Source organism: Lactuca sativa, chromosome 2 (assembly GCF_002870075.4).
Source record: "Lactuca sativa cultivar Salinas chromosome 2, Lsat_Salinas_v11, whole genome shotgun sequence".
NCBI classification, from domain to species: domain Eukaryota; kingdom Viridiplantae; phylum Streptophyta; class Magnoliopsida; order Asterales; family Asteraceae; genus Lactuca; species Lactuca sativa.
Window position 1 is genome coordinate 150,162,185 of NC_056624.2, and position 71,642 is coordinate 150,233,826.

General features: G+C 34.1%; 8 protein-coding genes across 11 annotated transcripts in view; 3 read left to right on the forward strand and 5 right to left on the reverse strand.

Moving 5' to 3' along the window:
- Positions 1-178, reverse strand: part of LOC111909673 (increased DNA methylation 2) — a 2,413-nt gene extending 2,235 nt beyond the window's left edge. Inside the window, exon 1 of the mRNA XM_023905450.3 lies at positions 1-178. This exon is cut by the window's left edge and continues 8 nt beyond it. The gene's annotated coding sequence lies outside the window, so the exon portion shown is untranslated.
- Positions 179-4,945: 4,767 nt separating this feature from the next.
- Positions 4,946-9,017, reverse strand: LOC111909672 (gamma aminobutyrate transaminase 1, mitochondrial). The gene is made up of 19 exons (XM_023905449.3): positions 8,822-9,017; positions 8,123-8,226; positions 7,947-8,031; positions 7,777-7,849; positions 7,597-7,694; positions 7,417-7,509; positions 7,264-7,337; positions 7,131-7,169; positions 6,954-7,042; positions 6,791-6,867; positions 6,614-6,688; positions 6,467-6,514; positions 6,294-6,377; positions 6,126-6,213; positions 5,961-6,039; positions 5,777-5,867; positions 5,608-5,686; positions 5,399-5,514; positions 4,946-5,326 (listed from the first exon to the last, which is right to left on the reverse strand). The coding sequence occupies exons 1-19, from the start codon at positions 8,852-8,854 to the stop codon at positions 5,252-5,254; spliced, it is 1,500 nt and encodes a 499-aa protein (XP_023761217.1). The 5' UTR covers positions 8,855-9,017; the 3' UTR covers positions 4,946-5,251.
- Positions 9,018-30,433: 21,416 nt separating this feature from the next.
- LOC111909671 (uncharacterized) lies at positions 30,434-32,759 on the forward strand. 2 transcript variants are annotated; one of them, XM_023905447.3, is made up of 7 exons: positions 30,434-30,565; positions 31,321-31,415; positions 31,531-31,610; positions 31,705-31,760; positions 31,939-32,051; positions 32,152-32,210; positions 32,275-32,759. In XM_023905447.3, the coding sequence occupies exons 1-7, from the start codon at positions 30,472-30,474 to the stop codon at positions 32,588-32,590; spliced, it is 813 nt and encodes a 270-aa protein (XP_023761215.1). In that variant the 5' UTR covers positions 30,434-30,471; the 3' UTR covers positions 32,591-32,759. The 2 variants fall into 2 exon arrangements, with proteins under 2 accessions (XP_023761215.1, XP_023761216.1); XM_023905448.3 differs by having other exon boundaries at positions 32,278-32,759.
- A 1,165-nt stretch (positions 32,760-33,924) lies between these two features.
- LOC111909670 (amidase 1) lies at positions 33,925-36,477 on the forward strand. The gene is made up of 9 exons (XM_023905446.3): positions 33,925-34,101; positions 34,579-34,731; positions 34,834-34,958; positions 35,032-35,157; positions 35,270-35,452; positions 35,513-35,663; positions 35,739-35,907; positions 35,987-36,121; positions 36,187-36,477. Exons 1-9 carry the CDS (start codon positions 33,986-33,988, stop codon positions 36,337-36,339), a joined length of 1,311 nt encoding a protein of 436 aa, XP_023761214.1. The 5' UTR covers positions 33,925-33,985; the 3' UTR covers positions 36,340-36,477.
- Positions 36,478-38,423: 1,946 nt separating this feature from the next.
- On the reverse strand, positions 38,424-41,816 carry LOC111909669 (glutathione synthetase, chloroplastic). The gene is made up of 12 exons (XM_052768462.1): positions 41,434-41,816; positions 41,112-41,281; positions 40,945-41,020; positions 40,681-40,811; positions 40,462-40,584; positions 40,292-40,373; positions 39,958-40,037; positions 39,805-39,874; positions 39,595-39,716; positions 39,369-39,508; positions 38,812-39,007; positions 38,424-38,728 (listed from the first exon to the last, which is right to left on the reverse strand). The coding sequence occupies exons 1-12, from the start codon at positions 41,776-41,778 to the stop codon at positions 38,605-38,607; spliced, it is 1,659 nt and encodes a 552-aa protein (XP_052624422.1). The 5' UTR covers positions 41,779-41,816; the 3' UTR covers positions 38,424-38,604.
- A 2,487-nt stretch (positions 41,817-44,303) lies between these two features.
- Positions 44,304-46,397, reverse strand: LOC111909668 (mevalonate kinase). 3 transcript variants are annotated; one of them, XM_042899213.2, is made up of 6 exons: positions 46,123-46,397; positions 45,549-45,792; positions 45,222-45,475; positions 44,848-45,147; positions 44,716-44,757; positions 44,304-44,633 (listed from the first exon to the last, which is right to left on the reverse strand). In XM_042899213.2, the coding sequence occupies exons 1-6, from the start codon at positions 46,277-46,279 to the stop codon at positions 44,515-44,517; spliced, it is 1,116 nt and encodes a 371-aa protein (XP_042755147.1). In that variant the 5' UTR covers positions 46,280-46,397; the 3' UTR covers positions 44,304-44,514. The 3 variants fall into 3 exon arrangements, with proteins under 3 accessions (XP_042755147.1, XP_023761212.1, XP_042755146.1); XM_023905444.3 differs by having other exon boundaries at positions 44,716-45,129; XM_042899212.2 differs by having other exon boundaries at positions 44,716-45,147.
- Positions 46,398-60,973: 14,576 nt separating this feature from the next.
- Positions 60,974-67,433, reverse strand: LOC111909667 (uncharacterized). Its single transcript, XM_023905442.3, is given in 19 exon segments — positions 60,974-61,248; positions 61,250-61,357; positions 61,503-62,177; positions 62,258-62,377; positions 62,930-63,229; positions 63,365-63,420; positions 63,580-63,715; positions 63,796-63,904; positions 63,999-64,158; positions 64,246-64,549; positions 64,632-64,838; positions 64,927-65,145; positions 65,247-65,312; positions 65,392-65,575; positions 66,070-66,148; positions 66,305-66,451; positions 66,552-66,791; positions 66,983-67,134; positions 67,282-67,433. Coding segments are annotated over 18 exon segments (3,315 nt in total). The 5' UTR covers positions 67,131-67,134; positions 67,282-67,433; the 3' UTR covers positions 60,974-61,191.
- A 2,649-nt stretch (positions 67,434-70,082) lies between these two features.
- The window catches only part of LOC111909666 (uncharacterized), a 2,121-nt gene continuing 561 nt past the window's right edge, over positions 70,083-71,642 (forward strand). The window contains exons 1-3 of the mRNA XM_023905441.2: positions 70,083-70,396; positions 70,763-71,161; positions 71,236-71,642. The exon at positions 71,236-71,642 is cut by the window's right edge and continues 5 nt beyond it. Coding sequence (XP_023761209.1) covers positions 70,156-70,396; positions 70,763-71,161; positions 71,236-71,642 — 1,047 coding nt within the window. The 5' untranslated portion in view covers positions 70,083-70,155. The remainder of the gene's footprint in view (positions 70,397-70,762; positions 71,162-71,235) is intronic.

Consider the following 71,642-nt stretch of genomic DNA (forward strand, 5'->3'; position numbering starts at 1 on the left):
GATGAAAATCGTGGAACCTCCGACGAAGGAGCAGTTTTCAGGTGAAATTAAGCGTTTTGATTATTGATTTTTGAGGGTTGAAGGCTGAGGGGTTGTGAGCTCCGGTAGTTGAGCACACATGATGCCGCCGGCAGGAGGAAGAAACAGTTCTAAAACGTGGAATGCTTTGGCTTTTACCCATCCTTCCAAATTTATTTGTTTCTTTTTGTAAATTTTTACAACAGAATTTATTATTTCTAAAATAATTATTTATTATCAACATATTTTTTTTATAAAATAAATTAATGATGATAAATTTAAAAGCTAGATACTATTTTTTTACTATTGTTAAATCAATGTATTTTCAATATTTCTTTTTATCAAAGTATTATATTTTGAAAAATTATCAAATTATGACGATGTATTTTCTTCATATTATGATATTATGTTTTTAAAAATCTAACCTATTACCATTAAAGTAATATTTTGTTTTTGGATAACATTGAATAGTTAGATTGATTCTTCAATCAGTAATCTATTTTTTTTTAAATACAATGATTTAGGATGTTATAAGCAATACTTTAGGTGACTTTTGACTTGTTCAACGCATTTGATTGTTTTTTTATATTTAAAATTGTTTGATTTATTATCAGTAAAATACAAAATATATTCATTGTTTTCCTATACATGTTCAGATTGTTACCTTTATTAGGGATGTTATACTTTAGAGAAATTAAAAATCATTCTTATTTTTTTTTCTATATATCCTCCTACCCAATTAAATGGTGACGTGTGTAACATTTAATGCTCATTTAATTAGATTTAGTGATATTTTAGGATACTAATATGACACATATCATCATTTAAATAGATAGGAGGATTAGTAGGATCAAAAAATAGGAGGATATTTAATTTCTCGTTTAGTTTATTTTCAATAATCAACATTTTTACTACAAAATTTTAATTGTTGCTTTCAAATATGATAGTTTGAGGCTAAAACGTCACAATGATTAATTACAATCAGCTTTGTTAACTACGAGAAAAATATTATTTCAACACTTACAAACACTTTGTTAATGGTTGTTAACATCATAATTCAATATCATCTATCCAATGTTTGTATTTAAATAAAATTGATAATGACTAAAAAGGATAGTATATTTTTCGATTTGTACACATTTGGTCACTGAGTTTTTTTCGTCCACATTTACCCTTTCAACTTATTAAAATGTACACATTCAATCCTTATGACTGGCTACTCCAGATTAGCCGGTAAAAATGACTTAATAGGGTAATATATTTATCACTTTGTACACATTTAGTCCTTAATATTTTTTTGTTGCAAAATAAGTCATTTTTGTTTTTGTATTCATTCAGTACTTATAAATAATTTATTTAGTTTTTTCTCACGACGACTTACACGGGACATTCATTAATGAGATGTTAACCGGTCATAAGGACTGAATGTGTACAATTTAACAAGTTGAAGGGGTAAATATAGACGAATCGAAAAATATATTATCCTTTTAAGTCATTATCCCTAAATAAAACTAAACATGGTTTTTAATATTTAACGTTAGAATTGATTAATTTAGAAATTACTTATTTATTGTTTTTTTTTTTTAATTTCACTCATAATGGTTAATTGATATATGAAATATTGTTTGTAAGTTAAGGAAGTGCAATTTTTTCTATTATTTAATTTAAAACCACTTATAATAAAAAAAAAGCATTTGTTTTTATAATAAAAAAGCATTTGTTTTTATATTTTTAATTTAATTTTACTTGTAGTTCTATTTTTACATTATTTAAACCTTTTTAATTATTTTGAAAAATAATATTTAAATATATTTTTTAAGTTTATTTTATATTTTGGATTTAACATAAAAACTAACTTAACAAATAAGTATATTATAATAATCAGTTTAAAAGTCTACTAATAACAAAATTAGATTTTGTATTTAATAGTATATTTATTAATAATATTAAATTGGAAATTGAAAGGTCATATAGGTTTCAAATACATATGATGATAGCAAAATGTCTTTTTTTATAATATAGTACAATGATATTATCATGATTTAACTTTTGTTTAATTAATTAATTAATTAACTAATAAATAAATATAAAATCATAATAAAATTAGTTTGAAAGGAGAAATTCATAATTTAATATGGTTAAATAACCAATTTGGTAAAAAAAAATGTAAAATTAGAATTAATTTGGTAATACAGAAAAAACTTAGTATTTGACTAAGACTTAAAAATTAAACTCTTAACCAAAAGGTAGAAACATTGTTAGAAAGAGATTAGATATGTAAATATATGAGAGACTAGTTGTTAGTAACTTAGTATCCTTTAGTGATCAAAGTGAAAATAAAAAGTTGAGGGGTAATAGTTGACAAAGTCCATAAGTTAAAAGCTAGTCATATTTTCCCCACATCCATTTAGATTCAAACGAGATTGAGGGGGTGTTTGGATAAATAATTTTTAGCTTATTAGCTTATTACTTATTTGCTTATTGCGGTGAGAATAATCATTTTTTTTTAATGTGTTTGGATTAGCTTATTGCGGTAAGAAAGCAATAAGCAATAAACATGTTAAGTGTTTGACAAACAAAACAACTTATATGAGTAAAATGACCAATAAGCAATAAGCAATAAGCATCCCCTCTTGCTTATTAAAATCATCTTATTTTGCTTATTCCTACCGCAATAAGCTGATTTTTAAAGACTCCTATCCAAGCACTTAAATTTGCTTATTGCGGTGGGATTAGGCAATAAGCAATAAGCATCCTATTTTTTCCTATCCAAACACCCCCTGAGAGAGGATATGGAAACCCTTGTTGATTTTGAGCGTTTGAGAGGGTTGAAGTGGTGATTGAAGTGTTGGTGTCAAATTTAAGCTAGTAACACTAAGAGGGTGCGAATCTTTCTTATCCTTCTCTTAAACTCGACCCAAAGTACAAAGAAATTTGTATATACGAAAATATTAAATGTTAGGGATGTTTTACTAATGATTCAATGTTTTAGTCATTAAATCACCAACATACTTCCGTTATTCTTTTTCATAGCTTGATTTTGAGTATAAATGACATTTTAGGAGCTTTGAGCTTCAAAGCTCTAATAATGGTGGAATATGGTTTTGAACACTCTCTCATGAAATTGATGTTAACTCTAACCTTATTTTGATGTTTTAAAACTCTATTTGAAGTAAGGATTCCACCGTATGTTGATAATTATAGTTATGGATTTGATTTAAGACTCACTTTGGCTTTGGGCATAAATGGTGATTCAAGCTTGACTTATGACATAAACTAGCTTTTGATTTATTAAAATGTCATAAGTTTAATTCACCAAGTCAAATTAAAGCTCAACTGGTTATTATCTAGCTTTAAAAGGATTGGTATGAATTTGAAGTTTAAATGGTATATGTGGAATTTAATCAAACTTGTATTGTTCAAATCACTAAAACATTACACTTGAATCATAATTCTATGTGTAATTATGTTTTCAATAGGGTTAATAACATGTTTATGATACCATTTGAGTTATTAAGACAATTAGAATCAACCTAGATGAATCTATGAGATTAAATGTAGCTTAAAGCTTAATTTAGGAGTTTGATGACTTCTATCAAGCTCATTCAAACTTCTTAAGCATTAAGACTTTTAAAAAAGCAAATCATTAATGAAATAAGATTTAATGGAGTAATAAAACACATTTTCAAGACTTATTACACATATGGAAGTCGTTATGAAGGTTTGAGAGCAAATACACCAAAGTACACTACCCAAATGAATCAATAGCCACTAAATGGCAAGACATGGACACCATATAGGTTGTGTGCCATTTTGGATCACATGGAATTTTCAAACAAGTCCATATTGACTCAAATTGATCCCATACCTTCCTTAGTATTTCCTTAACGTTATGGAGTGAGTAGAATATGGTTATAAACTTTGTTTAGAACTTATATTATATAATTAGTTCATCATAAATGGTTTACTTATTTACCATAGGTAGTTAGAAAGTGTTCATACAACACTTTGGATGGAGTAAGGCGTTTATAAGAAGCTTGAAGCGCAAAGATGATTAAATACCAATAGTACATGTCTTTATCCCAATCATTTGTAATATGTTTGATTTATTTTTGTAGAATAATACTCTTGAATGCTACGTTGCTATTATATGCAACTTGTTGCATGCAAGAATCTATTTTCAAAAAGTATTTCACTTGAGAAACATTAAACTCGACTTGGAAATTGGTTCAAGTGTGCATATCACTTAGGATGTGTTGACTTGAGTGTTAACCGAACACTTTAGGGATTAATCCCGTTTTTAGTATGCATTACCGCTTTTTGGTATAAGTTACCGTGTGTCATCAAAATGCTTAAGGGATAAACTTTGCAAACTCATTTCATGGATTCATGCGAGACAACACATGTTTTCAAAATGTCTGCAATAGTTATCGAGCTTCTAAACGGGCTTTGGGTGTGATGCTACCTACATTCTTATGTCATTGTACCATCAGACTTTGTTTGAGTGTAGATAATTTGGATTAGAAACATAGAAACTTGTGTATTGCATATATTTTGGTTTGGTTTTGAATTGATTAATATTAATGCTTCTCACCCCCACATACATCTTGTAAAATATTAAATGGTTTAAAAGTTTTTTTTTTAGCCTGAACTGGAGTTGGTAATTATTACCATTGTGCAATTTCATTCAAAAGCCGAATTTTGAGTTCACCACTAGCCACTAGGCTTTCAAAATGTGATGTTACTATTTTGACATATACTTCAAGAACGAAAATTGGAGCATGAATTGAGTAACTAGCTAAGATATTTTAGAAGGTCAACAAGCAAATGATGAATCCTACATCTAACTACATTTTTATATCTTTACTATATGCAACAATCTTACTAAAATTTCACATATCCCTCAATATTGTCCAAACATACTCCAAGTGAGAATCAACTTTATCTATTAACATAACACACCCAAATCCATGAAAACAACACTATTAACTTTTCTAGACTGATTCATCAACCTAGTCTAACTTGACATACGATAATCAAACAAATAAAGAGCCATAAAAATGTTTTACTTATCAAATAATTTTTTTTTTCTAATAAATGTCGTTTCCTAGTTACATGCACATATACACCACCAACAGTATATATTATTATAACAACGTCTAGAAATATTTTGCTTAATTTTTTCCCTATACCAAAATATTACCCTTTTCATAATTGTCAAGTAATACTTAACTTATTGCTGAGATTTTTTCAGTTCTTCTACCTTCATTTCAGTTGCCTTTAATGCTTTCCCATATATGCTTATCAACTGCAACAAGTCAACCATCAACCGTCATTTTCTCAGATATTTTTTTAAACATCATTTAATCATTTTATATACCTCGTCAACTTCACCGGATGTAATTATAAATGGTGGTGACATCATGATGATGTCACCCGAAATACGTACTAACATCCCATGTTTCTGACATTCTGCTCCAAAGTACGCACCTACCCCTAGTAAATCCAAATATTAACAACATTACATAACATTGTAAGGGATTCAATAGTAATTTATTAACATTAGAAAACTAAACTAAACATTCTTACCCCATTCAGGAGGAAAGGGAGTGTCGCGTGATTTATTATCCGCAAATTCTGTAGCCAAAATTAATCCCGTTCCCCTTATCTACAAAATTAATAAAAACATTTGTATTTTTTCTACATTTTATAAATTATAATAACCAAAATCATATAATGATTATGGCATATAGCATACCTCTCCAATTATAGGACTTGAGGAAAAGGATTTTAAACCCTCTTGAAACTTTGGTGCCACCTTATTTACTGTATCAACAATGTTTCTCTCCCTGAAAATATATAAAATGTGAGAAACATTTATTGTATGATAATAATAATAATTATTATTATTATTGTTTTGAAGATGTGAAGTAAGAAAGTACTGGTAAATTTTGAGGGCTTCTAACGCAACAGCACAAGCTACAGGATGTCCGGAATAGGTGAATCCATGAGAAAGTACACCTAAGGAATATAAAAACGTTGGAAAATGTAATTCCAGACAATGATGGGAATCACCGATTCCGACGGAATAAGGTTTTGGATTTTACCGAGTTTATTGCTTTGAGAAGATATGACATCTGCAACTTCTGTGCTAACAAGAACAGCTCCAATAGGCATATATGCAGAGGAAAGAGCCTGAAATTTTTTGGCTTTTTTTATTGTATCTAAGTTTAATTGTTTTTATTTATATAATGTTTTAGTGATTATAATTATACCTTTGCTATGGAGACAAGATCAGGTTTAATCTTGTACTTATCACATCCAAACATAGTTCCAATTCTTCCAAATGCACAGATTACCTGTAAATTACAATTGCAAAATGTTATTACTTATTACAACTCAACAAAATAAAAATATAAAGTTCAAAATTTAAAAATTACCACTTTACCTCATCAGCTATGAATAAAATATCATATTTTTTAACAACAGCCTGGACCTGCATAATTGTTAAAAAGATATAACACATGTGAGAGTGAGTCATTGCTTACATTAACTATAACACAGGGGCAAATCTGTAAATTTATAAAAACCCAACCTTCTCAAAATAACCTTCAGGTGGAGGTATCACACCTCCTGCTCCCATAACTGGTTCTGCAATAAATGCAGCAATCTGAAATAATAAAAATATAAATAATAATTTTAAAAAAAATGTGATATCATTAAAAATAACCACCAATGATATTTGAATAACAGATATATCTTTTCAAATTACCGTTTCTGGTCCCTCTTTGAGAATTAGATTTTCCAAATTGGTTGCTAATCTTGTGGAAAACTGATCCTCTGTTTCACCTATATTTAATTTATCCAACTCATAAATGATTAAGTAGATAAAAAGAAAAGTAAATAAAATGATAAATTTATAGAAAAAGAAAAACCTGGAAGATGGTATCTCCAATAATGGGGACAATCAGTATGCAAAACAAATGGAGTAGGCAGATCAAATTTCTGATGCAATGCTGGAAGACTTTAAAATAATAATAGAAAAATTAAAAAATTGACAAGAATAAAAAATAAAGATTTTAAATATTTAGTAGAATATAGAAAAAGATTACCCAGAAAGACTAGCGGATATGAGAGTTGACCCATGGTATCTGTAAAATACATAAAATCAAATTTAAAAAAAAAAAATGAATCTTTTTGGAAGAAATAAAAGCATATGATACAAATTTTGAGAAATAATATTACGATTTAGATCTAGCAATGAATTTCTTCTTGTTTGGCCTTCCAAGTGCATTGTTATAATACCATACAAGTTTCACCTAAAAAAAATATAAAATGTTTGAGAGAAGTAAAAAATTTATAAAACTATGAATCAACTTATACACACCATAAGCAAACCTGAGTGTCATTAGCTTCAGAGCCACTGTTTGTGAAAAAGACTTTCTTCATTTTACTTGCTGTAAACATTTCAAGAAGCTCTTTTGCAAGATCCTAAATATAATACAAAAAAGAAAGCAGATTTAACTTTTAATATACTCAAATTATTCCACTTTATTAAATAATTAAATTTCTAAATACCAGAGAGGGTTTTGTGGTACGATTCCAAAAGGAGTGGTAGAAAGGTAACGTATTTAGCTGTTTAGTTGCAGCATCAACAAGCCTTGATTCACTCCCCCCTAAATGTTTCAAAAAGAAATATAAAAAATAAATATTTTTCGGAGAATGTTTAATCTATAAAAGGGTTTTGTGTATGTATACCTAAAGCTGTGCACCATAAACCAGCAAGAGAATCAAGATACTTTTTCCCATTAATGTCATACACATATGAACCCTATCATAACAAGAATCAAACCTTTTTCACAATAGGTATATATAGATTATAGAATATACAAAATTCAATAGTTTTAAATGTTAATAATATTCTTTACCTCAGACTTGTGTATTACCAAGGGATGCAAATCATCAGTCTGCCATCCAGCAGTAAAAGGAGCCAACATGTCATGTCCCTTATACCTGATATTCGAATAGAAAAAATAACTTTTTTTTAAAGAAAATGCAATATTTTGAAGCATAGTGTTAAAGATGCATTGCTATAACATAATACCCTTTATGATCAACTGCAGAATCAGCAGTTTGTACAGCTTCTGTACTAGTCCACCTCACCAGGACACTTCTAGAACCTCCAACATTTTTTGTGTATGAACAAATCTATACATGAAAAAAAAAATTGTGCATAAGATTTCTAATATATTTTATTCTGAAAACATGTTTTTAGCTAAAAAAAACCTTTTATTAAAGAAATTTGAGTAAGATAATCATAATTAAATTAAGTTGCATTCAAAGGAATATTGTGTATTATTCATTTGAAAAAGAACAACAAAATCAGCAGATCATAAAAGGGTAAGGTGCTCCAGACATGAATCTTATGCTCCATTCCTTATACTCGTTTCTAAAATTTCAATTATCCATATCGTAATTGTCTTCTTTACTTAGGTTACTGGACCACAATCAAATCACCTTATCTTCTACCACAGTAGAAACGGTATCCAACAAATTTTATAATTAACATAACTAATAAGATCTCAATCATCTGAAACATATCCTCTAGTCCTAGTAGGATGGAGAATATCAACCCTAGCCGATATCAGATTAGTAATAGCGATAGCAGAATACTAATGTTAACAAGGACCATGTACAGTTCAATAAGCTATATATTCGATTCTAACTCGTGTAATAAACTGATTCCGATTCCGATTCCGATTCAATGCATGAATGGGAGGAACAACTAATAAGAGGACCTGACCTGTGATGACGCCCTTCGAAACAGATTATTCATCTTCTCCTATATTTTAGTGAAAAAGCTCCAAGATTCGAGTGAATGTTTTCAACAGCAGTATATGATTTCCCTTTTATACGCCGTTGAAAGAGACAGTGAGGGAGTCGACTTAAAATAAAAAGGAGAGTATGTCGACCGTGCAGTGAGATGCGGTGTTCATAGCTGGCTTTTAATAATCGAAATTGGATAAAGATCGGATCGTAGATATCGTTTTTGATATATTCTTATTTGTTTGAGTTTTTTATAAGAAGATAATTACTTAAATAGTTAGAAGATAGACAGGTTGATTAAAAAAATACATTACAGATTTCAATGAAAACATTGGATAACTACAAATTTGGTCTATTTTCTTTAGGAATGTAATGAGTCGAGCTAGTCGTGAGTTAGTCAAGCTCGGATCCATAAATGCTTGAAACAAGCCGAGCTTTAACGAGTCCGAGCCCAAGTTCGAGTCTAGAATAAAGCTTAGTTAGTTAACGAGCCCGATCTTGAGCCTTCGAATAAGATCTCGTTTAAGCTCGTGAGCCTTAACGGACTTTTGTATAATATAAATTCTACAACTTTATTTTATATATTATTATTAATTAATAATTACCATACAAAAGTTACATGAGTACTCTTGGGCTTGGGCTTTGTCGTATAGTGTAGTTTTTACCATAACCCTATTTTACCCCGATAAATACTTCTCTTTCTCTCACTAACGATCATACTCCACTCTCCATTTTGTTCATATGGCTACACATCTTTGTTTAACACCATGTTAGATTTGTTTTTTTTTTTTGTGTTCATTTTATCCATTTTTATTGATGTTGTCTCTATATTGATGACATTAACCTCGATCGCCCTGCAAAAATGCACATGAAGGCATTAACCTCAATGGCGAGGTGGATCGTCATATTGGACAGAGCACCTCTGCAGTATGGAAGGAATTTGTTGAAGTGACTCTTCCTAATGGCAAGGTAAAACTTGAATGTGTTCATTGCAAGAAGCAATTGGCTAAAGTTAGATATGGCACTACAACAACATATAGACGGCACTTGGATATCTACCCAAAATGTAAAGCTTACCAAAGAAGAAATGGATACTGAAGTTGTACAACCTGCTATGAAATCAACCTAGGCGACGGTATAATACAGTACCCATTGTTTAACTTATAAATTTTTAATCATCTACTAACCATCAATATTTTAATGCATATACCTTTTCAATGGAGGATTTGGTGCTATATTGGTATTGTGATTTTAAAGTTGGACAAAGCTTACCAAGGAAGAAATGGCTACTAAAGTTGTACAACCTACTATGAAATCAACCTAGGCGATGGTATAATACAGTACACATTGTTTTGTTGGATCAGTGTCTAAGCTCGTAACTATATTTGGTAAGTACTTGACCCAGTTCTACATGGTCCTTTTGGGTCGCCTTCATCATAGCAACTTGACAGGGTAATTTATAGAGAGAGATAGGTTATTGTGGTTTATTAATATATTATAAGAATAATATATTAAAGGAGAAATCATATTGTTTGATTAATATTAGTCATAGATTAATTAGGAATTAATTTGGTGACTAAAAGAGATTAATTGAAGAAAGGGGACTTAAACTATCAATTGTGTGATAGTTGTATTTTGGATTGGGAAACCTAATGGATTAAGGGGTGAACGAAATTATGATGGGAGCCCATCATATTTTCGTCCATTGCCTTATTCCAGAAGGTTCCATGGGCTGCTTAATGTTTAAGTTGTCCATTAGGGTTTTGACTGAAATCCTAGCTTCTCACAGTATAAATAAGACACCTAGGCTACAGAAATCGGCCACTGCTTCTCTAAGAACCCTAGAGCCGATTTAGTGTGCCTCCTCCCTCTCTCAAATACTACCCTCTTGCTAGTTGGTGTTTATAATCCATTAGAGGAGTTACACTTGTGACTCTAAGCATCAAAGACAAGAAGATTCAAGCAAGCAACAAGAGGTAATCTTCTAGATATGTTTTGGTCATTACAATTTCGAATTGTTATCACTAGATCTAGGGTTAGAAAGTCTTGGATGAATGCATGTACAATAGAGAAACCTAGATCCAAGCATTAGGGTTTGCATGTGCACATAAGAATGTTCTTATAGCTCAGACCCATTAGTGGTATCAGTGCTTTGTTTGGTTTCTATTGTATTGATGCCTTGTTTATTTGTTCAAGCCTTAAAAATCGTTTTTATGCTAATTGCCTGATGAACTCTACGAGTTCCATGAGGAATTCAACGAATTGGTTGAACCCGACGAGTTCCAATGTGGACTCGACGAGTTTAGCTGTCAGACAGAAAGCTTTTCGGGATTTCTTGCTGTTTTGCTAAAGGACACTTACCTAAATCGTTTTGGTTTAATAAAATCCGAATTTTATTACCTTTTTGTCTATATCGTTAACAAAACAAAAGATAATTACCAATTATTTAAATGATAAAGTCCTTATTTGATAATATTTGATTATTTGAATTTATTTGATGAATTATCTTAATCTTGATTAAGTCAAATTTAGATAATCATAAAATTAATTGTTTAATTTAAAATTATTTGTTATTTGATCCTTGTGTTTTGAAAAGTTCAAAACTTTACATCAAGTTTTGAAATTTAAATTTTGTGATTAAAATGTTTAATTTGAACTATTTAAATTTCAAACCCTAGAATTTTACAAGTTTAAAAATTCGACCTTATACTTTATTATATTATGATATATATATATATATATATATATATATATATATATATATATATATATATATATATATATATATATATATATATATATATATATATATATATATATAACTTAAAATGCTAGTCTTACCGTTAGTAGGCCTCATTCACGAAGCTGGTCTATAAGGGGGGTATAAGGTTATGGCCTATAAAATGGCCGTTTAATGGGTGTCAACTCTCACCCACCGCTTCCTTGATTGGTGGAGGGTCGTTAGCCGAACATGTAGGATAGGGAAAACATTTCATCATTAAAAGTATAATGAATCCATATAAGTAACTAAATGTTTTTTTACAAAATCCCAAATCTTAGTTACTTTAGGCAAAAGTGAATTGATGCAATTCCATGAAATTACACTTTGCACCCTTGCTAAGACGTTAGTGGAGCGTGTATGGTTAACCGGAACACTAATTGGTTTCTAAGCAAAGGTGGCAAAGGGTGACTCATTGTTTGTCATAGTTTGATGGAGAGTGTGTGGTTAACTGACACATCGAATAGGTGACTGTAACAATGAGGGCACCATGTATATTTGCATGGTTATTCACACTCGCTTTATGATCCTCGACATCCCAGTCACAAACTAGAGGGGCATATCAAGATTTAAACATGTCATTGAAAATTTCAATGAATCTCAAAAGATCTAGGAGTTTTCAATACATTTAAAACTTAATCTTGTTTTTGTTTTTCATGATGAAGAATTAGTGAATCGTCATTCACTTACCTTCAAATTATTTATTTGTTAGATTACGACATCCCTTTTCTAGTATGTAAATAATGTTGTTGGATCCTAGCCCTAATTTCTCATTTGGGTGTTTAATTAGGGATTCATTTCTAATCAAATTTTGTTCTTTTCCTTTTTAGATGTCGAACATGAACAACAACAACGCTTTCGGCTCGAATTTCTCCGGCTCATCCTCACTCATGAACTTGTGTGGGAGGGTGATATTCGACGGAAACAATTTCAACGATTGGATTCGTAACATAAGAATGGTCACCCGTTATAAGGACAAAGAGTTTTTCCTTGATAAGGAGTTGAAGGAGATTGACATGAACACTGCTACCCCCGAAGATATCGCTGCCTTTGAGGCCCACGAGCGTGATGCCACGAAAGTCCATTGCATCATGCTAGCGACCATGACTTCCGAACTCCAAAAGTCCTATGAGTAAGTTGAATGTTAACTTTGATGAAGAGTTGTCGATTGACATCATCCTACACTCCCTGCCTCCCTGCTACAACCAGTTCCGCATGACCTACCATATGAATACGGAAGAGGTCATCTTGAGCAAGCTTCAAGGCTTGCTTAGGACTGCTGAGAGCAATCTCAAGGATAAGTTTGTTTCATCAACTCCCACTCCAATTGTTGCCCCTGTTTTGGCTATAGGGCAAGGGAAAGGTAAGAAGAGGAAGGCTCCCTCAAAGAGCCACCACAATGGAAAGTCCTAAGAAGGCACCTCTTCTAGTGGAACCAAAGTTGGTTCTGCTAAACCCAACTCAAACCCTAAGGAGGCAGAGTGCCACCACTGCCACAAAATAGCGCATTGGAAGAGAAGCTGCCCAGAATATCTGCAAGCAATCAAGGATGGGAAGATCAAGTCATCCTATGCAAGTATTTACACAATTAAATCTAATGATTCATCACATTCCATTTCTTGGGTACTTGATACAGTATGTGGTTTTCAAATTTGTTCTGATTTGCAGGGCCTAAGAAGAGATAGGGATGTGGAGCATGGGAAAATTAATTTGATCATGGGGAACAGAAGATCGTCGCATGTTACCAAGATCGAAGTTTACTCTTTAATGCTCAGTAGTGGATTAGGAGTAGATTTAAACAATTGTTGCTATTCGCCATATATGGCAAGAAACATCATTTCATTTCATGGTTTATAGAGACAAGGTTTTATATATTCATTTGATAATGAAAAAGGTTCTATTAATGCTTATCTTAATGGTGTATTTTATTTTGAAGCATTGCCTTGTAATGGAATATACGAAACTGTGATGGTTGTAGATAACTTAGGAAATGATGTGTTGTGTATTGATTCATCCAATGGTTTGGATAAAGCATGCTTGTGGCATTGTCGACTTGGACATGTCAACAAGAAACGCATAGCCCAACTCCAAAAGGATGGAGTTTTGGAGTCATTCGACCTTAGGGACGATGACGTGTGCGAGTCTTGTTTACTTGGAAAGATAACCAAGTCACCCTTCACTGGCACTTGTGAGAGGGGTGAGTGTATATTGGATCTCATACACACCGATGTGTGTGGGCCCTTTAGATCAACCACAAGGGATGCGAGCCGCTTCTACGTAACTTTTACTGATGATTTTAGTAGATATGGGTATATTTACTTAATCAAGCATAAGTCAGAAACCTTTGAAAAGTTCAAAGAGTTTAAACAAGAAGTGGAGAATCAGTTAGGCAGGAAAAACAAGATGCTTCGATACGATGGAGGAGGAGAGTACCTAAGTCTTGAATTCCACGACTATCTTAAGGAATGCGTAATTGTTTCGCAATTGACGCCACCTAGGACACCACAGTTGAACGGTGTGGCTGAGAGGCGTAATCGAACCTTGTTAGACATGGTTCATTCCATGATGAGTCATGCTTCACTACCTATCTTATTTTGGGGTATGCCTTATAGATTACCGCCCATATCCTTAACTTAGTCCCTACGAAGAAGGTTACCAAAACACTTCACGAGATGTGGACAGGGAAGGCTCCCTCATTAGCACATATCAAGGCTTGGGGTTGCGAGGCTTTCGTAAGAAGAGAGACTCAAGAAAAGTTTGAACCTCGTAGTGAGCGGTGTATTTTCATCGGCTACCCGCAGAAGTCTTTTGGATATCTCTTCTATAGACCAAGTGACAATGTTGTCTTCGTTGCGAGGAGAGGGGTTTTCCGAGAGCGAGAACTCATAAGCCAAGGGGACAGTGGGAGGCAAATCGATCTTGAAGAGATTCAAGATTCGAGCGATGAAGGAACCTCTAATACTGGTGCTCAACCTGAGGAGGACACTCCGGTTGAACCGATTGACGAGTCCTTACCTCTTAGACGTTCCGGTAGAGTTAGGGTTCAACCCCAGTTTTATGGTTTTCATATTACAACCGAAGGGGATACGTTCATTAGTGATAGTACACTAGTGAATCTGGACGAACCTAACAACTACAAGGAAGCCATGGCAGGCCCGAAGTCTGCAAAGTGGAAAGGGGCAATTGACAGCGAGATTCAGTCCATGTATGACAACCAAGTTTGGAATTTGGTTGACCATGTGCCCAGACGTAAGACGGTCGGGTGCAAGTGGATCTTCAAGAAGAAGACCGACATGGATGAGAATGTGCACACATACAAGGCGCGATTGGTCGCGAAGGGTTTTACTCAAACTCCCGGAGTTGATTATGATGAAACCTTCTCACTGGTTGCTGAGATAAAATCTATTAGGGTGATGCTGGCCATTGCTGCATTTCATGATTATGAAATGTGGCAGATGGATGTCAAAAACGCTTTCCTTAATGGGAAGTTAGCTGAGGATGTTTACATGGATCAACCAAAGGGTTTTGTCAATGCAAAGCATCAGAAGTCCATTTATGGACTTAACCAAGCGTCTCGCAGATGGAATCTTTGTTTTGACGAGAAAGTCAAAGAGTTTGATTTTCTACGAAGCGAAGATGAATCATGTGTATATGTCAAAGCCAGTGGGAGTATTGTTAGATTCCTCGTATTGTATGTCGATGGCATACTACTCATAGGTTACGACATCCCGACACTACAGGAGGTTAAGTCCTGGCTCGGGAAGTGCTTCGCTATGAAGGACCTCGGAGAGGCTTCCTATATTTTGGGAATAAGGATAGTGAGAGACGGAAGTAAGCGAGACTAATAGGACTTAGTCAGAATACTTACTTGGACAAGGTAATAAAACGTTTTAGTATGGAGAATTCAAAGAAGGGGGAGTTACCGATCCAAAGTAATGCCAAGTTGAGTAAGACTCAATGCCCGAATACCGAAGTCAAGATAGCATAAATAAGGCGAGTACCATACGCTTCCGCAGTTGGCTCGATTATGTATGCTATGACTTTTACTCGCCCTGATATGGCCTTTGTTTTGAGCATGGTCAACAGATATCAAGGGAACCCTGGCAAAGCGCATTGGACCACAGTAAAAAACTTTCTTAAGTACCTTCGGAGGACCAAGGAATGGTTTCTAGTCCTCGGTGGGAGTGATGAATTAAAGGTGTGAGGGTACAGTGACGCCAATTTTCAGATCGACAGGGACAACTACCGTTCACAGTTGGGCTGGGTCTTTACCCTTAATGGAGGAGCAGTGACTTGGAAAAGTTCCAAGCAAGAGACCGTAGCTGATTCAACGTGCGAATCAGAGTACATTGCAGCGAGCGAAGCGTCAAACGAGGCAATAAGGTTGAAGAACTTCATTGGAGACCTTGGAGTTGTGCCAGCCATAAAAGAGCCCATGGAAATTTTTTGTGATAATGAAAGAGCGATTGCCTTGACCAAGGAACCGAGGGATCACAATAGATCTCGACATATCGACAGAAAATATCACTTTATTCAACATCGGGTGGAAGAGGGACTCCTCGTAGTAAAGAGGGTATTGTCAGAGGATAACCTAGCATATTCTCTTACAAAGGGACTGAGCAAGGTTAAGCACTTGCAGCACGCTAGGAGCATCGGGCTGAAGGACGATATTAGTTTATATTATATAGTTTAGAAACGTGTAATAGATAAGTTGTAATTAACATTTGATGATTAAATAAAGGAGTATTATTTATTATTAATGTTACTATCTTATGTTAATTGTTTAACTATTGTTCCATTTTACATGTTTTGACTTCCTGAATAATAAGAATTATTCGAACCGTCCACGGTTGTTCATATGTTGGAAGTAAGTATGAATGAAGACTATCATGAATTGGTGTGTAGATTGTCTAAAATGTATTAGGCATAGCAAAGGTTTGCTACAATGTTCATGAGTGTTTTTGAGTTTGATTTGAGCATTGGAATAAACCTGCGCTTGCTGGAATCACTTCATGGAATTTATCTCGAGTGATCACAAGACAATAATATCATATGGTCTTAAAACCTAGATATATAGTTTATTGTTTGCTAATTAGTTGTTCATTGATAATGCGTAAACGCATCAGTAACTTGATGTTATAAAACACATTGTTGTGTATAATTTGATTAGTGGATAGTAATTACATATAAGTCGAAGTTTATCTGTTCCTTTTATCCGGAGAGGATAAAAGCGATATTAGGGCCCCTTGATGATTTGGTTTGACTTATTTGTTGGGCCCGGTCAGGACTGAATTGATGTTTTCAATTAAGTTCTATGTCAAACGAACCAGAGATCAAGAAATAAACTGCTGGACAATAAGTATGACCATGTTCCATGTAATTGTCTGCACGATATCTAGAACGGGGGACTATACGATCCCTTATCTAAAGGACAAGTTACTGATAAGATCAGAGTTCAACAACGTCTTTGAGAGCTACGATTGCTAATGGATTGTGTTTACATTTGTAGTTACTAGACTTATCCAAGTGGGAGACTGTTGGATTAGTGTCTAAGCCCATAACTATATTTGGTAAGTATTTGACCCGGTTGTGCATGGTCCTTTTAGGTTACCTTCACCATAGCAACTTGACAGGGTAATTTATAGAGGGAGAGGTTATTGTGGTTTATTAGTATATTATAAGAATAATATATTAAAGGATAAATCATATTGTTTGATTAATATTAGTCATAGATTAATTAGGAATTAATTTGGTGACTAAAAGAGATTAATTTGGTGTTGACTGAATTCCTAGCTGCTCACAGTATAAATAAGACCCCTAGGCTACATAAATCGACCACTGCTTCTCTAAGAACCCTAGAGCCGATTTAGTGTGCATCCTCCATCTCTCAAATACTACCCTCTTGCTAGTTGGTGTTTGTAAGCCATTAGAGGAGTTACACTTGTGACTCTAAGCATCAAAGACAAGAAGATTCAAGCAAGAAACAAGAGGTAATCTTCTAGATCTGTTTTGGTCATTACAATTTCAAATTGTTATCACTAGATCTAGGGTTAGATATTCTTGGATGAATGCATATATAATAGAGAACCCTAGATCCAAGCATTAGGGTTTGCATATGCACATAGGAATGTTCTTATGGCTCAAACTCATCATGTTTAACTTATAAATTTTTAATCATCTACTAACCATCACTATTTTAATGCATATACCTTTTCAAAAGGAGGATTTGGTGCTATATTGGTATTGTGATTTCAAAGTTGGACAAAGCTTATCAAGGAAGAAATGGCTACTGAAGTTGTACAACCTACTATGAAATCAACCTAGGCGACGGTATAATACGTTACATATTGTTTAACTTATAATTTTATAATCATCTACTAACCATCACTATTTTAACGCATATACCTTTTCAAATGGAGGATTTGGTGTTATATTGGTATTGGTATTGTGATTTTGAAGTTGGACTTGTTAGTTACTTCTTAATATTTTAGTTTCACAAGTGAATTATCATTATCATGTTAGTAGTATAGTTTGGTGATGTTGGTTTCTAGTTGATGTTTGCAAGTTTCGTCCAAGAGTTTTCATGTTACTAGTATATTTATGTGATTTTGGTTTCTAATTTATATTTTGGGGTATATGTATGAATTGAATACAACCGGATATTAATATAATCATATATGACTTTTACAAATCTTTGTGGGAACAATAATCAAGATCAATAGATTCTATAATAAAGAACATGAATTAAATGATAAGAACAATGAAGATCAAAAGAGTGTCAAATGCTTTGATTATAAAAGCTCTAGAAGAGTTCTCAAAAACTTCTCTGTAAGAGCGTACAAACGGCAATTAGGGTTCCAAGACGTTAACCCTAATGTTACATGCATGCACTATATATATATATATATATATATATATATATATATATATATATATATATATATATATATATATATATATACTCTAAACTACAAACCAGATCCGAGAATGGATAGGCTCAAACCAGAATGAAACAAACTATATTATGCATACATTTGACACAATACAATTAAACCCAACAATCTCCCCCCTTTGTGTCAAATTCCGAATGAGAGTCTTCACTGTTGTCTTCTCTGCGCGTTGAAAAGTTTGGGCATTAAATTCAGAAGCACGTTTCGGACACTAAGATACCATTTGATCATATTCGAGAAGCATTTAAGATCTGAAGTTGAGTTCGCTTTGCATGTTTCAACCATTGAAAGTGTTGGATAAGGTGTCTAAGTTTGTAACTATATTAGGTATGAACATGACCCGACCCGACATGGTCCATTTGGGTTGCACTTCACCTAACAATTTGTATGGATATATTTTTGAGAATAAGATATTTATGATCTATTAATATATTATATGTTATAACATATTAATATGAAATCATATTATTTAATTAGTATTGATCAAGAATTAATTTGGAATTAATTTAGTGATCAAAAGGGGCTAATTAAATATGGAATCTTACATATATATGGATTGGGCTAAGATTTATTTAGGATGGGCTAAGAGTGTATGGAAGTCCATGGATAGTCCATGAAGCTTTTAACTCATGTATCCTATGTAAATGAAAAGTCATGGGTATTAGGGTTTACATGCATGTAACCCTAATCCTCCATACTATATAAAGATGTCCTTGACACTTGAAATGACACTAGTGTGTGTGAGAACAAGGGTGGGCCAATTTCTAGAGTTCATCATATTCTCTCAAAGATTCCAACTTGTTTTTGGTGATTTGTGATTCCACTCGAGGCATCCACATTATTGGTGTTAGGCTCTAAAGACTCCAAGCAATCAACCACAAGTAAAGGTATGTTACTCTACTAAATTTTTATATAACAAGTACCCTATAACATGTTGGTTAGGTTGAGAACCTTGGAAAATCAAATTTGCGTGTATATTAGAGAAAACATAGATCCAAGGTTTCTAGGGTTGCATGTACACCATACGGGTGTTAGAATGCTCAAGCCCATCAGTGGTATCAGAGCCTAGGCTAGTTTTCTTTATACTTGATGCAAAATGCTTGAAAAATCGGAAAACTGTTCACTGTTCGTGTGAACTCGCCGAGTCCATGGGGGGACTTGCCAATTCCATGTGTAAATTCATCCTACTCGTCGAGTAGGATCATGCACTCAACGAGTAGAAGGCTATGCGTGTAGTTTTTCGTGTTTTGCTGTTGGAAATGGACTAGAATCATTACCTTAAACTATTTTGGACTTATAAAACCTGTTTTTGATGTGGTAATGATTATGTTAATCCATTTTCAATGGTTATTATCAAATTTTCAAGTTTTATATGTGTTTATATGATTCTTGAAATTGTTGATATGAGTGTTCATACTTAGGAGTTTTAGTAGATCATAGAAATTATTTGTAACTTGTTTGTTAGTGTAATTCTTGATCTAAATGCCTATTGATGGAGTTCATAACTTGTCCTCAAGTTATGGATTACCAAAAGTCACTTCTTTAAAAGAGTTATTAAAGAACCATAGGTTACATAAAATGAAGAGTCTTTATTTTAATAGACAATTAAACTCATAAGTTATGAAATTGAAAAGTCTTGAATAGTTTCAAAACTTGCCCTCAAGTCTTGGAATTTGTAAACTCTCACACCTTAATGCTTTAATTCCAAATTGAACATTAGAATTTTAAAAGTTGAAAATTCAACCCTTATACTATTATTATATTAATAGTTAAATTATATATATATATATATATATATATATATATATAAGAATAAGTCAGTCTTACCGTTAGTAGGCCTCATTCACGAAGCCAGTCTATAAGAGGGGGGGGGGGGGTATAAGGTTACTGCCTATAAAATGACAGTTTCATGGGTGTCCACTCTCACCCACCGCTTCCTTAACTGGTGGAGGGTCGTTAGCCGAACGAGTAGGATATGACCTTAATCCTCATAAAAATTATAATGAAATTATAAAGTAAATAAGACTTTAATAATTCCCAATCTTAGTTACTTTAGGAAAAATATGAAATAGCTGCTAACCCATTAAATTACACTTTGTACCTTACCAAGTCGTTGGTGGAGCGTGTGTGGTTAACCGGCACACTAACAAGGACTAGTAAGAGTGACAAAGGGTAACTTAATGTTTATCATAGATCGGTGGAGCGTGTGTGGTTAACCAGCACATCGATTAGGTGATAAAGTTAAGGGTACCAAGTCAATTTTCATGGTTATTCACACCTTGTTTGTGATCATCGACATCCCAGTCAAAAACTTGAGAGGGCACAATCGAGATTTAAACATGCCATTGAAAGTTCAATGAATCTCAAAAGATCTAGGAGTTTCAAATCCAATTAAAACTTAATAATTTATTTTGTTTTTCGTGGTGGAAATTGGTAAATCGTCATTTACCTACCTTCAAACATTTTATAGCTTGGATTACGGCATCCCTCTTCCAAGTTATGAAATAGTTTGTTGGGTTCTAGCCTTAATAATTCATTTGGGTGGCTTATTAAGGATTCTTTATATAATCTAAACTTGTCTTTCTTTCTTTTTAGATGTCTTCTAACACCGCTACTGTCTCAAACCCTACATGCTCCTTTTCCCTCATGAACTTGTGTGGGAAAGTCACTTTTGATGGGTCTAATTTCAATGAATGGATTAGGAGCATCAGAATGATTACTCGCTACGAGGGGAAGGAGTATGTCCTTGATAAGGAACTAAGGGTTATTGATGAGTCAACTTGTAGCACCTGGTTCCTGGTATGTATTTTATTCTAGTATCTTGCATTTTGGCCTTGGACTCGGCGAGTTGAGGTCCAACTCGTCGAGTCGGAGCGTATTAGACACAGAAGTTTAATGACCTACTCAACAAGTCTGCGTCCAGACTCGGCGAGTAGGCGTTGTCCGGACAAAACCCTAGATGAGGGTTTGCATCCTATTTAAACCACTTGTTCAGCCTCCCTTTCGTCCCCAATGCTTCCAGAACTCCCCTTAAGCAAATCCTAGTCGTTTTTTAGAAGAACTAAGGCATTTTTGGTGGATCTTTCTAGTTGTGGCCATAAGGAGGAAGGGAAAGGCTTGCGAAAACAATTGAAGACCAAGGGAACCCGAGTTTGTGCATCTTCCACGGTTCATTGGAGGTATAAAGCTGTAACCTTGCTCTTTCATTTGTTAGATCCCTTTTTGGGGAGAGTTAGGGCTTTTATAAGCCATTTTTGGTGACCAACCATGATTGCAAGCATGGTTGAGGGTTGAGACTTTAGAATCAAGCCATTAAGGGAGTCACAAGGCAGTTAGGGGTTGCTTTTGCACCCATCTAAGGTCCCATGCACCATAAGAGCTTATTTTATGACCTTTTGAGCTTAAAGTCCCATGCATGCACGTAAAGTTTGTAACTTTAGGTGCTAGAACGATTGAAGGAGCTTAGATCTACCTTTTGGTCAATCATGGTTGGACATGCCCGACTCGACGAGTCGTTCTTGGGACTCGGCGAGTCCGAGGCAAAACTCCCCTTTTCTATTAAGGTTTGAAGGAACCCAGTTGAGCTCTAGAAGGGTTTTTAGAGGGTCCAAGGAAGTGACCCAACTTATTGGACTTAGCCTTAGATCTGGAGTCCATGGGACTCGACGAGTGCAAGAGCGGACTCGACGAGTCCAAGGCAATCTCCTTACAGTTGAAGATGAGCTCGACGAGTCGAGGACAAGACTTTTTTATCAGATGAATGTGAACTCGACGAGTTGTTCATACGACTCGGCGAGTCGGATGAAGATTCATTCGACGTTCATAAAGAAGGGAGAACTCGTCGAGTCCTTGCTGAACTCGACGAGTAAAGACGTGGATAAGGACGGGTAAAGAGTTAGGGACTCGACGAGTTCGCGGCCCAACTCGATGAGTCGGGTCAACTGGAAGTTGACTTTGATTTGGACTTGGTTAAGGGTAAAATAGTCATTTTACCATAAGAGTAGATATCATATTCTAACTGAGTGTTTTGTGGGATTATGGCCGGAGAGTTACCGGAGCAGTAGTCAGTCAATTGCCGAGCAGTTTTTTCAGTAGTCAGCCTTACGAGGTGAGTTACCTTCCAGTAGTGGTGGGTCTACGGCCACAATGCCGACCCACTAGTAGGAGTTGTATGTTAGATGATTGTCTTTGTGATATTCATCTAGGTCTGCTGCTACCTGTTATGTTTATGTGCTTTCGATATGTGTTTATGTGGTAGTAGTAGTAGGGAGTGAAATAGTCCCCGGTAGTCGGGTGAAATAGATCGACGGGTATGTCAAGCACCCCAGAATGGCTTGACCTGGGTACGTCAAACACCCCAGAATGGTTTGACCTGGGTAAGTCAGGCGCCCCAGAATTGCCTGACAGTATATTGTATGGTATGTGGTACTATGAGGGAACTCACTAAGCTTCGTGCTTACAGTTTTCAGTTTTGTTTCAGGTACCTCTCCAGCGAAGGGGAAGGAGCCGGCGCGGTAGCTGTATATCATACACACACCTCAGATTCTGCATTATGAGTTTTCCTTGGGGTTGTACTCTGATATTATCACTATTTTATGATTTGGATTTTCAGACATTATACACAGTTTTATGAAATGTTATGATTTGACAATGTTTTCCTACAAATGTTTTAATTAAAGTAATTTATAAAAAAAATGAAATTTTTGGATGTGAAAAATGGGTTGTTACACGACTGGTACTCCTGAGGAGATTGATGAGTACACTACCTAGGAGAAAGATGCCACTAATGTGTCTTGCATCATGTTGGCCATAATGACAACAAAACTCCAAAATTCCTATGAAGATTTCTACCCTTTTGAGATGCACCAGGACCTGATGGAAAGGTACCATCAGAGTGCTCGTCAAGAGAGGTATGGAATCATTTCCTCCATGATAACAACTAGGATGAAGGATGGTGAACCCATCATCGGCCACTTGCAGAAAACGCAAAGGTTCGTGGACCGGTTGCTAAAGCTTAATGTGGACTTTCCTGAGGACATGGCGATTGATATCATTCTCCATTCATTACCTCCAAGTTATGATCAGTTTCGCATGACTTATCATATAAACAAAGAGGAAGTTACACTTAGAAAAATTCAGGGACTTTTAAGGACTGCTTAAAGTGGCTTTAAAGGTAAATCGGTTGTTACTCCTACTCCTACTACAACCCCTGTTCTGGCAATTGGGCAGGAAAAGGGGAAGAAGAGGAAGACCCCTTCGAAGGGTACCAAGGGAAAGTCTCTTGATGGCTCCTCTTCAAGTGGAACCAAAAGTGGTTCCATTCCTCCTTATTCAAACCCAAAGGAAGCACAATGCTTCTACTACCATGAAAAGGGGCACTGGAAGCGAAGCTGCCCCAAGTACTTGCAAGATGTTAGGGATGGGAAAGTAAAACCCACCCATGCAGGTAGTTACACTATATTGTCTAATAACTCATCGCATACTAATTCTTGGGTTCTTGATACAGGTTGTGGTATTCACATTTGTACTGATTTGTAGGGCCTAAGAAGAAGTGAAGAAGTGGAGCACGGGAAGATAAACTTAATAATGGGCAATAGGAAAGCATCACCTGTGACCAAGATTGGAGTTTATTCTTTATTGCTTAGTAATGGGTTAAATTTAGATTTGAATAAATGTTGTTACTCGTCTGAAATAGCGAGAAATATTATTTCCTTTCATAGTTTGTACAAGCAAGGATTCACATTTTCATTTGATAATAAAATTGGTGCTATTAATGCTCTTTATAATGATGTGTTTTATTTTAAAGCATTACCTTGTGATGGTGTATATGAAACTGTGTTGATTGTAGACAACCTAGGAAATAATGTATTACATATTGATTCTTCGATTAGCTTGGATAACGCATCCTTGTGGCATTGTCGTCTTAGACATGTTAACAAGAAGCGCATAGGCCAACTCCAAAAGGCTGGAGTTTTGGAATCATTTGACCTAAAGTCGGATGATAGTTGCGAGTCTTGTTTACTTGGAAAAATGACAAAGTCACCTGTAACACCCAAAGTTTTGAAGGTCAAGAAAGGAAAGAAAACCCTAATTTTTAGGGGCGACTCGGCGAGTCCAAGGAGGAACTCGGCGAGTTCGAGCGGGATCTGGGTCGAGGTGTAAGTGACCAACTCGGCAAGTCGGCCAAGTGGACTCGGCGAGTCTGGTCTGTGTGAGGAAAACCCTAAATCCGGGACTTTGGGCGCTATTTAAGCTCCTTATTCTCTCCATCAGGGTTCCTTAGAGCCTCCCTCATTCAGAAAGCGAATCCTAAGCCTCCATTGTTGTGCATTCAAGCTTCCAATCCATTTTTGGGTGGATTGAAGGAAGAAGAAAGAGGGGAATCAGTGAAACTTCAAGGATTGGCTTCAGATCTGGAGTTTGTGGAGCCTTTCTGAGATATTGAAGGTAATAAGTCGTTTCTCTCCTTTAGATCTTCCATGGTTGTGAGATTTGGGGCTTTTAAGCCATGGTTTGTCACCCATTTGAGTTAGAAGCTGGATCTGGAGTTGCTACTTCAGATCCAAGTGTGTTATGGTCTAGAGAAGCATAAAGTATCAGCCCTTGAGTCAATTTTTGAAGCCCCTTGGCCTTAAACCCTAGTTTATGGTGTATTTTGCCTAGATCTCCATCTCTACACGTAAAGTTTGCAACTTTACGTGATGAATAGGCACGGGAAGGGTGGATCTACAGTTTGGAGTCCATGCATGACTAAAAAGTCCTCTGCATGTTTGAAGATCTGAATGGACTCGGCGAGTCCTTTGAGTGGACTCGGCGAGTAGCATGAAGACGAGGAGGAACTCGACGAGTGGGATGAACAACTCGTCGAGTCAGATGATGTTGGGCAGGAACTCGGAGAGTTGGATGAACAACTCGACGAGTCTGTTGAAGGTTGTCCTGGACTCGGCGAGTCTGTTCTTGGACCTGGTGAGTCAGGTCGCGAAACCCCAAACCCTTCGAGTTGAGACTCGAAACAGTGAGTCGAATGGAGACTCGGTGAGTTGGACAGGTCAGGACTCGGTAATCGGTAGACTCGACGAGTCATGGACTGACTCGGCGAGTCGAGTCGCTAAGAGGAGGACTCTGAACATATGAACTCGGCGAGTCAATAGGGTGACTCGACGAGTAGGGTTGACCTGGAAGGTTGACTTTGACCAGGACTTTAACCTTGACCAGAGTTGACTTAGTTGACTTTCGGGGGATAGTTAGACTAAGTGTTGCATTGATATTGGTAGCTCGAGGAGCTAGTGGAGCAGGAGTTCAGAGAGCTGTCGGTCAGCAGCCAGAGGATTATCAGCAGTGCGAGGTGAGTCTCCTCACTGTTTGTATGGGTCTAAGGCACCAATGCCGGCCCATTTAGAATATGCATGAAAGACCAGGGGCGGCTCCTGGCACACAGTATGTTATTATGTATGGTAGGAAGACCCGGGGGTTAGCCCTAGGCAATATGCATGAAAGACCAGGGGGCGGCTCCTGGCACACAATATGTTATTAAGGATGATAGGAAGACCCGGGGGTTAGGCCTAGGCAATATGTATGAAAGACCAGGAGGTGGCTCCTGGTGCATTGTATGATATTATATATGAAAGACTAGGAGGTGGCTTCTGGCACACTGTATGTTGTTTAGCTAAGTAGAGTAGTATGTACGGTTGTCTTTGTGATACTTGCATAAAAGACCAGGGGGTGGCCCTTGGCACATGTCTGTAAGACTAGGGGGGCCCTTGGCACTTGTCTGTAAGACCTAGGGAGTGGCCCAGGCTTGACCAGGAAGACCACGCGCGGCCCGTGGCATAACGGCAAGACTATGTTTGGCACATAGCACCTTACTTGATTATGGATAAGTCGATTATTTATGGTTCTTGGCTATGAATGGTTTGTATGGTATGTGGTATCTGGGGAACTCACTAAGCTTCGTGCTTACGGTTTTCAGTTTTGGTTTCAGGTACTTCCGGTAGCGGAGGGGAGAGCTCGGGGTGATCGCATGGCACACACCATAGACTAGACAGCCTGGGAATGTTTTACTCTGAAAATGAACATGTGTTTTGGGAATTAATACTCTGATTATGTTTTGGATTGACGTTTTTGCTCTAAGTAATGTTTTATTAAAAGAATTTTTTAGACTTGAATTTTGGGTCGTTACATCACCATTCACTGGTACTTGTGCTAGGGTGAAGGTTTGTTGCACCTCATACACACAGATGTGTGTGGACTCTTCACTACTATGTGACTTTTATTGATGATTACAGAAGATATGGCTATATCTACTTAATCAAGCATAAGTCAGGAACCTTTGAAAAGTTCAAAGAGTTTAAGCAAGAAGTGGAGAATCAACTGGGCAGGAACATCAAGATGCTCCGATCCGATTAGGGAGGAGAGTATCTTAGTATCTAGTTCCTTGACTATCTTAAGGAATGTGGAATTGTTTCACAACTGACACCTCCTAGGACACCAAAGCTGAATGGTGTAGCTGAGAGGCGCAATCGAACCTTGTTGGACATGGTTCATTCCATGATGAGTCAAACTTCGTTCCCAATCTCATTCTGGGGGTATGCCTTAGAGACTGCCACCCATATCCTTAATCTAGTCCATACTAAAAAGGTTGCCAAAACACCTCATGAGTTGTGGACTGAGAAAGTTCCCATTTTAGAATACATTAAGATTTGGGGTTACGAGGCTTTCGTGAGGCACGAGACTCACGACAAGCTCGAACCTTGAAGTGAGAGGTGTATTTTCATCGGCTACCCACAAAAATCCTTTGGTTACCTCTTCTACATACCTAGTGAAAATGTGGTCTTTGTGGCAAGGAGAGGAGTCTTTCGAGAGAGAGAATTTATAAGCCAAGGAAATAGTGGGAGACAAATTAACCTTGAAGAGCTTCAGGAGTCAAGTGGTGAAGGAACCTCAAACACTAGCGATCAACCTGAGGAGGAAACTCTTGTTGAGCCGATAGATGAGTCTGTACCTTCGAGGCGTTCCACTAGGGTTAGGAACACACCTGATTTTTATTATGGTTATCATATCATCGCAGAAGGTGATACATTTATCAGTGATAGTACACTGGTAGATTTGGATGAACCTAATAACTACAGGGAAGCCATGGCAGACCCCGAGTCTGCTGAGTGGAAGGAGGGTATTGACAGCGAGATCCAATCCATGTATGACAATCAGGTTTGGAACTTGGTTGACAATGTACCGGGTCGTAAGACTGTTGGATGCAAATGGATCTTCAAGAAGAAGACCGACATGGATGAGAAGGTACACACTTATAAAGTGCGACTGGTGGCGAAGGGCTTTACTCAAACTCCAGGAGTTGACTATGATGAGACCTTCTCACTAGTAGCAAAGATTAAATCTATTAGGGTTGTGCTAGCCATTGTTGCATTTCATGATTATGAAATATGGCAAATGGATGTCAAAATCGCTTTTCTTAATGGAAAGTTGGCTGAGGATGTTTACATGGCTCAGCCAGAGAGTTTTGTTGATGAAAAGTACCCTAATAGAGTGTATAAGCTTGATAAATCCATTTATGGGTTGAAACAAGCATCTCACATATGTAATCTTTGTTTCAATGAGAAAGTCAAAGAGTTTGGCTTTTCGAGGAGTGAGGATGAGTCCTGTGTATATGTTAGGGTTAGTGGGAGTATAATTAGCTTTTTGATACTATATGTTGATGACATACTACTCATAGGAAATGACATCCCGACTTTGCAGGAGGTTAAGTCCTGGCTTGGGAAGTGTTTCGCAATGAAGGACCTTGGAGAAGCTACCTATATCCTAGGGATATGGATACTGAGAGACAGGAGTAAAAGACTAATTGGACTTAGTCAGAGTACCTACTTGGATAAGGTATTGAAAAGGTTCAACATGCAGAATTCCAAGAAAGGGGACTTACCGATCCAGCACAATGCCAAACTGAGTAAGACTCAGAGTCTGAGTACAGAGGCTGAGATATCTGAGATGAGTCGATTACCATATGCTTTCGCTGTTGGCTCGATTATGTATGCTATGCTTCCGTTGAGTAAGATCTAACCAATCCATATTGTTAAACATCTCTTTAACCTTTTGTTCTTCAATCTTTCTCAAAATTCATGGACTTTTTTGCCCTTGAATCTACCTTTGGTTTGAGTAAGCAGTCAAATAACCAATTATCAAATGTATAACATCTAATTGATTTGTCTTTAGTTTGTTTAGTTTGAATTCGTTTGATTCTGGTTGAAAGAGTAATGAGATTTTAACATTTTAATAAGCAACAGGTGGCAAAAAAAAGTTTAGGCATAATTTTTTTTCAAAAGAATCATATGGTATGAATTTGAAATTGTGGTAAAAACGTGACAATGATATAATTTTCCACTTTTATGATTCATTTCTTTTAGATTCAACTCCAGAACACAAATATAAAATAATTATAAAATAATTATGCTTCTATTTCTTTCGAACTCGGAAATAAAAAAATTCACTTTACTTACCTTTCCTTTATTTTTTCTCAATATTTTATTTCATTTTTTTTTCTTTAATGAACCTCGGATGTAAAGTGTCCAAAAATTACATCAATACCTTTCAAAGAAAAAAGGGAAAATGACTCTTGAGGGTAATTAACTTTTGCGTTTGTACTCATTTGGTCCATTTTCTTTTTTTTGTATTCAATATACCATCGAACTTGTTGTTGGTGTTTACCATAGCCCTTTTGACCGGCTTTTGACCTGTGATAGCCGGTCAAAGGGTTATGGTGAACACAAACAACAAGTTCGATGGTATATTGAGTACAAAAAAAAGGAAAGGGACCAAATGAGAACAAACGCAACAGTTGGTTACCCTCCTGATTCATTTTCCCTTTACTCATTTACAACAAATCCCACATCATCTCCTACTGATATTAATGACTTTATGAGATTCATTCTTGCTTCTCTTCAAAACATAACTCACGAAAGGACATTATTCATGCATGTAAAACTTTGTAATGCACTTGAATATTTATTAGGGGAATCTTGACTAAGTAGGCGCATTTCATGACTACATTTACATTTGCAATCAAATGATTTATCGTATCATGGATTCTAGACAAGTCTACAAACGAGTGGAATCACAAGTGCTGTGATTTTTTAGTTTACTTAGCTTTAAGATCGAACTCATGGGATAAGATACAACATCAATATGTACAATATTGTACATCACCATAATATTGTACATATTGATGTTGTATCTTATCCCATGAGTTCGATCTTAAAGCTAAGTAAACTAAAAAATCATAACACTTGTGATTCCACTCGTTTGTAGACTTGTCTATAATCCATGATACGATAAATCATTTGATTGGAAATGTAAATGTAGTAATGAAATGCGTCTGCTTAGTCAAGATTCCCCTAATAAATATTCAAGTGCATTACAAAGTTGTACATGCATGAATAATGTCGTTTCGTAGGTTATGTTTTGAAGAGAAGCAAGAATGAATCTCATAAAGTCATTAATATAAGTAGGAGATGATGTGGGATTTGTTGTAAATGAGTAAAGGGAAAATAAATCAGGAGGGTAACCAACTGTTGCGTTTGTTCTCATTTGGTCCCTTTCCTTTTTTTTTGTACTCAATATATCATCGAACTTGTTGTTTGTGTTCACCATAACCTTTTGACCGACTATCACAAGTCAAAAGCCGGTCAAAAGGGCTATGGTAAACACCAACAATAAGTTCGATGGTATATTGACTACAAAAAAAAAGAAAAATGACCAAATGAATACAAACGTAAAAGTTAATTACTCGAGAGTCATTTTCCAAAAAAAAAATAGTGATGATAACCTAAATTATATTCCATTTTTTGCATAAAGATTTTTTCATAACTCGGGGTTTCAGACCCAAAACCAAAAATGGACCAAAAAGAGGAGAGCAGCTCCATATTCGACCCTTGCCCCATTTGCCTCTCACCGATTAATCAAGAATCCTACTTGGATCAATGTTTTCGTACGTATCATCTTCTCCTCTCTTGCTTTCTGATTTCTCTTCTCACCTTGTTCGAATCTTTAATATACAGAGAATTCGTTCGTATTATATCATCCGGTGGCTTATAGCTCTCTTGATTTTCTTCTTTCTAGATTGTACGAATTGTGAATCACCAACTAAACTGTTTGTATTCTTGTATGATTTTTGTAATCACCACCCCAATTGTTCGTATTCTCTCAGTTTCAACCAAAAAGACGTAATTTCATAATTTTAGGTAAAACGGACCATTATTTATCTTCAAAGTTGATTTACCTTTAATGAATTCGCTGGAAAGTAATTGTCGAAGTTCATGACAGCTATCCCCTCTCTTCCATCAAATCACTATAGGGAGATCCCATGAAAATTGCAACCTTCAAAATTAGTCCTTTGCCAAAATTGCAACTTATTTCATAATTTTCAGGATATTTACACCTAACGATCAACCATTTTTGTTAATCGATTGCAATTTTCGGAAGTAGTATGAAGAAGAAACTAAACTTGTGGGAGAAAATTCAATATCGAGTTTGAATTTCAACGTTAAGGCTCCATTATCTTTTCTCTTTTCTGTTCCTGTGTTGCAACTCTAGCTCCATATATTTCACTATCAAGATGATCAATGTACTGTGTTTGTTACACATTGCTATAATGCTATTATAGTAAAAAATGTAAGTATGTTCTTATATGTGCATGAAGACTAAACCTGTGTATTTTACATGTGTTGTGATGACTATTTGCAGATAAATTTTGCTACAGTTGCATCCTGCAATGGATAAAAGTAGTTGCTAGTAAGCATTCTCCTCGTGAACCCTTCATAAAGTGTCCTCTTTGTAAGGTTTGTCATACATAATAACTTTCAGATGTATAAAAACTAATTCCATGAAAATGGGAAAAGATTTATAAAAATGCATTCTTGGTGAACTAGTTTTACAATTATGGTTATCTTGCAGACAAAAAGTTCATCAATAATATATGGGTATGATGGAAGTTCTTTCCAACAGCATCTTATTTATGAGAATTCAGAAAATAGGTAATTTTTCTTTCTATATTATATTATATTATTTTTCTATCTTCTTGTTTTTGATATTTAGTAAGCTTACTTATTCTATCTGTTGTAAATGTAGCATTTTCTTCACAAAAGCCCATAAGTACAGATTACAGTGCTACTACATTGAGCTAGGTATTCTCCTTTATGTATACGGATAAGGTCATTAAATACTTTGCAAATGGTTTTGTATTATTGTATTAAACCACAATATTGATGAGATAATTTAAGAAAATCAAACTGTTTTATACCCAATGACCAATGTGACACTTTTTGCATATTTTCTTCTATACTTACAAATTGTGTGTATCAGGTAACTCAATTGGTAATATTAACATATCACGTTATTGGAAATCCAATAAATATCTTCAACCGAATCAATGGCTATATAATTGGGTTAGAAGGGAAATTCAAGCTTTGATTCAGGTCCACTTCATTATTTTTCTTATATTCTTGATATATTTTATAGTTTATACCATAAGAAGCTATTATAATTTACTTATAATTGATTCTTCTTTTTGTGTAGGAGAAAGATGTTGATATAATAGTGCATCATATTATTGGAGTCATTGATTCATGGAGAAGGTAAGTTTTACCATTTTGTTGACTATTAGTCAAATATCTCAGTAATGGCAAATTGGTAATTTAGCAGAAACGAGCCAAAGGGGTCTAAAATTTCGGCTGAATTAAAACAAGAAGGGTTTAAGAGAATGGTGGTGGATGCTGCGAAGCCTTTTTTGAGAGGGAGAGTGGATCGATTTGTGAATGAGGTGGAAATGTTTTTAGCTTCTGGATTGAATATTGAAGCATATGATAAAGTTTATGTCAAACATTTGGGATGGAAAATTCCGGAGATAGTGGGTGATGATATTGATGATGATGATGATGAAGAACATGTTGATTGTAACCCGGTGATTCCGTTGTTGTCTTTTTCTGATGATGATGAGCTTGATGAAACTAGTTGAATGGTTTTCGGGTTTTAGAATTAGAAAAATAATTGTTTTGATGAAAATGTTAACTATGTGTCTATGTCGATGTTGTTAATTGTTTATTAATTTTTTTGGAACAACCAATTGTATATATTAAAACAACTAGCATGGAGTTGGTGAATAAAATAAAAAATACTTTATCACATCATGTTACAAGCGGATTTTTAATTCAATCTCATCAAGAAATCTAAAATTTTCTTCATCTAGATGATAACTAAGAAAATGCAATATCGACTACCGAATTAGAAACCGAGTTCTTGTGCATTTTATCTCATTTGTTCTAGATCTTGCAAAACCATAGTGGGAGCTTTAAACATGAAAAAACAATTAATTAGTTTTTTTTACATCATTTGATGAAATTAGATGTAAATATTATCATGGTGAGTGTGGACATAAAGAAGTAGTGGAGCAAATTGTTTTCTATAACTTTATATATATATATATATATATATATATATATATATATATATATATATATATATATATATATATATATATATATATATATATATATATATATATATATATATATATATATAGAGAGAGAGAGAGAGAGAGAGAGAGAGAGAGAGAGAGAGAGAGAGAGAGAGAAGAGTTATATGGAAAATGAATGATTAGGGCAACACATATTTGAACCAATGAAAACATGACAACACATCACTTCCACAATAACTTCCACAATACATTACTTGTGAAGAAAGAAATGGACACATGTCATTTGATTAGGGATGAGCAAAAGGACCGAACCGGCCGGAACCGGACCGGACCAGGGAACCAGCTTCGGCCAAAATCAAGAACCGAACCGGCCCGGCGGTTCTACCGGTTCTCGGTTCCTATCGGTTCTTGTCGTGTCTTCAAATGTTGGAACCGCTCCTTGAAAAATAGCATCATACGGTTCCGGTTTTTGCCGGTTCTACCGGTTCCCGGTTCCAAAAATCCACAAAAATAACGTCCCGGTCCTGGCCCGACCCGACCGGTTCCGGTTCCGACCGGTTCTCCGGTCCATATGCTCATCCCTACATTTGATTATTGGTTCCGGTAGATGTTGCCATAGTTATTTGTTTTCCATAGAACTCATTTCTCTCTCTCTCTCTCTCTCTCTCTCTCTCTCTATATATATATATATATATATATATATATATATATATATATATATATATATATATATTATTTCACATCTATTAGAGATCGGTAAATAAGTTCTCTAAAATGGAGCAAATTAGTTAAAAAAAAAATACTAATTGTTATGCATGTTTTGGACATAAAGAAGATGTGGACCCCTATCCTTCATCCAAAACTTGATGTACTCCACTCCTAATCCTCTATTTTATCTTCTCCAACTGAAAAATTTACGCATACACAGACGATAACATGGCAGTGAGCTCCGATTACGGAGCGTTCATGGAGAAATTTATTCTCCCGCCGTTGCCAACAACTTCTCCGGCGCAGCTCCCCTTGAATCGCCTCACTTTTGCTGTCAAAGACATGTGAGTTTTCTCTTAATCCTCCACTCATGTCTCATGGTCGCTGACTTTCAACCTCTCATCATCTCATGCTATCTATTAACGTACTTATTATATACAACTGTTTACTGATAGTCTGATACGGTGGTTCCCCTGGTTTCATTATCAATTTACAACAGTGATTAATTAATTAACTGGTACTACTTTTTTTATTTTATGTTTGTCAAGCAAACGAATGCAGTGTTTCTACATTTTGTTTGCAACACGTGAACAAATGTAGATTAAAAGCAGGAAATCGCAAATTATCCGATTAATCCTTTCGGTTTAATTCTCTTACACGATTTCAATGGCCAACTGACTAATCAAATGATTGGTTTCAATTGCGCCTGATTGAACTGATTTCTGTCAAAACCACTTTAATTGAAAACCTACGTATTCATTACTCAATGCATTTGTACTTTGTACTTGATTCAATTTAGTTATTTTTGAACTGGAAATCAGATTTGACATGGATGGATACGTGAGTGGATTTGGGAATCCAGATTGGTTGAAGACTCATTCTGCTGCAACCTCCACAGCTCCTGCTGTTTTGGCCATGTTGAATGCAGGTGCCACATGTATTGGAAGAACTGCCATGGATGAAATGGCTTACAGGTCAGATACATGATACCATAATACATCATTACATCCATAATAATATCTGTCCAATTTACATGAAATATAAAAATATCTTAAAATTAATGTTTTGGAGCACAGCATAAATGGAGAAAATATACATTACGGTACACCCCTTAATCCATGTGCACCAGATCGTGTTCCTGGTGGATCTTCAAGTGGCTCTGCTGTAGCAGTTAGTGCCAAACTTGCTGATTTCTCTTTAGGTGAGTGAGTTCTTTTTTGGAGTAAATGAAACGAGAGTAAATGACCATTTTGCCCTTTTGTCTATACGTGTAGGCACTGACACAGGTGGAAGTGTAAGAGTTCCTGGATCATACTGTGGAATCTTTGGGTTTCGTCCATCTCATGGAATTGTTTCCACTGAAGGAGTTATTCCCATGGCACAGAGTTTTGATACTGTTGGTAAGTTTTAACAACTGTTATTTTCATTAACAGGAAATCAAATAATGTATGATATGATTAAATCATGTGGAAAATATGTTATAAAAACTTGTAATTTGGAATTTCAATACAGGATGGTTTTCTAGGGATCCTGGGACTTTAAACCATGTTGGGAAGATATTATTAGGGTTACCAAATGAAAAACTTGTGCACCCTAATAAAGTCTTAATTGCTGAAGATTGTTTCAAGCTTCTTAGTATTCCAACCACACGTGTGACCAAAGTCGTTGCTACATCAATCGAGAAGTTATTCGGAGGTAATCCTTATGTAAAATGACCGTTTTGCCCCTGATTTATATCTAACTTCAGTATTGCAGGTGATATTTTACAGTCTATTAACCTTGGAGACATTATCGAAAGCAAAGTTCCAAGTCTGAAGCACTTCATGCAGAATGATATTACAGAAAACAAAGAATTCAGCATTAAATCTTTGGTTGCTCTTTCTACTTCCATGCGATTGCTTCAAAGGTGTGATTTTAATATTTCATCTTCTAGAAGATTAACATCGTGATATAACATTTTAACTCCCCCATTGTTGTGTAGATTTGAATTCAAGAAGAACCATGGTGAGTGGGTAACCACAGTTAAACCTAACTTGGGTCCAGGTATATCAGAGAGGGTATTTGATGCTCTTAACACATCAGAACAAGACATAGGCCCCTTTGACTCCATTAAGACCCAACTACAAGAAGCTCTCTCTTCTCTCTTAGGGGTATCACTCCTCTCCCTCTTGAAATACATTTATTTTATTTCTGGGTAAAAAAAGTAAAAAGTATTTTTTTTTTAATTAGGAAAATGGGATAATTGTTTTCCCTACTGTTCCTGGACCTCCACCTAAATTGCAAACAGAGACAACTTCATTGGAGACTTTTCGTGCCAGGGCATTCAGCTTGCTGTCTATAGCTGGAGTATCTGGATTCTGCCAGGTCAGCATTTAAAAACCATTATTTATTTATTTATTAAGAGATTTAAAACATGGTTTGGTTTATAGGTGACAATTCCACTAGGGAAATATGAGGATCTTCCTGTGTCTGTTTCTATGTTGGCTAACCATGGTTCAGATGGGTTCCTACTAAATCTTGTTGAAACCATTTATGACACTTTGAAAGAACAAGTTTCCATTGCTGAGAAAGTGAATTACTAGATTCAGAAGGCTAAATGTAATTGATAAGTTGAAATTGCTTGATATGTATGAATATATGTGTAGATACACAGTTATATGTATATGAAAGCAGCAAGTAAGAGTAAAATACAAGTATGGATCTACTCTATTACAGAATTATTATGATGCTTCTAGTTCCAAAAAATGATATCCAGTTTTTTATGTCAAAATATATGATGCTGATAAAATACTAAGTTTGAGTCCCAAACAAATTTTTTAGGGAGAATTTCATATATGCCCTTCTTAAATATCAAAATATCATATTTACCCAGCTTAATTTCTAAATATCATATTTACCCTTCATAAAATTTCTAAATATCATATATGTCCTTTTTAAACAATAAAATATCATATATGCCCTTCTTAAATATCAAAATATCATATATGCACTTTTTAAACATCAAAATATCAATGGTAATATATTAATATCTAAAATATCATTCATCTACAACATAATCAACAAAAAAAACTAAACAATCAAAATATACATTCCATAGAGAGGGTTGAAGATGAATATTTTTGTTTGTCAAGAGAACGACATTCCAACAATTTAGAAGTTCACATTCCATTATCATAGACGTAAGGATAATATCGTTAAATTTTTTAATTATTATAGTAATTTTAAGTTATGAAAAATGATTATAAATATTAAAAATATTATAAAAAAGGATTTTGGCAAATATGATATTTTGAAGGTTTATGAAGGGTAAATATGATATTAAGAAATTAAGCTGGACAAATACGATATTTTAAGGTTTAAGATGGGCAAATATGAAATTCTCCTAATTTTTTATTGATGTTAAATACACACGAAACTAAGTGATGTGAGTGGTGTACGTGTATAAATAGTATAAGTGGTTTTTGTTCATTACATTGCGCATCACACACACACACAAGTTAATCCCGAGTCTAACGATGTGCAAATCTTTGCTTCTGTCCAACTCATCAAACTCTCATCTGCAACAAAACAATCCATCACCATTTATTTATTTATTCTCTCAAATTCATCATTTTCATCCTAATAGTTTTATATCTTATATTTATTACTTTGTATTCATCATAATTCTATATAATGAATAAAGGGCTCGATATCAATATTGTTTCTATAATAATGAATCCACTTTTACAATCCAAAACCATCATTACTTTCCATAATTATTATTAAAAACAAAACTTAAATAATCGACCTGTAACAAAAAGAATATATCTTAAAGACATAAAATACGAATAAAGCAAAATGTCTGTAGCAAAGAGAGTAAGGAACAACATGAACACAAATAAACTTTTTTTCATTTTGATATCTTATCACATGAATTAATACATGTGTAAAGAAACCACACCTCGCTCCCCTTATAGAAGTCTTGTTAATAATTTATTCACCTTTTCAAATTAGGTGTTTCAAAAACTCAATTGATGCGCATGTAATCCACAAATTAAAAATCTCATTCCAATCTAACATCACATAACCTATATTCAATAACCTATATTCAAAGTTGAAACAATTATATAATTTCAAATTTTTAACAAAATCATATAAAAATTGACTTCATAATTTTTTGTAAGAGACAAAATTGACTTCATAATTAATTATTTACGAACACATATTACATTATTACAAATCAAATTTAAGAAGATAATTTTAAAAACAATCATATGTATTTATATAAAGATATAAAGCATTACAAAACGATATTATTAAGTACGAAAAATTAGGGCTTTTAAAATTACCAAACAAAAGTTAGGTTAAAAGTTAAAATCTAAACAAATAACTAATTAATTACAATTACTTTGAAAATCCAAAACCATCATTAATCATAATTAATTACAATTACTTCGTATCTGTTTCTTTGTTGAAATCCTTAATGACAAGTTGCCATTGCTAAGAAAGTGAGTTACAAGATTCAAATGCCTAATTGTAATTGAAATCGCTTGATACTTATGAATAGATTCATACATATAGATACACAGTTATATGTATATGTATATGCAACCAGCAAGTAAGATTATTATTATTATTATTGAATTTCATTCTATTTCCCTCCAACCAAATGCATGAGCATGACAAATTATGATTCCAATTCCTGTGACAGATTCTATTCCTTTAAAAAACAGTCTACAAAATGTTGCAATAAGAATAAAGTACAAGTATGTTACATAAGAGAAAATGGAAAACAGAAAGTGATTAGGTCTTGATGAAGCCACCAATTATTATTATTATTATTATTATTAGGGGAAAGAAAGGTGAAATCAAGTCAAATACAAACTGTCCAAAACCGCAAATCCAGCAGCAACACCACCCTCGTTTGATGAAGAAACTTTAGTACGCATCAGGTAACCACATTGCTCACTAACAATCACCTTCTCCTTGTTTCTGTCACATTTACAATCGCATAATATGTCTAAAATAAAAATATAAAAGCAATAAAAATTGGATTTATTTATTTATATAAATACCTTAGATATGAACTAAATATCCCGAGTTCAGAAATGGCCTGTTCTTTATAGCAGATACCTTCTCGAACAAGAAGTGTCGGGAAATCTTTTGGGAAAATCCTTTGCATGAGAATGTATGCTGCTGCTTCTTCTTCGGATCCTTCTTTTTGCAATCTTACAAGCGTTTCCTTCACTTCATCCCCATAAATGTTGTTACCTGATTTCAATGAAAAGATATTTCGTTACTAGACTAGAGACGATCAGAAGGGCATTCACGTCTTTTTACAAACTATAAAGAATCTAGGCTTTCATGAGCAAGATCCAATCACTTGGTTTGCTTTTGTTACACTGGACGTGACTACACAAGCTTTCTACGTCTATTTTGATGATAAGGGTATTTACGTCTTTTTCATGCACACAAAATCAAGAGGAAGCATCTGTCTTGTCCCACTTTTGTAAGTGGGACTAAAAGATTACAACTTTTGTCCATTTGACATTTGTCCCCGTCCCACAAAACAATGACAGAAAACAGATAACAGATAACAAATAACAGATAACAGGTGAGGTGTGAGTGTGACCTCCGCCTTCTCTTTGTGGCTTCATGACAAATGCTCCTGGCTGCTCGATAGCATTCTTGACAGCATTTGAATCATCCAAACTCCATAATCCAGCAAAGCATGCCTGAAGCTTTGCTATGTCATCTTTATTATCAAGAAACCTACTCCCACATGAAATAAATACAAACACAAATTACCAAAATACCCCTATATATATGACTGCAACAATGAAATCAAGAATATTTACCTCTCGAGTACATTAGGTTTTGCAAGCTCCTGCTGAACTTTCTTGGTGCCAGTTAAATGATAAGAGATTGAAGGACACTTGATAGCTACAGATTCCTCCATAAGCAACCTAGCTTTCCACTCCTACAAGATTCATAAAACCATTAAAACATTGAATTGAAAATAATAGAATAAATGATTAAAGAATAAAATTCAAGAAATGTCTACTCACTGATTCAGAAGGATAATCGTTAGGTGCATATCCGGCTCTAAAATATATGACTGCAACCGTTTCACCATCCCTGCAAGTTAGTTTTCAACATTTAGCTTGTGTTTGAAGATAGTTTGACCAAATTACAGAAATACCCCTATACTCTAGACATACACTACAAGAGTTCCATCTGAAAGTGTCTTCCCTTGTGCATCAATTTCCGCCAATGTCTTCCGAATAGTTCTAACATTATGTGTGTTGATGAGCTCAGGATCACATTTCAATTAACAAAAATTAAAAGAATTTTTTTATTTTTCTTCATTTCAATATATATAATGAGGGTATTATGGTCTTTAATAACAAAAGAAACAACAAAATTCAACTTCTTCCCATTTGAAGGAATCAAATGGAATTGAATTCCGTCCATTTGGCATGGCAACAAAACAAGCCATGGAATGGAATCTTGAATTCCAATTCCGCTGGAATCTGTAGTAATGCAAAAAGGATATCTTTCAGTGAGGGTTGCACTGAGCCAATGTTGGTCATACATATTCCGTTCTTCAGGTTGAACAACCACCATAACTACAGCACTGTATCACATGATTAACTTCTCATTCAACATTATATAATAATAAAACAAATAAAATTAACATGAAAAAATCAATAAGAAGATCCAACCTTGGATTGTTATATTCCATCCATGCCTTTGCCAACACCTCAGCAAACTTAATTGCTGAATTATTTTTCGGAATCCTTCCGAAATCAATCCCTAAGTGTTCTTTATATTGAGAGAGTAAGCTCCTGCAAGATGATATATGTATTTATAATCTTATTCATAACAACTAAGAATTAGAATCAGAAACAGAAAAACAGTTGATTAAAAATAGAAATACTTACCTATGAAGCTCACTAACAAGACAACTTAACCCTGAGAATGAACATGATATTGTGTTGAGCTCTATTTGGAGAAGTAAATTTGTATTTTCATCAAGCATATAATCAGAGCGATGTAATCCCAAGCGAATATCCTAAGGGCAAGATTTAGAAAATTTAGTTAACTTCCACAAAACCTAATTTGGTAAACTATGTATTCACTTAATAGAAAATGTCCTAACGTTTTACAACATAAAGATTAAAGGGTTGATTACCCTACAATGATACCTCCTTCTTGCCGATTTGCAGCATCCTGGAGTGTATATCTAAAAGTCTGGAGGTGAAGGCATCCACTTTCTTTGTTCTGAAATTACAAAGAGAATGTGATCAATTTCATCCAAATTGAATTTAGATTAAGTGCTTAACAGTTAACATAAATCATTTCAGAGAGAAACCTTGAGAGAGTGTCCTGCAAAAACTTGCCATCCAAACTAACTCGGTCTACTAACTCGTTGAAAATGGGGGCTAACTCACAAGCTTGCTTCCAGTGGCTTTCTGGAAACGAATATGGTAGTAATGCAATTGGGGCGTGAACCAAACCGACTCCAGGAATCGATCCTGATCTCTGCAAATTCAGTTATAATCAAAACGATACATATCAGTATATCAGAATCCTCAAATACATAAATAACTTAAAACTTAGAGCCCTACAAGTGAATCGACTGAAATCGATAAGTGTTTGGTTAAAGCTAAAATTACATAACAGGATGAACAAACCTGGACGTTTCTGTCCCCAACAACGAGCCCATGAAGAGAGCTCCAAACGAGAGCATCATAAACCAGCTTTTGAAGTAATCCCGAGTCGATTGTGTGAGGATCAGACATGGGGTTTTTCACGAAGCTTTTTTGTTGGGTGGTTTTGATTTCTGGAATGCTGCCGCTGCCGCAATTGGGTGGCGAATTTATTGAGAACTTTGATGAAGATTTGTGGAATTGGGAATAAGTGTGAGTGGAGAGAATGAATGTCGATGTTGATTTGGGGTGATGGAGAGTGGATGAAAAGCAATGGTGATTGGGTAAAGAAAGGGAGAATGAAGAAGAGGAAGAGCAGCCAGCACCCATTTTGACCTTGTGTCCCACTTACACATCCCATCTTTATAAGTGTGCTTACAAATAATATTTGTCTGAGTTAAGTTCAAGATTTTGTCTCTTTTGGTTTAACTTTTAGAATGGGTGTCTATTCATATATTTTTTTTATTCATTTTATTTGATAAAAAAAATAAGAGGTGTAAATAAGTAATTAAAGATGTTTAGTAAAATAAATATTAAAAACTAGTTTATAATACGTAAGAACTACGGTTACAAAATTAATTAAATTTTTATAATAAAAACTAAAAATTATTAATCAATTATTTTAAATAAAAGATTAATTAAGAGATTTTTTTAGTTATATAAAATTATAATCGTTGATTTAAATAAATACATTAAATTATATCATCTTATAATTTGTATTAGTTTTATTATAATGTTATTAATTTAATATAAATAGAATGAGAAATTTAAAATTTGAAATTTAACATAGAGAATTAACATGTTGACAAATGTTATAATATTAATTAGGAGACCTAATATTATGACACGTGACAAAAGAAGAATAAAATTATTCTTTTATTAAAATAGATTTAAAAAAAAAAGATATATATATATATATATATATATATATATATATATATATATATATATATATATATATTTAGCAATGGGGTCATCATTTATAATTTATATGGCTAGTCTTTATGATTTTATGTAGATATTTGTGATCTCTTATTTAAGATGCTTATTAGTTATTGTAGTTTGACACCACTAATAAATATTTTTTAGTTTTTGGATAAAGCAAAAATATAATTATTATTTACTTAAACAAAGAGTTTTTTAAGTTATTCAAAACATCTTTTATAACTTACTTAAACAAAATTACTAACCTTATTATAACTCTACACTTTTATATACATATATCTAAGATGTTTTTTTTGGTCATTTTATGCCAATAAACAAAATTTGTCAAACACTAAAAAACAACTTATCAACTTATTATATTTTGGTATCGGATAAGTTAATCCAAATGTTTTTTTTAACTTTGTTTTTACACTGAATAAACCAACAAACACTTCTACAAATAAGCATGCACCGTTGTAAATGCAAATGACTATTTATCCTATTTTATTATTATTCTTTTATTTTTGTTGTATGTTCTATTATTTAAGATTTTAAATTAATCTTTTTTTTCTCTCTCTCTCTCTCACGAAAAAAAATCCAACAAGATCAATGCATTAACATGTTCCCAAACTCTTTTCAGTTTTTCTTTATTATCAATTTTATTATAAATTGTTTCCTAATCGATCATTTTGTAAGCAATTCTACACTAAAACATGTTATATATCAGAGCATCTCTAATTATGGGTGTAATCAAGAGGTGTGAAAGCGGCATTAAGGCTGGACACAAGGGTTCGTGGTTGAGGGCGACAACAATGTTGATGACGTCGTTGTAGAGGTTGGGCGGAGGAGTTGCCAGCAGGATGGAGGCGATGTGTGTATGCGACAATTTTGCAAAGACATAAGTGAAAGCTCTTAGAGCATCTCCAACTAGGGGTGTAATCAAAGTCGAACTAATTCATGACAACTCTAGTGTATCGGAGACTAATTTTTTTATGTGAGTTGCCATTGTCTAATAAGTAGTTATCTATTTCTAGATTTTTGAAAAAATTGTTGTTAGGAAATTCTTTGTAAGAAATAATTATCTTATTCGCTTCAATTTGTGATAGTTACATATTAATTACATTAATAATAATTCAATATGTTTTAATGAGTTCTCATTTCAATAATCAACTTATGAGTAAATATTATTAAAAAAAGAAAGCCTATACAACCATCATATAATCGTATTTTACATTAAAATTTAATTTATAAAAACATCTAATGGTCAAACTATATTATAACTTAAAATTATCGTCACTTTTTAACCTCTAAATAAAAGTTATCTCTAATGGCTAATGTCTTATTGTGGGGAGCCTAAAAGCACCATGTCATAAACATGAATACTGATTTGTTGACTTCATTTCTCCTGTTTTAATAAGCGCTTGATCACATATAACTTGTTTTCCTATTGCCAAAAAGAGATGAATAAAGATACAAAAGTATTTCGAAAATTAATGTCTATATTTTTGAACCGGTTCTAATTTTTTGAAGATATAAACTTCATGATTTTCGCACTAGTTCAATAATTTTGAAAGAATAAAATATCAGTTACAAAGAGTATTTCTAAAATTCATGTCAGATTTTCGAAAATTTCCAAACTAGTTCTAGGTTATCAAAGATAGAACCTACTTCTGTTTATGCAAAATGATTTCGAAAATGGAGTTTCTTCACATATTTTAGAAGATATATATTCTGATTTTCGAACATATTCTTCAGGAAAACAAAAGTCAATGATTTTGGAACTTGGAAGGTAAAATTTCGAAGTCATGAGAAAATCGTGAAAAAGACATCATCTTGAATAGAACGGGACCACTTAGAAGAAAAAAAGATATTTGAAAATCTATACTTCAAACATATTAATACTTTGTAGCACGTTCCAAATACATACTACATTTTCAAAAACCATGGAAAAAATGATCATTACGACATATCTTTTCTATGTGGTTAATGAGGTCAATACCTCTTAAATCAAATATTATGTTTCTTTACACAAATAAAACATCCAAAATGATGTCAAACTTCATTGACCCTTTTGTACTCTCATACATCCTTTTCTATATCTCCACATGAACAACTGTTATTTTGCAACTGTTAAGAAAAATATCACAAACGACCTCCAAACCGAATCTCAAGTCCTTTTCCACCAATTCCAGCAATGAAACATCTGAATCCACATTGCTGTAGCTCAGCAGTCACTGCATCAACAACAGAAGCAGACAACACTTTTCCAATATATAGTTAAGGAAATTATAAATAAACATATAATCTCAATCATGTCATGTCATGTAATAAAGAAAAGGATACATGCTGGTAATAAAGTGAGAACACATCCACCTCCACCAGCTCCTGTCAATTTGGAAGACAATTTGTATTTATGGGTTGTGCTAATTACTGTTTCAATAGAAGCATGGCTGACACCCATACATTGAAGCAGACCTTGATTCATTTCCATCAACTCTTCAACTTTCTCTTCTTTTTCAACAACTGCAAGATCATTGGAAGAAGATAATTGGATTGTGGATGCCAGCTCATTGCTGATGTAATCAACAGCAGTGAAAACAGATGTCATTGTGTCTGGATGTCTGTCTCTTCTTTCTGCAACACTTGTGATTAATGCCTTTGTGTTTCTACTAACTCTTGTGTCTGTGATTAGCATTTTCAGTGGCATATTGGATTTGATGGAGGTTAAAGCACCAGATTCTAACTTTATCAAGTTTCCTATACCACAATTTATATCTTATAGATATACAATCAGAAAAAAGAAAGGATAATAAACACATATATAATAAACTCAAACATAAGTAACATACCCATTGTGCTAACTGTATTGTCTATCCCAGATGGCTTTCCATGAATAATCTTTTCACCTTCAAAAGCCCATTCGTTGGCCAATTTCTGTTCTTTTTCACCAAGTGATAGCCAATCCTCACTGCTGAAGTCAAGATTCACAGAATCTGATGAAGCAAGTAAGGCGCCAGATAGTGAAACACAGTATGCTGCAGATGATCCTAATCCTGAAGCAAGAGGAAGCTCAGAACTCACAACTATCCTTGCTGGTTTATCCCTGAATTAACCACATGCATAGACAATTAATCAACAGGTTTGAAGGTTTATAAGAATAAGATCCATCGACTTACCCTTGGATAGAGGTGTATAACCAGAGAAAAGCAACAACTCCAGCAGCTATTTCGATTTTTGACTCTGGAATTGAATGCTCTTCCACTAGTGTGGTGATGAGTTTCATGGTCTCTGAAGAACATGATGTTGTTGCGGATGCAGGGCTATCGATTGTTTGAGATAATGTTTCTCTGATTCTTTTAGTCGGCCATGAAAATTCCAGGCCGACATCTCTGAGCTGGAGTGATAGTATTTCAGAGCTATCTATCCAAACAAGAAAAAAATATACAAGGAAGAAATGAGATTCTCTGTAAATAGATCACCTAATTCATAAACAGAATAACAATTGCTATAGATTCAATTTCATGATATGAACCCTAGACAGAGAATGCAACATTGTCATTCGATCGATCAGCTGGAACGCATCTTAATCAGTTTATTTATTTATGAGATTCGTAAAAGAAAACGAAGATGAATTTGACATTATGATACAGTAATCGAGAGAAAAAGAAAATAAAGCGAGATTCGAAAAGAAAATAGTGGTACGTGAAAACGTAATGTACAAGTAGAGAAGGGAAACGGCGAGTGCATTACGGGAAGGTGGAGGGAAAGTAATAGAGACGTAAGTGTAGAGGTCGATGGCAGCAGCGACGGCGGCGGATCCATAGACGACGGCGTGCTCGCCGGAGAGTATGATCTTGCCTGGAGCCCTGGCTTTCACTTCCATACCCCTGGTTAACATGCTGCTCATTATGATTATGATTATGGCTGTTTCTGTTACGGTTGGAGCCGGAGCTTAAATTTTCTCTTCATATGATGTATTCCCATTTTTTAATTATCATAATTCATAAATACATATGTATTCCCATATTTATTTATACAAAAAAAAAAAAAAGTACTTTTTTTTTTTATCTATATATAATGCATTTTTTATATCAATTTTGTAACATTATTATGTGTTTACCGATTTATGCAACCGATCATGAGATGAATTGTATGATCACGTTTGATTAAACAGGTTACAATTAAATGATCAAATTTCACAAATAGTCATTTTGGTTAAATTTGTTCACAAAATAATATGGATTTTTCTTTTATGAATGATCTTTAGTTTCAGAAACTTTAGGAATCTTATTAGGACTTAATGTCTCTCTAATCGGATGTTAGTCATAAAGATAATTTACGTGTGAAGTTTCCTACAAAAAAACTATTAATATAGAAAAAATTTATAAAGACTATTTTTGGGACAAATTTAAAACCAAAACTACCATTTGTAAAATTTTATCTAATTAAAAGTTGTATATTTTGATCTCAAAATGAAATGTTATTTGCATATTTGATTTGGTAGTATAAATTTGAAAAAAACTATAAAATAATTATTATATACATAAGCATATAACCCTTTTTAGTTTTAATACTATATATTTTATTTATATTTTTTTGGTTATATAAAAAAATATAACATTTATTTTGTGTTATTCAAATGGATATGAATTAAAATAAAATTTTATTAAAATTAATAACTATTACCATATCTAATGACCAAGGGTTTGATCTTTTTTTTACTTGTTTCAAGGCATTAAGATATTTGATTATTAGTTAATATTATTACATTATGTATAGTTTGTTACATATTTTTAATAGAGTGTCAATTGATGAAACAAAAAAATACATGAAATGAAATGAAATTGGAACGAAATCAAAATTTAAATTCTTGTTCTTCGTATCAAGTATCAAAACACGATGTCGTGTCGTGTTCATGTTCAAAATTTCACATGAAATTAACACGATTAGCATGTGTTTTTCGTGTTTGCCGTTTTATATATGATTTGAATTAAAAATAAAACTAATAATTGTATTATGTTATATTTGTTGCGTCGTATCATGTATTTCATTTTTAATAGATTCGTTCGTTTTAATGAAAATAAACACGATAGCATGTTGTGTTCATGTTACATAAAACATTGTTGTGTCGTGTCAGACAAAAACACGACACGATTTTCCGATTTGACACCCATAATTTTTAATGATATAAATGCATTATAACATATGTCCATACCCAATATCAAATCTTTAACCTTGGGACGAGAAATCTGATCCAAAACCTTAACTAGACCATGTCCTTAAAATGTAACGACCTATTTTTTCACGTCCAAAAATTTCATTTTTCAATTAATATTTAGTAAAATCATTTGCAAATAAACATTGTCCGATCGAACCATTTCATAAACATATATTATGTCTGAAAACCAAAACATGTGAACTATCAAAATATCAGAGTATGAATCTCAGAACAATCTCATGAATGTGGAAAAACAGTGTGTGTGTGTGTATGATGTGCCGCTACCGTGCCAGCTCCTTCCCCTTCGACGAAGAGGTACCTGAAGCCAAAACTGTAAACTGTAAGCACGAAGCTTAGTGAGTTCCCCCATCGTACCACATACCATACGATCACATAACATACATACTGTCAGGCTATTCTGGGGTGCCTGACTACCCGGTGCGGCCATTCTGGGTGCCGACTACCCGTGCGGCCATTCTGGGGTGCCGTCCTACCCGTGTCAAGCCATTCTGGGGTGCTGACTACCCATCGGTCCTATCAACCGAAATCGGGGACTATTCCCCTCTTACTACCACTATCACATATAACACATCAGGCTAGCATATAAAAATTGATGGGTTTTAGCTATAAGAACATCCTATGTGCTCATACAAACCCTAATGCTTGGATCTAGGTTTCTCTATTGTACATGCAATTCATCCAAGACTATAAACCCTAGATCTAGTGTATGATAATCAATATAACATATAATTAGGGTTTAGATCATACCTTGATTGTTATGTAGCAATAACAATCTCAAATCCTTCTTGTATTGACTTTAGAAAGCTTAGAGTTACAAATGTCACTCCTCTAATGGTTCACAAACACCAAGAGCTAGAGGATGAAGAGGAGGAGAGAAGGAGGCTGCCCAAAACGTGTGGAAACCCTAGAAGGAAGCTTGTTTACGTTTTTGGGGCATAAGAGCTCTATATATAGTGAGGCTATTAGGGTTATCTAACAAGGAAACCCTAATTTGGATGCTTAAGCCCTAAGCAACCCATGGACTCCTTTCCTTAAAGGCCTTGGACGATTTCTAATGGTTTCCCCATAAAATTCGTCCAACCTTATAATATAAGGCAATCCATGGCCCAATTGCAATTATCTTATAATTACAATTCTAGTCCCTTAAGTTTAATTAATCTCTTTTAGCCACAAACTTAATTCTTGACTGATATTAATTAAACAATATGATTTCTCCTTTAATATATTATTCTCATAATATATTAATAAATCATATTTAATCCTTTCTCTCCATAATTCATCCTATCAAGTTGTTTTGGTGAAGGCAACCCAAAAGGACCATGCACCATCGGGTCAAGTACATACCAAAATAGTTATGGACTTACACACTAATCCAACAGTCTCCCACTTGGATAAGTCTAATAACTATTATGCGTATGACTTCAGATCCTGATCTGCAATCGTAGCTTTCCAAAGCCGCTGTCAACTCTGATCTTATCAGATACGCGTGTCCTTTAGATAAGGGATCATATATTCCTCCATTCTACATATCGTATGAGACATGATTTCTAATAATTTTCTCTGTACTATTTCTCGATTTCTGATTTATGACGACTGACTAATTGAACAAATCAAATTAGCCCTAGCCCGGCCGAGCATTTATGTTTGTCATCACTAAATCATCGAGGGGCCCAAAGATATCGCTTTTATCCTACTTTGGATAAAAGGAACGGATAAACTTTGATTCAATGCTCGCTTGTACTTACTCACCGAATCACACACAACAATATGTTTTATGACACCAAGTTACTGGTGCGTTTACATATTATCAATGTGCAACCGATTTGTAAGATACAACTCACACATCTCGGTTTCAAGAATATAAGATGTTATCGTCTCACCAATCACTCGTGATACAATTCATGGAGTGATCCAAGTGAGCGTGGGTTTAATCCAATGCTCAAATCATATTCATAAGCACTCATGAACGTTGTAGCAAACATTTTCTTATGTCTAATACTCTTTAGACAATCCACACACCAATTCACGACAGTCTTTATTCATACCTACTTCCAACATATGAACGACTGTGGCCCGTTCGAATAATTTGACTGTTCTTAACCAATTAAATTATTCAGGAAGTCAAAACATGCAAAGTGAAACACAAGAATAATACTAATCCCATATGGCCTCAAATGAACACATTTCCAATCATACTCATTTCACAACTCCCAATCCTTTTCACAAGTGAAAGAATATCAAATTCTTGCCACTTATGGAATATGCTAGATTCTAACATTTTATGCAATGATCCTTTCGTAATGTCATAGCACAAAAGTCACAGTGACTATTGCCAATGATATTTCAAAGCCCTCCATCAGAGATTGTTACAATACAATTCCTTAGATATGATGTCTCTCACTCAAAGTACATTCCTTTGAACATCCTTTTGCATAAAAGTTTCTAATCTAGACATAGATTTTCAATATTCAATTCCCAATATGGAAAACTTTCCATACTTACCATATGACAACTCATTCTCAATAGAATCTTATCTATTCATAATAATGTCGATATGGTCCATCCAATACTATACTTCCAACTACTCACAAGCGACCAATCCTAGGCGAACTTTGGATTGTCCTTTGATAGTTGTTTAATTATCTTAGTCAAAACCGATTCTTGTCCTTTTTCCCTCTAAATGCGCTAGACATTTGGAAAACTTTAGAATGGTCAAATATTATAGCATTTTCAATCGATCCTATACCCGAAGCGTATGGGACACAATGCATAATGTCTTACATAAAGATTTGATACTTTATCAATCTTCTGCCATAATATTTTATGTGCTACGTTCTCAAAATTTGAACTATGAAGAGGAATGCCGTAATCATAATCGAAATTTGAGAACACACTATGTTTCCTTGACTAAATTTATTAACCTTTCACAACCTAAACCTTTAAATTTGAAATGAAGCATAATATTCTCTCCCTTAATTATAGCAAAACAACTATTCAACCTTTACAACTTTGCAAAGTATGATTTTTGTTTTTCTATAATTAATATTGCTAACTTGCAATACTTTCCATAATAATCATGTAATCATAACATTTATGCTCCCACTATCATGATAATTATTATAAACATAACACTTATGCTCCCACTAGCTTTGACATGTACTCAGAAACCAGCTTAACTTCCAGAAAACAATACTTATTGAATTTCTTAAGTTCATGTTTCTAACACCTAATGCTTTGATAATCCTTTATCTAAGCTTATACACCTTTCCCTTAGATAGCTCATATGTGTGTCTCAACAATTTAGACTAATTGCCAAATCTCACAATTTGAATCATGGAAAGGGATACCGTAACCATAATCGAATTCGAGAATACAATTCACAATCACTATCTTATTAAAATCTCTATTAGCGAAAACATTTCCTCACAATCATTTTCATGAAGGAGGGAATCTTCTGACACTTAGATTTTAATGGTGTATGTGTTCCTATCCATGTGAATTTGTCAAAACCAAAGTTTACGACAAATTCAAACTCATATGGACCGAACTTTCTTAATCTTGACTTCTTGCTTTATGGTAATACAGCTGCCCACCATGTCTTCCAAGTAGTTAAGCAGCTCAACCTTTCCTATCAATGTACTTTCCATTGATCAAGGTCCTTGCCTTTTATGCATTCAAATGAGAACTCATAGAACTCACATGCATAATTAACTCAATTGGAACGGCACATAAACAAAATAGTGTCAACACGATAGGTTGTAAACCTCAACTCGTGTGCTAGTGATGATCGATAAGGTTTATTTTGATTTGTTCTTGAAACCTTTCAAGACCATTAAGACTCCCACTGACTCCTTGACATATAAGATTCTCTTGTCAATAAACATTTCTTGACAAACAAATATTCAAGAGTTAGTGTAGTTTTTATCAAAACACTTCATAAATTGGTCCTAGTTGATCTTTGTCTTATCCAAGACATCACAACTTTTCACATATGATGAATGCTATAAACCTTCTTAATACTTTTTACTCAATGTCACAATCTTAACTCTAAGACTTGTTTTGGAACGAAGTATGATTGAATTCTTGATTTAACCATTTCTTCAATTCTTGATTCCCCTTCTTAGACATGCAATTGTACTAAGACTCACTTAGAGGATCAATTGAGATATGGTTCTTAATCATTAAGACCTATCATAAAGCATAAAAGGTACTCTCCCTTCTTCTTAGAATAGAGAAACTTTTATCTTTCTGCCTACTTGATTCTTCTTATTCGTTCTGCTATTGATTTAAACCTTTTCAATCAATTCAGAATTACACTTAATCTTATAAGTATAATCATATTTACTAAGCCTTTAGTAAATCATGACGAATATCTTTGTTATTCTTGTGGTGGACTTGATCAACACACAACTTTGTGTACTCGATTTCCTAGTCTTTCACTTGATACTTTGTCAATGAATTAGTCTAATTTCCAAATATGAAATTTCTCATTCATCGTGCAACCAAGTTGCATGATTCCAAGTTTTTGTCCAATTGAAACTTGGACGATGAGAAACTCTCCCTATTTGGTAAATTTTCAACATTTCCACAAACTACATAATTAAGAATCAAATCCATTATTGCTAATATTAGAAACATTCAAACATTAATTTTTCATACACGCCATTGCAAGGATAAATAAATAATATAAAATCAAAATTTATTTTATTGCGGAAAAAATTTGTCCTTACAATGCAATTCATTGAAAAACTATGTTAATACATCTTTCTTAGCAATCTAATTCTAACTCTAAGTAGTAGCTCAAGAATCTAATCTTCAAGTAATGCGATCGGAATCCATTTCTTCACGGTTAGATTCTGCTCACTTCTTCCCTTAAGCTTCCTCTCTTTTCTTTGATCCTACAAAACATCAATTGTAATCTTATCACATTATGTATTAAGAATATATAATAGGAGCTTAAAAGAGTTAGTCAATGGATTTTACCTAAAGCAGAGCCATACGTTTTGACTCTCCCATCTCTTAGATCTCTTAGGTAAATAGGGCAGCTTCGTCTCCAATGCCCCTTCTCTTGGCAATAAAAGCAAATTGACTCTTTTGGAACAGGACATGGAACTACTTCAGACATTGCTTTTCTCTTATGATCAAACTTTTCGATCATAGCATGTCTTTCATTGCCATTGTCTATATCCATAGAGGTCTTGAAGGCAGATTCACCAATCCACTTTTCTTTTCTATTGTGCCAAACCATTGTTGATTCAGCAGCAATAAGCATATAGGTATTGATCTATAAGGGTCACGTCGCAGTTCATCATATAGTACTCTCTTACGAACTCACTATATGAGTTAGGAAGTGACTGAAGAACCCAATCAACAACCATCTCCTCACAGACAACGGATCCCAACATTCTTAACCTATCAATGTGTGACTTCATCCCTAGAACGTGTGCACACACTGACTCTCCTTCTTTATGTTTACTTGCCAAAAGGGCTTGAGTGAGCTTGAACTTTTCAAGCCTTTGAACTTGTGGGTTAGGGAGAATAATTGGAGGAGGTGGAGGAAGAGAAGCATAATATCTTGTTCCTCGATCGAATCGTGGAATATCATCTTCATGCGGAATGCTTGTTCCACGGGATTTGGGAAGACCATAGTTGTCGCACTTTGACATCTACAAAACGGGAGAAAACGATTTCAAGTTAGTTGATTGATTGAGTCCTTAGTAAATCACCCAAATGAGATACTAAGGCTAGGACCCAACACAATATGCTACAACCTAGAAAAGGGATGCCGTAATCTAGTTGCAGAATATTTGAAGGTAAGTGAATGACGATTCACTAATTTCCACCATGAAAAACGAAAAAGAAATTTAAGTTTTAAATCTATGAAAACTCCTAGATCCTTTGAGATTCATTGAACTTTTCAATGGCATGTTTAAATCTCGATATGCCCCTCTAGTTTGTGACTGGGATGCCGAGGATCACAAAGCGGGTGTGAATAACCATGCAAACTTACATGGTGCCCTCACATGTTACAGTCACCTATTCGATGTGCCGGTAAACCACACACGCTCCACCGAACTATGACAAACATTGAGTCACCCTTTGCTACCTTTGCTTAGAACCATTTAGTGTGCCGGTAAACCACACACGCTCCACTAACGTCTTTGCAAGGGAACAAAGTGTAATTTCATGGAATTGCATCAATTCACTTTTGCCTAAGTAACTAAGATTGGGAATTTTATGAAAACATTTAGTTACTTTAATAATTCATTATACTTATAATGGAAGGTTTCGTCCTATCCTACCCGTTCGGCTAACGACACTCCACTAGTCAAGAGTGCGGTGGGTAAGAGTGGATACCCATTCAATCGCCATTTTATAGGCAATTTCCTTAAACACCCCTTATAGACCAGCTTCGTGAATGAGGCCTACTAACGGTAAGACTGACTTTTACTCATACATATATATAACGATAGACTTTTAATGTTATATATAGTATAGGGTGTATTTTACACTTTTAAAATACTAGGAGGTCAAATTTAACAATTATATTTTTAATTCAATTAAATTGTAAACCTAAACTTTTATGGATTTATTAAACCTCTTTTAATTATACACCTTAATTAATTAATAAAACCATAAGGGTGTGATTTGAACTTTTCAAAACAATACTAGGGTTTTAGAATTTAACATTCCTAAATTAAACCTTTTAATCAACTTTTAAATTCCAAAACTTGAGGGAAAGTTTTGAAACATTTCAAAACATTTAGATTTAGAATTTAAATACACATCAAAATTAAACTTTTAATCAAAATTTAAATTCCAAAACTTGAGGGCAAGTGTTGAAACCTTTTCAAAACATTAGGGTTTCAACTATTTAAATTTCAAAACTAAACATTTGAGTTCAAATTTAAACTATAAAACCTAAAGGGGAAAATTGAAACTTTTCATAACACAAGGATCAAATAACAAATAATATAAATTAAACAATTAATTTCATCATTATCTATATTTGACCTAATTTCAATTTCTTGCAAAATAAGTTACCCAATTAATACAAATAATCCAATCTTTATCATATAAGGAAGTTATTATCTAATCAATTGGTAATTATCTTGTGTTTTGGCAAGGATATTCTTTAAGAAACAATAAAATTCGTATTTTATAGGTTTAAAACGAATATGGTAATAATCCTTAAGCAAAACAGCAACAAAATCCGAAGTTTCCTCTGTCTGACGCTCCGACTCGCCGAGTCACACTTTGGAACTCGCCGAGTAGGGCTGACTCGTCGAGTCCAGGTAGTGACTCGCCGAGTCAGGTCGAACAGAAGGCCAGAAAGCGTTTTTCAGCTACATAATGCATCAATACAATAGAAACCAATCTAGGCTCTGATACCACTGATGGGTTTTAGCTATAAGAACATCCTATGTGCTCATACAAACCCTAATGCTTGGATCTAGGTTTCTCTATTGTACATGCAATTCATCCAAGACTATAAACCCTAGATCTAGTGTATGATAATCAATATAACATATAATTAGGGTTTAGATCATACCTTGATTGTTATGTAGCAATAACAATCTCAAATCCTTGTTGTATTGGCTTTAGAAAGCTTAGAGTCACAAATGTCACTCCTCTAATGGTTCACAAACACCAAGAGCAAGAGGATGAAGAGGAGGAGAGAAGGAGGCTGCCCAAAACTTGTGGAAACCCTAGAAGGAAGCTTGTTTACATTTTTGGGGGCATAAGAGCTCTATATATAGTGAGGCTATTAGGGTTATCTAACAAGGAAACCCTAATTTGGATGCTTAAGCCCTAAGCAACCCATGGACTCCTTTCCTTAAAGGCCTTGGACGATTTCTAATGGGTTTCCCCATAGAATTTGTCCAACCTTATAATATAAGGCAATCCATGGCTCAATTGCAATTATCTTATAATTACAATTCTAGTCCCTTAAGTTTAATTAATCTCTTTTAGCCACAAACTTAATTCTTATTAATTCTTGACTAATATTAATTAAACAATATGATTTCTCCTTTAATATATTATTCTCATAATATATTAATAAATAATATTTAATCCTTTCTCTCCATAATTCATCCTATCAAGTTGCTTTGGTGAAGGCAACCCAAAAGGACCATGCACCATCGGGTCAAGTACATACCAAAATAGTTATGGACTTAGACACTAATCCAACAAACATATCATCACATACTGTCAGACATATCTGGGGAGTCTGACCTACTCTTCGGTCCTAACAACCGAACTTTACTACTATCACATATAACATATCCTGCCAGCATATAACATATCAGGTAGTAGCAAACCTAGATGATATAACAAAGACGATCATCTAACATACAATTCCTACTGGTGGGTCGGCATTATGGTCGTAGACCCACCGCTACTGGAAGGTAACTCACCTCAAAGTAGCTGCTGATTTGGGCGAGAACTGACTGTCTACTGCTGTTCCGGAAGTCCTCTGGCTATAATTCCCACAAAACATTCAGTCAAACACTGCTAGCTGAACTTAGGGTAAAATGACCATTTTACCCTTGACCAGGTCAAAGTACAAGTCAAAGTCAACTTCTAGTTGACCCGACTCGCCGAGTTGGCTTGCCAACTCGTCGAGTCCCGTCCCATTCGATTGTCCTTAATCCCGACCCTACTCGTCGAGTTAGGCATTGACTCGACGAGTTCTCCTTCTAAACTGATGACCAAAAGTCCTTCATCCTACTCGTCGAGTTGTATGAACAACTCGTCGAGTTTATCTTCATCCGATGAACACCCTATGCTGAGACTCGCCGAGTCTGTTCTTGAGGTAAGAAGATTGCCTTGGACTCGCCGAGTTAGGGCATTGACTCGCCGAGGCTCTCCTCGGATGAGTCTGGCTTCCGACTCACTAAGTTCACCCATGACTCACTGTTACTCAGCATACACGCAAAAAGGGGGAAAAATCAGGGACTCGCGACTCGACTCGCCGAGTCTGAAGAACGACTCGCCGAGTCGCATGCATGCAAAAACTGTATACTCGATTCTGCTTGAATCCAGTGCATGCGATTTATAGACCTGGGTTCCTAGGGTTGATTTTACACGTAAAGCTTCCAACTTTACGTGCATGCATGCTCAAACAAGCGATTTAAGGACTTTTATGGGGTTAGAAGTGTAGATCTAGGCTTGTTCATGAAAATGGCCCACAAAGGTTGTAGATCTGAGCCTCTAGAGCTCAGATGTGGTCAGATCTGAAGGCTAAACGAACCAAGGAGTCCTCTAAACCACAACCAAGCCAATAAATGGTTCCAAAAAGTCTTAAAGATGCTCTAATGAAGGTTCAACCATAGAAACAGAAGAAAGGGTCGAGTTTTTACCTTACTATTCTCTGAAATGAGCTCACAACTTCTGTCCTCCTCCTTCTCCTTGATCTTCCTTCCTTCTCTTCTTCAAAACTTCAAAGAAGCACACACAAACACTCAAATCTCAAAGGGGAAGGTTAGGGTTTGGCTAAGGTTTCTCTGAGAGTGAAGGGGGCGAGCTTGGGGGCGCATAAGGTGGTTTAAATAGGGTGCAAACCCTTGAAATTAGGGTTTCATCCAGACAGCGGGGACTCGCCGAGTCACCAACTTAAACGTGCTCAGTATCTCGGCTCTACTCGGCGAGTTGGGCCTACAACTCGCCGAGTTCAAGGCTAAAAATGTAAATTACTTAGATAGGTCATACGTAACAGGAACTAGGTGCTACATAAAATCCATAACATATGTACTTGGGTTTATAATTAGGCCTTTGTAACCTATTTTAAGATCTTAATTAGCCGATTTATAGAAAAAACTATTTAAAAGAATCTTATAGCCATTGTGTTTCAACCAAACAACTTAACCTATATTTACACACATCCTAGAACCGTAAAATGGTCAAAACTTTGCCAAAAATGGAGTTTAACAACTCCGTTTTGCTTAAAAGTTGCACTAAAAAAAACTAGAAAAACCAAGCTTTCTACAATCAGAATCTTATTCATGTTAGCCAGTTTTGACCCAAGCCTATGCCCAAATAGGTTAATCTGTGATGACAAGATTTGTATCTATTTCCATAAGGTTGCTTTTAGCGTACCTTTAACAAACAAAAAAAAATCTTCATCTTATCCTCCCACATAATAAAAATAAATATGAAAATAATACACCCAAAACATTATAGAAATGTATAATTACCATCAAACGGAAGAGGTCTCAAATTCAAACTCTAGGGATTTTAAATAAAAGATACCATGAGAAGAAAGCATAACCTAGTTTTGGAAGCCACAATGTGCAGTGGGGAAGCCGTTTATATTTAACATTAAACGAATTCATTCTAATAGAAAACTCAATAAACACTACTTTTTGTTAATATCACCATTATGGTTATTCTCATCATTGTCATCACCGCTTACATGGTCAAAGAAAACACTGAGCTACCATGAAATTTTTTTCCATCCATGCACCTTTCGGGGCTTCGGCCCGCTGCTTTTATCCGGCTATCATTTCATGTTATGGTCCCCATTGTTGCATTTCTATAAGTTGTAAGTTGTAAGATATAAGATGTAAGATGTAAGATACAACTAGACTAACTTTCTAAGAATATTAATGATAACTATAAAAGATTCCCCGGCGTTGCCGGGGTCGGAAGGTACTGCTTTGTAAAGTAAAGTAGCATGTTGAATTGCATTGAAATAATCTAGTAAACGAAGATAAACAATGTCATATAATTATATAAGTAAAGAAATCTAAATCATTATTTCTTGCAATAAATGAGGAAAATAAAGAAATGGTCTCACAAATTGAACTTTATTACCATGTATGGCAGCGGTCAGAAAACCAATCCGAAAAATATGTATCGTTGCTTTTTGTCTGTTAATGTGAGGGTAATTTGGTCTTTTCAGGTAGTAGAGACTGAATTTGTCACCATGGGTAAACCATATGGACCATTTATGTAATTTTGGCGGCGGTGGTGGTGGTGGTCATGGCAGATGGTGGGTAGGTTTATGATATTGGGTGAGTATTTTCTAATAAATAAAACATTAATTTAAAACCAAAAAGAGAATGTTAAATCTGGTAAACCATAGGGACCAATCGTGTAATTTTGTCTAACAATAATAATAATGATGATGAGGGACCATTTCTACCAAAAGACTAAATACTAATAATATGTAATAAAAGGTGAGGGTAATGAAAAATTCAAACAAAAGTGAGAGGGTTGTTTGTGAACAAAAGAATAAAGGTAAATGGTCAATGTTGTAAGTTGGAGGACCAAAATTGACAAAAAAAATATCACTTTACTGTTAAAATCTTTCGTAACTTCAATATATATATATATATATATATATATATATATATATATATATATATATATATATATATATATATATATATATATATATATATATAATAATGAGAGGACATTCAAGTCTTTTGTTGTCCCGTGATGGGTAAAAAGTTGTCACTTTTGTCTCATCCAATACATGCCAAACACAAATCAATTTTAGTCACTTCATGCCAAACGTGTTATTTAGTATTGTCCCATACTCAAAATGTACACAAGGGTTTAAGTGGCTTATTTCCAAGATTTTAACCCGAATGTGTGCTAATTTACTAGATTCACGTATTCTAAATTTACTAGGTTAAATTGTTATTAAAGAAAAAATTGAAATTTTTGTACATACAATTTTTGCATTAAAACACCTAATTAAGCTATAAACTAAAACCGACAGACAAAAGAATTAACTATTCATTAAATAATGTAGTTTCAGGTTATTAAGAAACTGAAATCTTTCAACTTTTAAAAGCTCATCGGATAGAGAAGCACCCAATCTCCATATCTTTGAAGTGATAAACAAAACTTAAAACCTTCATTAATGAAGATGATGAAGTTATCTGTAGCACTTTTGGCAATCCTCATGCTATTTGACCCATTTCGTGGTAAACATGTTTAGAGATCTTCTTGGTTACATTAACATGTGGCTGGCTTCTTGAAGTCAAAAATCTTGATTTAGAGGTGTTTTGCTAAGTTTATTTATAAAAAGCTTATTAGCTTATTAACGGTTCCACACCGCTATAAGCTAAGAAAATGTTTGGATAAAAATAACTTATTGCGGTGGGAAACCGCTCATAAGTTATTTTTTCATAAGTAACTTCACTCTAACTTATTAGCTTATAAGCTAATAAGATAATAAGCAATAAACTTTTTTTGCCAAACACCCCCTTAGAATTTCAAAATTTATCTATTTTCTGTAAAAATCATGACAACATTGCACATCCTATTCTATGTTTAGTATATCTTATGAGATACTGTTAAAAAATTAAACAGCTTTTATACTAATGTGTATCAAATTTCATGGCCAGTTTTTCTATATGTTTGACCTTGAAAAGTAACTTATGGGTTAAGGGGTTTTTAAGGTCAAACATGTCGCATTACGAAATAAAATGTGATATGGTTCATTTACAATAAAGCCAATGTTTCTCTCTTGTAAATTTAGTGTATGGTGGTATATTTCAATAAAGAAATTACAAAGATATATAGAATGTGTATACAAGTTTGAAACAGTCTAGTTCATGATCACATCAATATATATTTTTCTATATGTCATGTATTTAGTATATATTTTGATATATTTCTTTTAAAAAAAAACTAAAAGAAAACTAAGGCATGCATACTGGTTTTGTGAACGAAATTTTGAACTTTGGCCTTCAAAGTCCATTCATAACGAGATTTACATATATTTGATGATCAAATAGGTGTGAACTGCAAGCTGACTTTGATATGTAAAGATGAACAAGTGTCAAAGCCACCTCTTTCATGCTCACCAAAGTCATGCGACCAATTGTGTGCAAAATTGCATGATAAAGGATGGGGAAAATGCGATGATCGCAATAAGGATGTTTGTCAATGTTTCTATGTTTGCTATAAAGACTTTCGGATTGCCAAATAAACTCTACCAGCTTGGCTTCTATTGTTATTGATCTTCCTAGTTTATGACATGCTTTTTTCGTGTTTGTTTGTTTAATTAAATCATAATCAATATATGCTCCATGGTCATCATTATTCTGATGAACAATTACGTTAAATTCAACCTTTAGTAATTAGTAGCATCATGGATGTATTTGCACTTCTATTCTAAACTAATCATTACCATTGTGTTTTAAACACCGGAGAAATCAAGTATTCTTGAACGAGTGTGTTTTGGCATTTAAGAAAGAAATTTGAGTTGCACTTATGCGCGATCTAATAAATTCATGTTACTAGGGGATGTTTGAACTTTTTTCTGGAAAGCGTTCCCCAAATATGACTATTTACGTCTGTTTCTCTCAATATAACTATATAGCTAACATTGCGAGATGATTTTATCGCAAGATGATTTTATTTCTATATTTAAATTAAATGTGGAATGAATTATTGTTTCCAACATCAAAAACCCAAAATCCAAATATAAACCGAGCACACAAACAGTGAACTGCGTCAGTTACTACACACAGCTGGTTTGGTTACAAACCATCATCTGTTATTCAACCAAAGCTATACTTATAAAACACAGAGAGAGAGTTGACTTGTTGACCATCTCAATTCCTGGGCATATAGATATCATGGGGAGAGGTTGCAGCAGTTATTGGAAAAAAACCTGATGGAAAAAGCGCAAGGCAAAGGAGGAAGCATGTACTTATCATGAACACAAGGAGACCAACTATCATCACCACCTATACCCATATGCTTGTGGTCAAGATGCACCTGTGGTTGACCAATAAAAGCAAACATTAATATCAGTTGCATATATCCAAAAAAAGGTGAATGAAACATTGTTGCATGCATATATATATATATATATATATAGTAGATGTGTATGTATGCATTATGCATGAAAGCAAAAAGTTACCTCAATGGCATCTCCCTTAACAAGTTCCTCATTGTGTGTTGCACGATCAAGCTCCTTTGTGCTATAATAACTTGCATTCAATTGCATCGGTGAAGAAGAGTTGCCATAAATAGAAGCATAGATTCCGGAACCTTTATCGTTTTGGAAAGTGACCCATCTAACATCTGCTCGACCTGAGCATTCTCCAGGAACTATATAAGGAACATGCATCTCATCAACTTTCTTCTCATATAACCCTACATGAGCAGACGCCTTACGATCTGGATAACATTCAAACGGGCCCCTCCCATACCATTTAACATTATTCATCGATTTCTCCAAATGGAATTCCACACCAACACGTGGCAAAGGTGGAAGATCTGATCTGGGTTTTACATTGCAAAACAACACAACGTCTCCTGAACCATGGAACGAGTATTTCATGTCAACTTTGAAAAGATTGTTTGATGATGATGATCCTTCTGGAGTATCACCATGATACACAGTGTTTACTTCAAGAAGATGATCTGAGATCTTTGTAACACTTGAGTTTTCTTTAGTGAAACAAATGTTATCCAAATTAGCTGCTTTCCATTTAGAGAAATAACTATTGGCTTCTCCTCCTTTGTCATTGTCTGTGGGAGCACGCCAGAAGCATGGTGTTATGCCTTTAAGCATCACTGGAACTCCTTCAACCTATTTGTTTATAACCACTAGTTAAAAATTTAAACAAATTTACATGATTCATGGAGATATAACATAGAAGAAGTGATTACCTTCCAGCTCTCTATTACACCAGACTGAATGTTGAAAGTTATTTCTGAAACGTTTTGGCGGATGATAAGTTTGTGGTCTACGGTTTCCCAATTCAATGTGATTTCTTTTGTCTTGGGGACCTGTAACTCCAATAAGAGAGTGTAAGGTGCTATTTTATTTCTTTTTAACTTTATGGACTTAATAGGATCATGACTTAATTTCTTACTTAATGGGTAATCAAAAGAATAAAATGGTCATTTACTCGCATTCAGATAGTTCATTCGGTCCACGAAACAGATTTTGTCTACGCAAAACTTACTCATACACACATTTTATAACCATTCACACTTTATACACACAACACTTAATGGGAAAAAGAAGGAAACAAAGCCCTTAATCCAGTAAGCTATATATGAGTGTTTCTTCACTTAATGCAGAAAGAACTTAATAGTTAACAGAGAAAGTATTGGAAAGGAGGCTTTCCCATTAAGTGCTAACTTTTTACAATTCCATTCCTTCATTTTCTCCAATATTTTTTAAACATCCTTTATCCAGACAACACTTAATGAAAAAGAAGAGAAACAAAGCCTAAGATGGTCTCTAAACAAGATTTCAAGAACCAAAATACCATTATTGATTCCTTTAAACTCAAATGTGAGATGAGAGGCTTGTTTCAGAATAAGAATACTTACATGGGAGATGGAATCTTTCTTCATAGGCAACTCGAATTGTTGAGATGACACAACATGACCAGATTGAAGCCACCGTGTGGGATGCAAAAGCTTTGCAGTTATAGTCAAAAAGGTTTCAGAAGAAGAGGATGAAGTCCATGATGAATACCATGGGCCCGATTCCCATTTGATATCATAACTACTTTGCGGATCTAATGTTTGTAGACTAAGAATTCCAGAATCAAGTTTACATCCATCACCTTCAATCATCCAATTAAACTCTAGATCTTCTGTTGTTTGAAAGAAATTGGTGTTTGTAATCTATGAACGAAAAACGCAAAGACCAAGGTTAATATTTGCTATATAGAAAGCACAAATGGACATATGATACACAACATAAATATTTTCACGAAAATGATATAGCCAAATAAGTAAGAGGAGTGATGATATTGATACCTTAATTACACCATTGGTGAACGAAATTTTAATTGGTTGATAGCAATACTTGACCTCTGAAAACAAATTAACAAAGGATAGCATCATAATCAGCTCAATGAAGTAATTCTTATACATTGTCTCTACCAAAAGATTCATCATGGAAACATTTATGTTGGTAATAAGTAATAACTAAAAAAAAGCTAAATACTAAGCAAAAAAAATATAGTAATCACCATTTAGAGCAGGATGAGGAGTCCGATCAGGCCATATGAGACCATTTAAGCAGAAATTTAAGTCATTTGGTGTATCTCCAAAGTCACCTCCATATGCCCAGTATTTGCTACCATTTGCATTTTCCTTGAGTAACCCCTGAAGCCAGATGCAAATAGTTAGAACTACCCTTGCACCACATTTACAACTTTATAAAATTTAAGAGATGAGTTTCAAACCTGGTCAACCCAATCCCAGATAAACCCTCCTTGTAGACCAAATGTGCTATCGATTGCTTCCCAATATTCATGAATGTTTCCATTGCTATTACCCATGGCATGTGAATACCTGAAATTTGTATGCAAGTCAATTTACGTAATAAACAAAATGTTAGCCAATAAAAAGAAGAGTATTTAGATTTAGAGTGATGAGATGAACATACTCGCACAATATAAGAGGCCTTGTTTCATTTGGATCTTTAGCTATCTTAACACAATCCCAAATACGCATGTACATAGGACATACAATATCTGTTGATGAGGTCCTCGATCTTCCACCTTCATAGTGTACAACTCTTGATGGATCCTTCCCACGAATCCACCCTGAAATACATGATTTTGTAACAATCGATATAAATTATAAAGTGAAAGATAACTTTGATGCAAAAAAAAAATTCAAATCATATATACCAGCAAGAGCAGCATGATTTGGTCCATAGCTTGCTTCATTTCCTAAAGACCAAGAAATTATGCATGCATGGTTTTTGTCTCTTTCCACCATGCCAATAACACGATCCAACATAGATATAGCCCAACTCGGTTCCTGTGATGGATGCTTGAAATCCCGAGAAAGATCAAAACCGTGTGTCTCAATATTGGCCTCATCTATCATGTACATTCCAAACAAATCGCATAATTCATACCACCTTTGATGTTGAGGATAATGGCTGTTTCTAACAGCATTGATATTATGTTCTTTCATTAAAACCAAGTCCTACAATACAAGTAACAAAACTACTACATAAAATGTTTTGCAAGAAAACGAATAAAAAAAACAAATGAATTTGATGTGTCACCTTAACCATGCAAGATTCAATGTTTGTCTTTCCTATACGTGGATGGTGTTCATGTCTATTTACACCTCTTATTACAACTGGATGCCCATTAACAAGCAACTGTTTTGGAGCTTTTGAAATTTGTCGTATGCCTACTTGACATGATTCACAGTCGATAATATTGCCTGATGAATCTTTCAGGGTGACAACTAACGTATAAAGATTTGGCTGCATGCAACATATATAATCCAATGTTATTAGAATGAAGAGGTGAGAAGAAAAGTAATTTGTTTGATTAAAAGACAAGATTTCTCACTTGTTCAGCAGACCAAAGCTTGGGATTTTTCAGTTTTCCTTCTAATCGATACCCATGAAACCCTAAAGGAAAATGAGGTGGCTGCTGAAGCTCCAAACTGGCCACATTAGTCGATAGCAGATTAGTACCCTCATTGGTATTGATATCAAACAGTGTGGCTTCAATTTTGACATCTGTCATGTCATTGATCTTCATAGACTTATCAAGTATTACTTCAACCTAGTGTATAAAATAAAAGAATTCCACCATTATACAACTCTTCTTACTTTAAAAGATCACGCAACTTAAGGCGAAAAATCAGTTGTGAAGATGTTAATTACCTCTAAATCCGCATGGGTAGAACTTTCGGTTAAACTTGATCTAAAGAAATAATCTGCAATGAATACCTTAACACATGCAGACAACATAAGTTTGTGTGAAAGAATAGAATTAAACACTTTAGGTGATGTAAGAAAAGTCAAAAACCTTTGGTTTGGATAAAAGGAGAACATCTCTATGGATGCCAGACAACCACCAATGATCTTGATCTTCAAGATAAGAACCATCACTCCATCTATATACTTTTACAGCTACAACATTCTTCTTGTCAGATCCACACTCGTGACAAAACTCGGTTATTTCAAATTCAGCTGGTAGTCTACTATCCTGGCTGACCAAACACCAAAACCAATAAAGCTTGTGAATATGTATATCATATTAGAATAACTGTGCTTGTTGGAAGGGTACAATGGTCATTTACTTTCATTCAGACATCTCAATCAGTCTACAAAAGAAATAGTACTTATATATCCATTCAGCACCAAGCATTTAATTTACCCATAAAGCACTTCATGGGGGGAAAAGAACACGCCCTTAATCAGGTAAAGCTATATATGGATACTTTCTTATTAACTTGGTATAAAAAGAATGACGTTATAGAGAAAGTGAGGGAAATGAAGTTCTCATTAACTCCTAACTCTTTAAAAATTTGTCCTTATCTCATTAACTCCTAACTCTAAAAAAATTTGTCCTTGTTTATATTTTCTTTGTATTTCCCCAAGGGTGCTTGTCATTTTCTTAAATATGTTTGAAACATTATTTATTCACATATCACTTATGGGAAGAAATTAAGGAAACATACTTAAAGAGCATGCAAGACAAAACCTGTATCCAACAAGAGATCCATTGACCCAAACATGGAAAGCAGAATCAACCGCTTCAAAGTGTAATAATATCCGCCTACCTGCCAATATTAATCAAGTCATAATTAAAGATTCTACTTCTTTAATTTATTTCCCTAATCAAGAAAAAATAAAAGCTTGAGAAAATATATCAACCATACATTTGATATCAGATTAAAATACTAAGTAGAAAATGACATTAAATATCGAGTTCATACCTTCCCATTCTTTAGGGAGTTGAAAATATGTCCTGTAACATCCAGTGGGATTGTCCTCAGGAACATGGGGTGGATCAAGTGGAAATGGATATATTATGTTTGTATATATAGGCCTATCAAACCCATGCATTTGCCAATTCGATGGAACTGTTCCAAATAACAAAAGGATAGAAGGTTAAAAAAGACAATTCACATAGCAATATATACTAGTTAGGATACAATTAATGATAAGATGATGATACACCACCTGGTATTGTATCCCATGTAGAATCTTGAAACACTGTATCATGAAAATTTGAAGGAGCAGTGGTAGGACTTTGAGCAAGGAAGAACTTCCAATAACCAGATAACGACTTAACAAAAGGCAAATCTTGAACCCAATACTTGGCGCATTCAATTGATCCCGAAACAGCATCATCATCCCAAACTGCTGATTTTGATACAAGAACATCCACTTTGTTTCGTTCATACCAGTATCTTAAAGAACCTACAAATGTTGAAGAAAGTTGATTGATTTGTTATTGTTACGCTACACCATGGTCAATATTCTAAGGATCCCCATTAGATACACTTGTTTCTAATGTCAAAATCAAAGTTCATAACTAAACGCAAACCGATTCAAACTATTCAAAGAAACCTAACAATCAAAGAAAGTCAACGTTTTCTCGAGAAGCCCACCTTCTACGGAATCATGGCAATGAAGCGAAACATGAGAATCCCTCTTCCTCCATTTAATGAACGATGGATCCTCCCATACCTTATAATCACCATTATTTGCAGTCACGATTAACTTATTACTCAAGGCCATTGTAGCAGAAGAAGCCATCGTCCTTGATATTACCCAGAAATCAGATACAGATTAAGCGGAAAAAAAAACGTTAGATTCGAAGTAAGACACAACTCTGTGATCATTACGAGTATTTTCGATCGAAAACAGAGAAAAGATAAGTAGAAATTAAGAGGAAGAAGGTGCATACCAGTTTGGGTAATGGCGGAAGTGGGTAGTGAGATAAGTATGAGTGGTGTAAACCCCAAATCGGTGTTATAAATGATTACGAGGAAAAAAAATCCAACTGAAGCTGTTGTTTAGATTCTGCAAGCAGTAGGTAGAGAGAGACTCCTTTACGGTTCTTGTTTGCCACGTCATATCATATTTATCCTTTCTCGGATCTTTTGTTTAAATTTTTAATAAATATATTTTATTTAAAGTAATTATGTTTCATTGGTTAATAGTAGTTTTTAATTTTTATATGTAGGTTTTGTGTTTGTAAAATTTAATATAATTCTAAATTTAATATAATTTTTAATATTTATTATAATTATTTTAGTTTAATAATTATCTATTTTGTTATATTTTAATTTCGACGACAATCATTATTTAAAATATTAATTATTGTTTATGTTTCTAAAATAATGTTAACTTAATTTATAAGCTATTTTATGTTAGTTTTAATTATTGTTGTTTTTGTTAATTAGTTTTATAACCATTATTATTAAAAAAATTATAGGAACTTTTTAAAAGATATTTGTTATTATTAAAATGCTATAATATTAAAGTTTATGTATAAATTTTATTCGATTTTTATAGTTATATTATGTTAATATACTTATTTAGATTTATTACTAAAAAATATCTAAAAAAGTTATATGACTTTGACATCTATTATAATATACTAGATAGATAGATATATGTTGCGTAGATTAAAATTATATAATTAAAATTTTAACAAATATATATTAATGAAAACTATTATGTCATTAAAATTAACTATAATAATAATCATTATTTCATTAAACTGATATAATATTATAACTATGTTATAATTAATTAAATTAAAATATTTTTTTATTTCAATCATACTGATTATTTAAAATATCAACCATTGTTTTTAAGTTAACATACATGTAAATAATTTGTTTGCTTAAGTTGACATGTTTTTTTTTTTTTTTGTTTCTAACCATATCATATGATTTGTTAATCTCTTCATCTACATATAAAGAATTACACCATCAAATGTTTAGACATTCATTGATAGTGATAATTTTTCTTTAAATAGTTTGAATTAGAATATGATGTGTGTTTTAATAAACAAAAAATTAAATAACGGAATTCTATAGAATTTTAAATAGATGGTAAATTAGTTAAATTAATTTTTTTATATTAAAAAAGATATTCTTAATAACCAGTTAAAGTTAATGAAAAACTTATATAAAAAATAATAATAAGTCATTATATAGAAAGACCATCATGGATCTAATATTTGTAATTCAAAGGTAATAAAACTTATTGATTAATATGATCAAATTGTTTCAGACCTACATGAGTAATGGTGTGGTGGGTGATAGATAGACCTAGCATATGTGTCAGATTCATGTCGTGTTAAAGCATTAAAACGGGTTGAAAAAGTTTGACCTTAACTTTGTTCGTTTAATTATTATGTCGTATCATGTCAACTTGTTTAGTTCCATGTCGATTTCATATCGGGTTTTGGATTGAAGTTTAGATCTTATAAATATGTTATGTCATGTTGGGTTGAAACATTTTAAATGTTGGAAAGTAAGAGACAAGAAGGCGAAAATGAAAAAGCTAGATACTGGAGTTGAGAGGTGGAATGACAAAATTCATAGTAAGATATTAGGATTAGAAGACAGAAGACAAATTGAAAGAGTTAGAGTTGGGGGTAGGGATGCAAACGGATCAAAGATTCCCCGCTACCCGAGGGGACCCGACCCGAACGGATTATTTTTTTTCTTATTTTTTTAGGTAATTAAAGTTCCGAAAATAATAATTAATTTTTTTATTTTTCTTTTTATTTTGCATTTTTAAATTATTTATATATTTGGTCTTACGGTCTCACAAAATTAACATGGTCTCAAATGAACCTGGATATATATATATATATATATATATATATATATATATATATATATATATATATATATATATATATATATATATATATATATATATATATATACTCGAAATAAGTTTTAATTTTCATTAGTTATTATTTATTATCTTTCAATTTACAAAACATAGAGAATACGAAGCTTGTGTCTCTTAGTAAGATGTGAAACGTCGTGCTTCGTAAGATGTGAGTCTATTACCATTTAATAGCTTTCAATTTACAACACATATAATATCAATTTTATGCTTTCAATTTACTCAATTTTTCTTTGCAGTCTATATGTACTCGATTTGCAATCAATTTGTTCAAAAAACATATATCGATATGTATTTATTTTTCTTTGCACTGTCTGATTCAATTAATTTATCTTAATGTATATGTATTTAAATGCATTGATTTGCAATCTATATGTACTTAAAGAACCTAATTGTATTTGATTTCTTTGCAATATTTAGATTATTTTCTAAACGGGTATCCATCAGGTTCCCCGAATCCGATGCGTCGGTGATTTGCAATCTACATGTACTAAATCAATTTGAAAGCTTGAATTTTAGTTTAAATTCTTGAGTTTGACACACTACAAGTCTATAATATATAATATATTTATAAAATATGAAAATTGTAAAAAATTATATATAATTATACGAGGCAGTTGAAAGTTTTGATCTTTACTCAATCCGTTTAATTTTCATGACGTTTCGTGTCAACCCGTCTATTCAAATGTGTCGAAATCTCTTACCCGTACACGCTAATTTTGTGTCGGGTTATCTGTCGGGTCATGTTTTGTAATGATGGGTACTTGCACTGCAATTTAGGTGTAAACTAAAGGACCTATTTGCAAAATGTTCACAAATTAAGAACTCTCGACCTCGTCTTATTGTTCTGCGCACCTTCGTCTATCACTCCGATTCTGATCAGGAAACCTCTCTTAAACCCTAAATCATGAGACGAGCTTTACTCAACAAAATCCCTGTTCATTACCTCCGAACCCCTCCTCAATCATCTTTTACACCTAATCCGAAAATCATTAACACACCCTTGACTAGCTTTCGATCGAAGATTAGATTCTTTTCAACCGAAAATGAGAATTCACCCACAGACAAATTGAACCCTCCTTCAGAAACAAGCAGCATTGTTCCACCGCCAACGAAGGAACTAGACGTCCAGGATGTCAGCAATAAAGGTACCTTAACACCTAAATTAGGGGTCACCGGAACTACATTCATTAACCCTATTTTGGTTTTGTGTTAGTTTAGTAAACTGTAAGCTTTGTTTTTGGTAAAATCATGAGCTCTGTAACTGGTTCTTTTGCTTTTCTGTGCAGCTATATGAAGTCAATGATTTGATTTATTATTCCATGAAATTGATTTCAAATCGTCATTATATAGGTTCTCTTGTATTCAAAATAGTAAAGACACTCATTACCATTATCTATCACAACAATAGCTAGAATTGAAGGGTTACTTCAAACACTGGATTTCTTAATCTATGTTGTAGTTCGAATCAATTTAGGACAAGTTGTTTAATTGATTTTTTTTTTTTGTTTCAGAGCTGAAAACACAGATAGAGAAGTACTTTAATGACAAAGATGAAGAGGCTCTGCCTGCTGTTTTTGAATCAATAATCCGGAGGAAGATGGCAAGAAAGCATGCAGACACAGATGATGAACTACTGGATGAGTTTCAAATGCGCCCAATTGATGGTGTCAATGATAAAGAATTCGAATCAGATTTTGAAGAAATACATGAAACCGATGAGGAGATTGATAATCTGTATAGCGCCAAAGACATTGTAACAAAACGAATGACAAAAAATGAGTTCTTTTACATGGATGACAGAAAGTGGGAAGGCATGATCAAAGAAGCTACTGATAATGGTTACATTAAGGACACCAAAGAGTGTGAGCAGATACTACAAGACATGTTCATGTGGGAGAATCTCCTCCCAGGTATATTCATTCACATTCTTAAACTATAAACTATAAAAATTATTTTACTTAATTTATGAAAAAATGTTATTCAGATCATTTGAAGAAACTGGTGGAAGAGAAATACAATGAGATAGCAGATATGGTTGAAACTGGAGAGATTGAAGCTGAACAAGGTTATGAGATGTATCAGGAGTTTGAGCATGATATGCTGATGAGACATAGTAAGGAGATTGAGGAAGCGGGTCCCCCAAAGTTTGATGACGTGTCTAAGGCAGAGAAGAAGGATGAAGATGACCCTCCGGGTGAAGGGCCTGTGCTGAGGTGGCAAACACGGGTTGTGTTTGTTCCAGGTGGCGATTCGTGGCACCCGAAAAACAGAAAAGCAAAATTGGGTGTGACTGTGAAAGAGCTTGGGCTTTCAAAGAATCAGTTCAGGAGATTAAGGGAATTGGTTGGGAAAAGATATAATCCAGGGAAAGATGAACTTGTAATAACCAGT

Excerpts from the sequence above, each read along its gene's own strand:
- LOC111909672 (XM_023905449.3), bottom strand. The coding sequence starts at position 8,854 with ATGAATAATCTGTTTCGAAGGGCGTCATCACAG. Across the intron at positions 8,227-8,821 it reads TTCGAAGGGCGTCATCACAG|ATTTGTTCATACACAAAAAA; the intron begins GTCAGGTCCTCT and ends TTTCATGTATAG. Across the intron at positions 5,327-5,398 it reads CATCCGGTGAAGTTGACGAG|TTGATAAGCATATATGGGAA; the intron begins GTATATAAAATG and ends GACTTGTTGCAG.
- LOC111909671 (XM_023905447.3), top strand. The coding sequence starts at position 30,472 with ATGGACCAAAAAGAGGAGAGCAGCTCCATATTCGACCCTTGCCCCATT. Across the intron at positions 30,566-31,320 it reads CTACTTGGATCAATGTTTTC|ATAAATTTTGCTACAGTTGC; the intron begins GTACGTATCATC and ends GACTATTTGCAG. Across the intron at positions 32,052-32,151 it reads AAATTCAAGCTTTGATTCAG|GAGAAAGATGTTGATATAAT; the intron begins GTCCACTTCATT and ends CTTTTTGTGTAG.
- LOC111909670 (XM_023905446.3), top strand. The coding sequence starts at position 33,986 with ATGGCAGTGAGCTCCGATTACGGAGCGTTCATGGAGAAATTTATTCTC. Across the intron at positions 34,959-35,031 it reads ACTTGCTGATTTCTCTTTAG|GCACTGACACAGGTGGAAGT; the intron begins GTGAGTGAGTTC and ends CTATACGTGTAG. Across the intron at positions 36,122-36,186 it reads GAGTATCTGGATTCTGCCAG|GTGACAATTCCACTAGGGAA; the intron begins GTCAGCATTTAA and ends TTTGGTTTATAG.
- LOC111909669 (XM_052768462.1), bottom strand. The coding sequence starts at position 41,778 with ATGGGTGCTGGCTGCTCTTCCTCTTCTTCATTCTCCCTTTCTTTACCC. Across the intron at positions 40,585-40,680 it reads CTTGTTAGTGAGCTTCATAG|GAGCTTACTCTCTCAATATA; the intron begins GTAAGTATTTCT and ends ATCATCTTGCAG. Across the intron at positions 40,374-40,461 it reads ATGGAATATAACAATCCAAG|TGCTGTAGTTATGGTGGTTG; the intron begins GTTGGATCTTCT and ends CATGTGATACAG.
- LOC111909668 (XM_042899212.2), bottom strand. The coding sequence starts at position 46,279 with ATGAGCAGCATGTTAACCAGGGGTATGGAAGTGAAAGCCAGGGCTCCA. Across the intron at positions 45,793-46,122 it reads TACTTTCCCTCCACCTTCCC|ATAGCTCTGAAATACTATCA; the intron begins GTAATGCACTCG and ends TTGTTTGGATAG. Across the intron at positions 45,476-45,548 it reads TTATACACCTCTATCCAAGG|GGATAAACCAGCAAGGATAG; the intron begins GTAAGTCGATGG and ends TGGTTAATTCAG.